Source organism: Malaclemys terrapin, chromosome 23 (genome assembly GCF_027887155.1).
Source record: "Malaclemys terrapin pileata isolate rMalTer1 chromosome 23, rMalTer1.hap1, whole genome shotgun sequence".
In the NCBI taxonomy this organism is placed as follows: Eukaryota; Metazoa; Chordata; order Testudines; family Emydidae; genus Malaclemys; species Malaclemys terrapin.
The window spans coordinates 19125925-19186889 of NC_071527.1; the positions used below are offsets into that span (position 1 = coordinate 19125925).

The following is a 60965-nucleotide window of genomic DNA, read 5'->3' on the forward strand; positions in this document are numbered from 1 at the left end:
ACCTCCCAGGCCGGGTGGCTGGCTGGCTCCGTGGGGCAGGGAATGGGGCAGGGACGCCCCAGGCTGGGGGGCTGGTTGGCTGGCTCTGTGGGGCAGGGAATGGGGAAGGACCCCCCAGGCTGGGGGGCTGGCTGGCTGGCTGGCTCTGTGGGGCAGGGAATGGGGCAGGGACGCCCCAGGCCAGGGTGCTGGCTGGCTCAGTGGGGCGGGGAATGGGGCAAAGACCCCCCAGGCTGGGGGGCTGGCTGACTCAGTGGGGCAGGGAATGGGGCAAGGACCCCCCAGGCTGGGGGGCTGGCTGGCTGGCTCTGTGGGGCGGGGGCCTTTCCCCCCAGCAGGATCTGGAGAATCGTAGCCCAAAGCCGTACTCATCTGGCCATTCGCTGGGCGAAGCGAGTTTGCTGGGTCTCAACCCGCGGTTCCCCCGGGACAGGTGCCCACAACCCCCCCCCCCCCCGGCCATTCCTGCAGCGGGGAGGCAGGAGACTGAACAGCCTCCCCCCCAGGTTGGGGCTGGGGGTGGCACCGTACCAGTTCTGGGGCCCGCAGGCAGAGCTCCCCCTCACCATTGCCAAATGAACTGCTGCATCCTGCCTGTGACCGTGTGCGCTGCCTGTGCATCCCTGGGGGACAACGGCCCCCACCTGGGTCACCTGTAACCTCCTGGGGCAAATTCCCCCCCACCCCCGGTTTGGTCAGGGGGTTGCCAACCTCCCCCATCACCGCATGGCAGGAACCACCCCCCTTCCCCGTGTCATGACAGCCCCTCCGTGGGGCAGGGCTGTGGGGAGGCTGAGAACACAGGTGAGCCTCTTCTGGTCCTGCATCTAGGCTCCCCCTCCACCCAGTGCCCCCTCCTGGACTCTTCCCAAACCCCTGCCTCCCCCCCCCCCCCCCCAGTAGAGCCCTCTCCCCGCCGGAGTACCTGGGCTGCCCCGCAGGGCACTGGGGTCTCTCCATGTGGGCCTCTCGTGCGGGGGGGACTGGCTGGGCTGGGGCCTGATTGCTGGGGGCTGGCAGAGAGAATGCAAGACCTTGACTGGCTCAGGGGAGAGGGGACCATGGTGACAGTGAGTCTGTGGCAAAGACAGGAAAAGAACCCAGGAGTCCTGGCTTTCCCCCCCCCGGCCTCCTTCCTTTGTGGTTCTGCTTTAGTACAGGGCATTGAAAAGTGCAGCTATTATTACCTGGTTCAGAATTTCATTCTGACTCATCTCTGTGCTGTGGTAGACCAGGCCATGCAAACCCCCCCACCCCCCCGCAGCGCCAGGAGCTGTATCCTGCAGCGTGGGGGAGAAGTGCTTCACAGCATCCGCTGCAGCCCAGACTGAGATTGATGGTAACTGTTGATAGCGGGGTAAAGGTTCCGGTTCTGTGCAGTGGGGTTCAGGGCATATAAACCCTGGGAAACGCGTTGTTTCTGGGGCCCCCATTGTGCCAGATGTGGCTGAACTGGAGGAGCTAAAGGGGACGGGGTTAAACAGACGAGACTTTCTGGGTCCCACCCACCAGCTGAGAGCCGCTGGGCTGATGAAGAGGATGAAAATCTTGGGGAAGGAGATCATCTAGGTGGAGCGGCGGGACATGATCCCAAGGTGGGATGTGGTAGTGCCCTCTCGCACCGAGGACACCCCTCCGGCAAGACATGGAGACAGCTTCCGTGCAGTGCTGGGGAGGAGCCAGTGGTCGTGGTACACGTAGGTGTCAGTGACAGAGAGAAGGACAGGAGAGAGGTCCCGTAGGCCTTTGGGGAAAGGAGGAGCCTAAAGAGGTAGGATGGGCTCCACCTAAACCAAAACAGAACCAGATTGGTGGCCCGGAAAATTAAAAAAGTCGTGGAGGAGTTTTTAAACGAAGCTGGGGGAAGCCGACAGACGCAGAGCAGCACATGGTTCGGACAGAGCCATCCCTTAGGGGTGGATTTATTGAAGGGGATTCTCTATTTCCTAGTGACGAGGAGCAGATAGAAGTTGATGAAGTGCAGGTAGGAGGAGAAGAGAAACAGTCAAACGAAAACCAGTCCCATTCAGTTACAGCCCGTGAAGGCAGACACCGAAACATTGACACATTTGATAGATGCTTGTGTACAAGTGCTAAAACTCTAAATACAGGCTCTCGGTGGAACACTGATAATCAGTGGGACATGGGAACACCAGGTACAAATAGGAATGACAGAGCGGGCTCCAGGTCTAGTTGGCAGCCGGTATCAAGCGGAGTGCCCCAGGGGTCGGTCCTGGGGACGGTTTTGTTCAGCAACTTCATTAATGATCTGGATGATGGGATGGATTGCACCCTCAGCAAGTTCACGGATGACAATAAGATGGGGGGAGAGGTAGATATGCTGGAGGGTAGGGATAGGATACAGAGGGACCCAGACAAATTAGAGGATTGGGCCAAAAGAAATCTGATGAGGTTCAACAAGGACAAGTGCAGAGTCCTGCACTTAGGACGGAAGAATCCCATGCACTGCTACAGGCTGGGGACCGACTGGCTAAGCAGCAGTTCTGCAGAAAAGGACCTGGGGATTACAGTGGATGAGAAGCTGGATATGAGTCAGCAGTGTGCCCTTATTGCCAAGAAGGCTAATGGCATATTGGGCTGCATTAGTAGGAGCATTGCCAGCAGATTGAGGGAAGTGATTATTCCCGTCTGTTCAACACTGGTGAGGCCACGTCTGGAGTATTACGCCCAGTTTTGGGCCTCCCACTCCAGAAAGGATGTGGACACATCGGAGAAAGTCCAGCAGAGGGCAACGAAAATGATTAGGGGGCTGGGGCACATGACTTACGAGAAGAGGCTGAGGGAACTGGAATTATTTTAGTCTGCAGAAGAGAAGAATGAGGGGGGATTTGATAGCAGCCTTCAACTACCTGAAGGGGGATTTCAAAGAGGCTGGATCTAGACTGTTCTCAGTGGTGGCAGATGACAGAACAGGGAGCAATGGTCTCAAGTTGCAGTGGGGGAGGTTTAGGTTGGATATTAGGAAACACTATGTCACTAGGAGGGTGGTGAAGCACTGGAATGCGTTACCTAGGGAGGTGGTGGAATCTCCTTCCTTAGAGGTTTTTAAGGTATGGCTTGACAAAGCCCTGGCTGGGATGATTTAGGTGGGGGTTGGTCCTGCTTTGAGCAGGCGGTTGGACTAGATACCTCCTGAGGTCCCTTCCAACCCTGATAGTCTATGATTCTATGTATCAGGGGGTAGCCGTGTTAGTCTGTATCTACAAAAACAACAAAGAGTCTGGTGGCACCTTAAAGACTAACAGATTTATTTGGGCATAAGCTTTCGTGAGTAAAAACCTCACTTCTTCGGATGCATAGAGTGAAAGCTACAGATGCAGGCATTATATACAGACATATGTGAGTGAAAGCGTAGAGTCAAATATAGTAAAAATCTTAACTGCCTCTAACAGTACCATAGAACCTCTCTGGATAGAAATTCCCTGCTTGAATAATAAGGGTCTAGCAGTAGGGATGTACAGCCGACCAGCTGACCCGCAGGGTGACGGTGATTGTGAAATGCCAGGGAGAGTAGAGGGCTACAGAAATAGAAAACTCGATAATAATGAGGGATTTCAACTATCCCCATATGGACTGGGAACGTCACCTCAGGATGGGATGCAGAGATAAAATTTCTAGACCCCATTAAAGACGGCTTCTTGGAGCCGCCCGTCCTGGACCCCGCAGGGGGGAGGGGCAATTCTGGATTTAGTCCTGAGTGGGGCACAGGATCTTGTCCAGGAGGTGAACGTAGCTGAACTGCTCAGTAATAGCGACCATGATGTAATTAAATTTAACATCCTTGCGGGGGGGGGAATACCAAAAACCCACCGCAGGCGCATTTGACTTCAAAAAGGGGAACTGCACAAAAATGAAGGCGCCAGTTAAAGGGAAATTAACAGGAACAGTCACAAGAGTGAAATGCCTGCAAGCTGCATGGACACGTCTTAAAAACACCATAATAGAGACTCAAACGAGAGAGAGAGAGAGAGAGAGCGAGAGAGACCAAATAAAAAAATAGTCAGGGGCCCAAATAAATGCCACCACGGCGGAACAACGGAGTAAAAGAGGCAGTTAGAGGCAAAGAGGCATCCTTTAACAATTGGAAGTCAAATCCTACAGAGGAAAATAGCAAAGAGCATGAACTCAGGCAAGTGGTCCAAGTATAATCAGACAGGCCAAGAAAGAATTTGAAGAGCAACTAGCAAAAGACACAGAAACTGACAGCAATTTTTTAAAGTACATCAGCAGCAGGAAGCTGCCAAACAGGCAGTGAGGCCCCTGGGTGATCGAGGTGCTAAAGAACCCTTGAGGAAGCCAGGGCCGTTGCAGAGAAGCGACATGAATTCTTTGCCTCAATCTTCCCTGCAGAAGATGGATGTGAGGGAAACTCTCACATCTGAGCCATTCGGTTTAGGTGACAGATCTGAGGAACTGCCCCAGACTGAGGTGTCCATAGAGGAAGTTTTAAAATCACTTGATACATGAAATAGTAATAAGTCACCAGGACCAGAAGGTACATAAGAACGGCCAGACTGGATCAGACCAAAGTCCATCTAGCCCAGTGTCCTGTTTGCCGCCAGTGGCCAGTGCCAGGTGCCCCAGAGGGAATGAACAGAACAGGGAATCATCCAGTGATCCATCCCCTGTCGCCCATTCCCAGCTGCTGGCAAACAGAGGCTAGGGACACCATCCCTGCCCATCCTGGCTAATAGCCATTGACGGACCTACCCTCCATGAACTGATCTAGTTCTTTTATGAACCCTGTGATAGTCTTGGCCCAAGTTATCACCCAAGAGTTCTGAAGGAACTCCAATATGAAACTGCAGAACTGCTAGCTGTGGTGTGTAACCTCTGGCTTAAATCAGCCTCTGGACCAGATGCCTGGAGGAGAGCTACTGTGGCTCCAGGGGGGATCCTGGCAATTCCAGGCTGGTAAGTCTGACTTCAGTCCCAGGCCAATTGGTTGAAACTACAGCAAAGAACCAAGTGATGAGTAACTCAGTGTGTTGGGGAAGAGTTTGGGTGGGAAGTCACGCCTCGCCAATCTATTAGAATTCTTTGAGGGGGTCAATAAATGGGGATAAGGGGGATCCGGTGGATCTAGTGTACCTGGACTTTCAGAAACCTTTGATCTAAGTACACTAGATCCACTGGATCCCCCTTCAGGAAGTTGAAGGCTGCTATCAAATCCCCCTCACTCCTGCAAAGGCTCTTAAGCAAAGGGAGCAGTCATGAGATAAGAGGGAAGGTGCTCTCCTGGATCAGTAACTGGTTACAAGATAGGAAACAGGGTAGGAATAACTGGTCAGTTTTTACGGTGGAGAGAGGTAAATAGTGGTGTCCCCCAGGGGTCTGTATGGGGACCAGGGCTGTTCAACATATCCATAAATGATTTGAAAAAAATGTGTGAACAGTGAGTTGGCAAAGTTTGCAGATGATACAAAATTATTCAAGATAGTTAAGTCCAAAGCAGACTGCGACGAGCTACAGAAGGGATCTCACCAAACTGGGTGACTGGTAGATGAGATTCAGTCCTGATAAAAACAAGGAGGAGTCCTTGTGGCACCTTAGAGACTAACACATTTATTTGGGCATAAGCTTTCGTGGGCTAAAACCCACTTCATCAGATGCATGGAGTGGAAAATACAGTAGGGAGGTATAAATACACAGCACATGAAAAGATGGGAGTTGCCTTACCAAGTCGGGGGTCAGTGCTGACGAGGCCAATTCAATCATGGAATTGAAATTGCACTACAACAAATAATGTTCCCTCTGTTGACGGGGGCTGTTCAGCTTGGAACAGAGAGGGGATCTAATTGAGGTCTATAAAATCATGGCTGGGGTGGAGAAAGTGAAGAAGGAAGTGTTATTTACCCTTTCTCATAACACAAGAACCAGGGGGCCCAATGAAATTAGTAATCAGCAGGTTTAAAACAAGCCAAAGGAAGTATTTCTTCACACAACGTGCAGTCAGCCTGTGGAACTCGCTGCCAGGGGATGTTGTGAAGGCCAAAAGTATGACTGGGTTCAAAAAAAGTATTAACTACGTTCCTGGAGGGCAGGTCCATCCATGGCTGTTAGCCGGGATGAGCAGGGATGGTGTCCCCGGCCTCTCTTTGCCAGAAGCCGGGACTGGGTGACAGGGGATGGGTCACTCGATAATTGCCCTGTTCTGTTCACTCCCTCTGGGGCACTTGGCACCAGCTCTGCTCAGAGACAGGACACTGGGCTGCATGGACCCTTGCTCTGACCCAGTCTGGCCGTTCGGGCTCTGCCCAGACCCCAGCCGAGATCTGGGCCCCATTGGGCCGGGTGTGCACAGACCCATGGGGAGCAACGACCCCTGCCCTGAAGAGCTCACACTCTAAGTAGATGGGGGAGGGGAAGAGGTTCAGAGAGGGACAGGGACCCACCCAAGGTCAATGGTGGAGCTGGGACTAGAACCCAGGTGTCCTGACTCCCAGCCCATCCCCCCTCCCCTGCCTGATGCGCTCTGGACGAGGGACCCTCCCGGACGGAAAGTCTCCTCCCGTCACGGGTCACTGTCACGGACTCCCAGATCGTGCCCAAACAAGAAAACCCCCCACTTCGTCACAGTCACCAGCCCAGCTCTCGTTGATCCCAGCTGAGAACCTGGCCCCTTACGGGAAGGGAGCAGCGGGGCGTGCGATAAGCCGAGCGTCACTGACACGGGGGGGTGCACAGCTCCGCCATCGCCCCCCTCCCCACTCATGCATGGCTGCTGCAGTGGCATGGGGCTGGCGGGAGGCGGGGCCGGGGTACCACGCAGAGCTGGCTGCCAGATGTGCTCTGGATAGGGAGTCCCTGCTGGGGGGGACGGGACTCGCGCTGGGACAGGAAGTTCCGGTAGCAAAGGCAAACAGGCGTCCCGTGGGGGCGACGGGACTGCCGTTCTGGTCCCAGCTGAGGGCCGCTGCGAGAAGACGCGCCGTGGCTGGGCAGGAGAACGGTGCCTGGTCCCTCGTGAGCCAGCCACGGGAGAACCAGGAGCTGTGGGGGTGAGACGAAGGGGGACTGCACTGTACGTGGGGGAAGGAAACTCATGCTACCCAGTGGGCTGTTAAGCTGTGGGACTGGCCTCCGCAGGGTGAGGTTCCTTGGCGAGGGACTCCGTGAGTTTGGACAGGTGAGGTGTTTCTGTGTCCACCGCCACCTTTCCCCGGCTGGCGCCCAGCTGGGGCATGGCTCTGCCGGCAGTGCAGGACGGATGGACGGACATGGGAGGCGGATGGGGAGGAGGAGGCATACAGGAGGGCCGTTCTTGCTCTCGCTGCTTGGTCCATTGTCTCAGAGCCGCTTTGCCCCCCACCCCCAGTCAGCTCTGACCCCTTCTCTGCCTTTGCCCCCAGGTGCACCCGCCCCCAGTGACGATGCCATGGCCTGCGCCCCGTGACGCCGAGCTCCGGGCGGCGCGGGCAGCCATGGGGAGCATTTACAAGGATTACTTCAACCCGGACAAGATCCGGGACCACTACAACTACACCAAGGGGTTGACAGAGGGGCAGACCTCGAGGCGTGACGCCTTCTCCATCGCCATTGTCATTCTGTGCTGCCTCATCGTGCTGGAGAACCTGCTGGTGTTGGTCTCCGTCTACCGTAACAAGAAGTTCCACTCAGCCATGTTCATCTTCATCGGCAACTTGGCCTTCTCCGACCTGCTGGCCGGCTTGGCCTTCATGGCCAACGTCCTGCTCTCGGGCCAGCACACCTTCAGCCTGACGCCGGTGCAGTGGTTCGTGCGGGAAGGCACGGCCTTTGCCACGCTGGCGGCCTCGGTCTTCAGCCTGCTGGCCATCGCCATCGAGCGGCACGTGGCCATCACCAAGGTGAAGCTGTACAGCAGCGACAAGAACTGCCGCATGGTGCTGCTGATCGGGGCCTGCTGGGTGATCTCGGTGGCCATCGGGGGCCTGCCCATCATGGGCTGGAACTGCATGGGCCGCCTGGAGGACTGCTCCACCGTCCTGCCGCTCTACTCCAAGCGCTACATCCTCTTCGTCGTCACCGTCTTCACCGCCATCCTGCTCTCCATCGTGGTACTCTACGGCCGCATCTACTGCATCGTCCGCTCCAGCCACGCTGAGATCGCCAGCGTGCAGACCCTGGCCCTGCTCAAGACGGTCACCATCGTGCTGGGGGCCTTCATCGTCTGCTGGCTGCCGGCCTTCATCATCCTCCTGCTGGACACCTCGTGCGCCGTCAAGGCGTGCCCCGTGCTCTGCAAGGCGAACTATTTCTTCGGCTTCGCCGCCCTCAACTCGGCCATGAACCCTGTGATCTACACGCTGCGCAGCAAGGACATGCGGAAGGAGTTCCTGCGGGTGCTGTGCTGCTGGGGCGTGGCGGGGCGCGGCAAGCCGGCCGAGCGCTGCATGGTGCCCCTCCGCAGCTCCAGCTCCCTGGAGCGCTGCACCCAGAAGCAAGACCTGCCCACCTCGCCCATCCTGCGGGAATGCACCACCTCGGTGTGAGGCGCTGCAGGGACAGTGGGCGCTGATCGGTACGAAGGGACCCGGCCCGGAGCCGGCTCTCCTGTGGGCAGTCTGCCGGGGCAAGGCGGGCGGGGACTTGCCAGGTACTGACAATCTGGTTTGCGTGATCCCGTCTTCCCGAGCGCCACCCACTCCTGCCGGGATCCTGCCTGCTCCCAGCACGGCCTCGCCCAACCCACACGCCCACGCCCACCTGGCGCGCGCCCAGGGGCTGGGCGGTGGCTGCCTGGCTCCATGCACGCGGGCCCAGGGGCCTTTCCGGCGGATGCTCCGCCCTGGTCTGCGTGCGGGTGAACTGCCACCTGCCCTGCTGGTACAGGAGGAGGGGGCGGCAGCGAGGGGCTTGCTGCACCAAGGCCGGCCAGGGGGCACGGAGGGGATCTGGGCACAGTCAGGACCAAGCCCCCACTGCACGTATTTCCCCTCACCAGCTGGTAGCGTCAGGGCACCAGGTGCCCCCCACATGGCGCCAGGCCCCGGCTCAGTGCGGCAAGCAGTCGCTGTCGTGGGCAGGGTGAACTGGGGTCCTGCTCCAGCACCGCCCCCAGATGCTCCTCTCCCCCAAGGGACGTGCAATTTAAACCCACCGGGGCGGCCTCGCCAGCTGACTTGTGGGGGGATGGGTTCCTGCAGGGGCCGGGGGCACGGCTGGGCTGTCTGTTGACCCCTCCCCCCCTGCAATCAGTGCCTTTCCGTCCCCCTGTCGAGTAACAGGGGCTTGAGCGGCCACTCAGCAAGCAGGTCTGTGTCGCTGTCAGTCCATCTGTTCATCCCTATGGTACCGCCTGTCTGTCTGTCTGTCTGGGGTCCCCTCGGGCCCTGCTCACCGCACGGCCACCGGCTGGGATCGGAAGAGGCTGAGCAGGGAACGGGGCAAGAACCTTCCAGGGGCCCACGCCTGCTTAGAGCGAGTGTGTCTGTGCGGTGCACTGCGTGTGTGTATGTAGGCAGTGTGTGTCTGGCTGTGCGGTGCAGTTTGGGTGTGTAGGGTGTGTAGGCAGAGTGTGTCTGTGCGGTGCACTATATGTGTGCAGAGTGTGTGTGTCTGGCTGTGCGGTGCAGTCTGGGTGTGTTGCTCTCACGTGCCCCCCGCTAGGTCTGGCCCTAGGGGCACAGACCTTTGCCGGTCAGGGGCTCTGCTGGGTGCCTTGGCGGGGCGGGGCGGGGCTGGGGGGGGGGGCACTGGGCGGGCGTGTCCCCTGCCTGCCTGGGAGAATGAGTCACAGCCTGATGTGCAGCAACGTGTCTGTGCAGCACGGGGGGGGGTGGTGGTTTTGTGAATGGGAATGGAAGGCGGGCGTGGGAACGGCAGCCCTACCCCCGGCATGTGGCGGGGGGGAACGAGAGGGGGGTGTTAAGGTTTTGTTTGAAAATAACCCGCTGCCCCTGCCCTATCCCTGACACAGCCTGCGCCCCAGCCCCCTCCGGACGTGGTGCCAGCAGGGACCTGGCCAGTGTGTCTGTGTTGTGCATCCCGTGTCCCGGCGTGTGCCCACTGGGACGCTGAGCAGGTCCCCCAGGCCCTGGGCTGCTGGGGCCCATCTAGGGTGACCTGATGTCCCAGTTTTATAGGGACAGTCCCGATATTTGGGGCTTTTTCTTATATAGGCTCCTATTACCCCCCACCCCCGTCCCGATGTTTCACACTTGCTGTCTGGTCAGCCTAGGCCCGTCCCCCAGGGCTGCTGGAACCGTTTGTGCAGTGCGGGGCTGAGAGCCAGTGAGGTGATCAAAACCACTGCAAGCCAGGGGCTGCGGCCGCCTCCCCCCATTCCAGCACCTCTGCCTTCCCCTTTCACCCCGTCTGTGCACTTCTCCGGCCTCGGGGGGCTCCAGCCGTGGGGGACCAAGTGCCACGTGAGCGCGCTGGCAGGAGCTGGGGCCGCCCGGCCGGCACAGGGCCAAGACCTGGTTCTTTAGTGCACATGCAGCACAGTGGGTGTGGGGGGCGGGGAGGACACACCCCATCCCTGCGAAACACTACAGGAGCCCCCAGGTCTGGGCGCAAGCGCCACCTCTGTACAAATGGCCTTTGGCGCCGATTGGATTAAAACGTTGCTTCTGTAGAGGCCACTTGTCGTGTGATTCCTCCTCCCGCGTCACTGCCCCCTTGGCTCCCGCACTCGCTGCCCCCTTCCCCTCCGCGCCCGCAGCCCCCTTTGCTTCCACTGCCCCCCTGCTGCCAGCCCAGCCCACACGCACTGTGGGATCCGTGCTCTGAACCTCACCCCATCAGTGAGAGCAGCACCTCAGGGTGAGGGGCGTGTTCACGGGGATCAAGGAGAGATGTCGCATTGTAGAACCGGGACCCAAGGGAAGGGACAGTCCCGGGGGGGGGGGGGGGGAGTCCTGGGGCAGAGGGTCAGGGGAGGGATTGGTTCTGGGGGCAGCAGGGTGTTGGGGAGAGTCCAGGGTGTCATGGAGTCCCCGGGCAATGCTCTGGAACTGCTCCCCACAAAGCCAGGCAGGACTCTGGGGAAGTCTCCTCTCTCTGAGCAGACTGTCTTCAGGGCAAGACGCTCACACGGCTTCACCTCCTGGGTCTCTCCTGGGAGCATTCAGCATATGCCCCTCCGTGCGCTGCCCACAGCGAGTCCGCCCTGGCGGGGTCCTGGGGAAGCCAGAGGGTCCTGCACCCCCACTTCGCAGTCAGACGTGACTCTCGGCCAGTCAGTAACACAGAGGTTTATTAGATGACAGGAACACAATCTAAAACAGCTTGTAGGTACAGAGAACGGGACCCCTCAGCCGGGTCCATTTTGGGGGGCAATGAGCCAGACACCCACGTCTGCACTTCACTCCTTGTCCCCAGTTAGCTCCAAACTGACTTCCCCTCCAGCCCCTCCTCCTCCTCTGGGCTTTGTCCCTTTCCGGGCCAGGAGGTCACCTGATTCCTTTGTTTTCCAACACCTTTAGCTATCACCTTGAAAGGGGGAAGGGCCCCGGCCATTAGTTGCCAGGAGAAAGAGTGTCGGCCATTTATGCACACTGGCCTTTATCCCACCACCTAGAGACTTAAGAAATGCATAGGGGAAACTGAGGCACCCACACAGTATTCAGAGGAAACATTAAGAACAGTCCCACTTCGTCACACATGATATTGGTGGGTGGGGGGTATGTCCCAAGGGGGGATGGGGCAGGTCCCATGGGTGAGTGGGAGGTTGGTTGGAGGGGCTGCCCATGGCGCGGGGAGAATGGGGAACCTGTGGTCAGGCCACTTCCCCTCCCACTTTGATTCAGTGCTGACAGATGTTGTTCTGGTTGTCATTGAAACGCAGCTCCCCCCCCCATAGCTCCCAGCCCCCCCGCCGAGCTCCCAAGCCCCCAGGCTGTTGCCAGTGTAAGAACCAGGGAACAGGCGCTGCTGCAGCGAGCTGGGGGGACAGGCTGGGCCCCAAATCCCCTCACATCAGGAGCCAGGACTGGGCTAGCAGGGGCTGTGGGTCAGGAGTGAGGGGCACCGGCAGGGCTGGGGAGGGCAGGGCTGGGCTAGCAGGGGCTGTGGGTCCAGGAGTGAGGGGCACTGGCAGGGCTGTGGGGGGCAGGGCTGGGCTATGGGGGCTGCGGGTCGGGAGTGAGGGGCACTGGCAGAGCTGGGGGGGGCGGGGCTGGGCTATGGGGGCTGCGGGTCAGGAGTGAGGGGCACTGGCAGAGCTGAGGGGGGCTGGGCTGGGCTATGGGGGCTGCGGGTCGGGAGTGAGGGGCACCGGCAGAGCTGGGGGGGGCAGGGCTGGGCTAGCAGGGGCTGCGGGTCGGGAGTGAGGGGCACTGGCAGAGCTGGGGGGGGGGGCGGGGCTGGGCTAGCAGGGGCTGCGGGTCGGGAGTGAGGGGCACTGGCAGAGCTGGGGGGGGGCGGGGCTGGGCTAGCAGGGGCTGTGGGTTGGGAGTGAGGGGCACCGGCAGGGCTGGGGGGGAGCCCAGGGCTGGGCTGGCAGGGGCTGCGGGTCGGGAGTGAGGGGCACCGGCAGAGCTGGGGGGGGCAGGGCTGGGCTGGCAGGGGCTGCGGGTCGGGAGTGAGGGGCACCGGCAGATCTGGGGGGGGCAGGGCTGGGCTGGCAGGGGCTGCGGGTCGGGAGTGAGGGGCACTGAGGTGGGGAGCCCGGGTTAAGTTGCCCCCTTGGCCGCAGTGAGTGGCTCTGGGTTTCCCGTGGCTCCGGGCAGGGCAGGTTTTCCAGGCCTGGGGCTGGCAGAGCAGCTGGCGTGGTCTGGCCTGTCCCGTCCGGCGGCGCAGCTGGGAGCTCTCCTGGCTCCAGCCGACGGGGGGGAGGGGAGGCTGCGCTGCTGGGGCCGTGACCGGGCCGGCTGGGGCTGCTGGCTCCGAGTCCATCCTGTGCTTTCTCAGAACAGGACGTTTCAGACAGAGCGTCGCTTCCTGTCGATGCCTCGGGGACCCGCTGGGCGAGGAGCGAGGCGGGGGAGGCGCAGCTGGGCCGACGGCCCCAGCGCCCGGGGCTCGGCGTGACCCCAGGCCCCCTCTGCTCCCGGACGCTGCAGCACGGGCTGCCCAGTCGCGCCCTGTGCCCTGGGAAATGCTCCCGCCTGCCCTGGGGCGCTAGAGGAAAGGGGGCGTGGGAGGGGCTGGGGGGTCTCGGGGGGGCCTTTCAGGACTGGGGTGTTAACGAGGCCAGCCAGGCTCAGCCCCCCGTCCCTGGGCCCGTGGCGGCTCCAGCCAGGAACCGTGCGGCGCTCGGTGTTTTCCACGCCCCAGGAAAGCTCCGTGGAGCAGCCGGGGCAGGATCTGCGGGGCTGGCTCCACCCTCGCTCCCACTGGGGTGAAGCAGGAGTCAAACCCCTGGGGTCTCATGCCCCCCACCCCTCCCAGTCCATCAATGCCTGATTTACCCAGGACAGGGGCTGGGGTTGTGACCTGGAGGGAGGGACCCCGGAAGCTGCTGGCCAGGACTGGGGGCTCACGGCATTGGGTGGGGGAAAGCCAGCGGCTCAGATCCCCAGATGCCCCCAGCGTGGCACAAACAATCAGCCCCTCCAGGCCTCGCTTGCAGACGTCTCTGAGGGGCGGGGGTCTCCGGCCTGTTGCTGGCAGCCCAGGGATGGATTTGGCCCAGGGGTTCGTGCTGGATTTAGGGGTGCGCGAGGTGCTGGCCCCCTGTCTGGGGGAGGGGGCGTTTCCACGGGCGCTGGGTGGGTGATGGGGCCGGGCCCCGGGACCGAGGGGCGGCGCCTGCAGGGCCAGTGGCATTACCCGCTCAGGGGGTCTCTCCCTGGCAAGGGGGGCTGGCGATACCTCTGCTCACAGCCAGGCTGCACCCCCTTGCCCCCAGGACCCTGCCTCTCCACCAAAGCTCGGGGCCCTCGCAGCCCATGGGGGGGAGGGGTGTCCCCATCAGGGGCCTGGAGCCGGCAGTTCACAGCCAGGTGCAGCTTGTCCCTGCCAGGCCAGCTGGCTGTGATTCACACGGTCACACCTGCTTCTCACGAGGGTTAGCGGCTGCACCTGGAGCCCTTGGCCAGGGGTGCGACAGGCGCTGGCGGGGGGGGGGGGGGACATTTCCACGGGCGCTGAGCGCCAGATGGGGCCAGGCAGCAGGGGGCCAGGCCCCCCCCAGGGCAGAGGGACTTTGCTGTCTGCTGGGGCTGCTGGGGCTGGAGCCTGGGGGGCTCTAGGGCTGGAGCTGCGACTTCAGCTGCTGCTTTCGCTTCCTCCCAGACTCGCTCCCCAGCCTTGGCGTGGCCCAGGCAGGGCCCCCTGTGCTGAGTGACAGAAACAAGTGTCCCCCCCAGAGCCCAGCTCCCTGTTCTGGGTGAGCACTGGAGGCCCCACCCCAGGCAGCACGCCAGTCGGACCTTGCCAGGTAGCAGGAGGGGTGGGGGGCAGGGAGGCGGGGCTGGGCGATGGCCCGTGGGGGTGGTGCAGGGCCAGGAGCAGCACCAGGGAGTGCAGCGGTTCAGAGAAGCAGCGGACGTGCGTCCTTGCTCCGTGCGCCGGGTTCCCGTGGCCAGCTGGGCCCGGGGGCCAGTTGCCCATGGCAGGCTGTCCTGAGGGCCAGCCGCTGCCCGGGAGCCTGGCGAGGAGCCGCTGTCCCCGCCTGTGGCCCTGGGAATGTTTTTCTTTGGGGTTTGGGTCTCGGCTGCTCTCAGCCTCCTGACGCTGAACATTAAATAAACAGCCGCCGGGCCCCGCATCCGCTGGCAGGGTCCCCAGGGCGGCTGCCGGCCTGCAGGGGCGGCCTGGGCGGGTCTGGCTCCAGACCTGTCTGGGCCCTGCCTGCTCCAGCCTGGGAACAGCAGCAGCCCGGCCCCTGTGCCCGGGCGTTCGGCCGGCTGGGTCGGCGTTCCCACCGTGCCCAGCACCCGACGCTTTCTCTGCTGGGAGATTCAGCCCCGGCCACCCTCCTCAGTCTAGTCGGCAGCTGAGCTCCGCTGGCAAAAGGCTGGTTCCTCCTTCTAGTTCAGAGCCAAGCGTCAGGCGCCCGAGGTCAGCGAAAGGGCGGAGGGTTCCTGGAGTTGTGTGAAAGCAGCCAGAGGGTGAGATCGGGGCCACGTTGTGCCGGGCACTGTCCAGACCCGGACCGTGGCCAGGACCAAACACACAGCGTGAGTCCCTCCCTGTTCCTAGACCTCCCAGTGTCAATGAATCAAGGGGGGAGGGAACGAAGCCCAGAGAGGGGCAGGGCCGTGGCAGAGCTCGGCCTAGAGAACCCAGGTGTCCTGACTCCGAACCCAGGGCCCTCCCCACTAGCCCCTGCCCGTTCGGGGAAGGGCTGTTCCCCCGCACCAGCGCAGCCCGGTGCTGACTCACAGCAGGGGAGGGCCTGGCCTCGCCAGCGTTTCTCTCTGGGGGTGGCAGGACGCGGACACCCCTTCGGAGGGGGGTGTCCCCTGCAGCGAGAGGGAAGCTGAGCGCTTTGGTCACACAGTCACTGCTGCTGAACCAGTATCCTTCCTATCTGTGCAGGGGATGCTGCGGGGACACTGATCACCAGGGGCCGGGGCATTAATAACACTCAAAATGCTTCCCTGAGTTCACAAGGGTTCGGCAAAGCACCACGGCCCAGGGGCGGCGAAAGCCTGGGGGCCATGTCACGGCAGGAGCTGTTCTAAACTCGCCCCATTCCCCTGGGTCCCCGCTCACTCGCCCTGGGGACAGCACAGGGCTCGGCCCGAAGAGGAGGTGACAGCGCGGTCCCGCCACTGCGGCAGGATCTCTGCAGCAGCACGGTACGTTTCCTGTTTTCTGCCTGGCTGGCTGATCGCATCCCTCTTTTCTGGGGCTGTGCAGTGCCTCACGTCTCACAGCTGGGCCGCCCGGGGAGCCAGTGCCTGGCGAGACAGACAGCGAAACTCGCCGGCGCTCGCGCTATGAGTCGACGCGGGGGCCCGGGGCAGTCTGGTGCATGGGGTTTACATCTGACTTCCGCAGGTAAAGAATTCTCTGTTTCACGCCTGCTATGAACGGTTAATAAAGCTTTTAAGGTGCAGGCCAGAGGCTTAGCTGGTGTGAACTATCCTCAGCCCATTCACACCAGCCCTGGAGCCCCTCCGCGGAGCCGAGCTGGCGCTCAGCCCTTCACTGTCCAGGCCCCGGGCTGCTGGGTGATTTGGAGTTTTATTTTCTTCAAAGGGGGGAGGGATAGCTCAGTGGTTTGAGCATTGGCCTCCTAAACCCAGGGTTGTGAGTTCAATTCTTGAGGGGGCCATTTAGGGATGTTGGGTAAAAAGTCTGTCTGGGGATTGGCCCTGCTTTGAGCAGGGGGTTGGACTAGATACCTCCTGAGGTCCCTTCCAACCTTGATATTCTATGTAATTTTTTTTTTTCAACCCTGAGTCAAACACAAACTGGGCTCGTGCGACCAGAACAGGGACCAGCCTGGTGTCTGCCCAGGACGCGGAGCGTCTCCTTCGCAGTCCTGTCTGTCCAGCCCCACAGAGCAGGGGCTCACGTCATGGCTGTGAGGGCTGCATTCCAGCTCTGACTGGGGGGGCAGGGCATACATTTAACTTCCATCAACACCCCCCCCCCCCCCGCTGCTGCTCGGTTCTGAAACAGAGAAGAGACGAGGACACGTTCAGGCTGGGATTAGCAGAGGAACTGAGGGGTTCCTCGAATTTCAGTCTCTAGTTCCCTTGGGGCCACATTTACACAGGTTTTTCGCCACCTCGCACTGCAGAGAGCCCCCCTCGTCCCAGAGCCTCAGTGCAGGTGCCTAACTCACCTAGGCACATTGTAAACCCCACCAGGTGCCTAACTCACCTAGGTACATTGTAAACCCCACCAGGCGCCTAGCTGCATCTTCAGGCGCCTGGTCCCCTTTGCACACCTGGCCCTCCGGCTCCTTCCAGAGCCCGTCCCTGGTACAGGCAGAAAGAGCCAGGCAGGCGTCGTTATCCCCCCCAGCCCGTGGGGCAGGGCTCTCTCCCGGCCCTCGAAATGGGCCCAGCAGAACAGCCTTCGGCCCCGCACCCCTCCACCACATGCGAGAGCGTCAGCAGAAGGAGTGCAGAGCAATTCCTCACCCGCCCCCACCCGCCAGCTCCTGCGGGGCTGGAGAGGGAAGTGGTCGGGGCCTCTTGCTCTGTCAGAGAGCAGCTGGATGGAGTCTGGACTCGCTTAATAGTGTGAGGCCTTTGCAATGCACCCCTCCCCCCCAGTGTCTTAATTTAAACAGCAACCCCCCCCCCCCGCCCTGCTGCAGTCAGCACACAGCTCCAGGAAATTAAAAACCACTCCACATTCCAGTTCTCGCCACTCAGCTCCGGAGCCCGGTCGACGTTTAACGGACGTAGTTCCCTGAGCCTGCTCCCAGGATCCCTGGCTAGCCCCCCCGGACACAGGGCGGGGTTGGGGTGCGCAGCTGGTCTCAGAAGGGGGGTGGAAATCAGGCCCTGTAAGGGCGAAGCTCATTGGAGTCACCCCAAAGCCCCATGAACTTGGAAACACAGACCTCGAATCTGCAGGCCAGACTCCCCGGGAGACCACCGCCCAGACGGGCCTGGCTGTTTTCCTGACTTGAGCCCGGCTGTTTGCTGCCTGGACACCAGGAGCTGCAGCTAGTGAGAGAGAAGCGGCTGAATGGAAGGCCAAGCTGTGATGGGGGCCGGAGGAGGACTGGGGAAGGGGCCAGCTGTTGGAAGTGCAGATGGGACCATGGGCAGGGAAAGAGAACCAGGGCATGGAGCAGGAGGTTTGCAGACCCTGGGTTCTGGCTTCTCACTCTCTTCCTCTGGGTTCTCGGATCCGGCCAGGACAAGGCACAGAGCTCCCAGAATAGCCTGAGAAAGGCTATTTTTGGGGCTGCGCCCCAGGGAAGCAGGAAGTTCTGGGACTCCTGTGGGAAAGGCTGCTCTAGTGAGATTTCCCGCCCCAAATCTGAGCCCACAGGGTCACATTCATCCCAGATGCAGCTCCAAGGTGGGACAGGCCTGGGGCTGAGTCACCCTGGGAGGAGGTGGCTCTGAACCGCCTTTGTGCTCCCTGAGTCCTGACGCCAGGCAGGGGCCCGGTGTCAGAGCAGCACACTCTGCCCCGGGGCACAGACAATAGCCAGCCCCCCCCCCACACACACACACACGCACTTTATAGCCCCTTTGTGCAAGCTGAGGTGGGTTTACAGCACGTGTAGACACACCCCGGGGAGGAAGTAACGCCGGCTGCGCCCTGACCAGCGCGGGAGAAGCACCGTTGTTCCTTGTGTCGACGCTGGCCTGTGGGATCTTTCTGAAATCCTGCTGATCTGACACCCCCCCTTGACTTACTGCCTTCCAGCCGAACCCACCGGGGCCTTTTCAGATCCTCCCCCCGCCCCCAGTCATTCCATCCCTCACACCCACACGCAGGTTCTGACTGGAAATTAGTCATGGTCCTTGGGAGCGAGCTGCAGACACGAGTGGTGTGTGTGTCGCCAGGGTCACGGGGCCGGCTGTGGAAAGTCGGGCGGGCAGGGCCCTTGGGAGGGCAGCTAATCCAGCTCCCAGCACTGAGGCAGGGCCAAGTTACACCTAGCCCAGGCGTTTGGCCAACCTGCTCTTAAAACCCTCCGGTGCCAGGGATCCCACAACTGCCCTGGGGAGCCCGGTCCAGAGCGTCACCGCCCTGAGAGTTAGACAGTTTCCCCTGATCTCTAACGAAACTCCCCTGCTGCGGATACGGCCCCTGTCCCTTGTCCTGCCCCGGTGGGCGTGGAGAACAACCCCTCCCCCAGCCCTGCGCGTGGGAGGCCGGTTCTCAGGGCCCCTCAGGCTAGGGTTACCATACGTCCGGATTTTCCCGGACATGTCCGGCTTTTGGGGGCTCAAATCCCCGTCCGGGGGGAAATCCCCAAAAGCCGGACATGTCCGGGAAAATCGGGAGGGAGGGCTGGGCCGGGGTCGCGGTGCCGGGCGCGCGGTGCCGGGCCGGAGTCCAGGGGCGCAGTGCCGGGCCGGGAGCCGGGCCGGGGCCGCGGGGTCGGGCCGCCGAGGGGGTGCGCTGGGCCGCGGGGCCGGGAGCCGGGCCGCCGGGGGGGTGCGCTGGGCCGCGGGGCCGGGGGGGTGCGCTGGGCCGCGGGGCCGGGAGCCGGGGGGTCGGGCCGGGAGCCGGGCCGCCGGGGGGGTGCGCTGGGCCGCGGGGTCGGGCCGCCGGGGGGGTGCGCTGGGCCGCGGGGTCGGGCCGCCGGGGGGGTGCGCTGGGCCGCGGGGCCGGGGGGGTGCGCTGGGCCGCGGGGCCGGGAGCCGGGGGGTCGGGCCGGGAGCCGGGCCGCCGGGGGGGTGCGCTGGGCCGCGGGGTCGGGCCGCCGGGGGGGTGCGCTGGGCCGCGGGGTCGGGCCGCCGGGGGGGTGCGCTGGGCCGCGGGGTCCGGCCGCCGGGGGGGTGCGCTGGGCCGCCGGGGGCCGGCAGTGCTGGGCGGGCCGGGGGTGGTCGGCCGGGGGCCAGGGCCGGCACCCCAGGGCCCGAGCCGACCCAGGCTGGCGCCGCCGGGGGGGCCAGCCTGGGCCGCACCTCCTCCCCCCACACCCCCCCTTACCTGCCCAGGCTTCCCGCGAATTAAATGTTCGCGGGAAGCAGGGGAGGGGGCGGAGACTTTGGGGAGGGGGCGGAGTTGGGGCGGGGCTGGGGGCGGGGCCCCGTGGAGTGTCCTCCTTTTGGAGGCACAAAATATGGTAACCCTACCTCAGGCTTCTCTCCGGCGCAAACAGGCCCTGGGTTTGTAACGTTCCTCGCAGCGCAGGTTGGCTGAACCTTCGCTCAGTCCGGCCGCTCTCCTCCGGGCTCTCCCCAGCTTGCCAGAACGGGACACCGGGCTCCTGCTGGGGCCGTCCCGAGCGGGTCAGTCACCTCCCACGTCTCACATCCGCCACTCCCGGCCTGTTACTGCGCCCCGGGCTGATCCGAGCCCCTTTGGCAGCGGCAGCACACGGTGGGCTCACATTCAGCTTGTGACCCCCGGTGACCCTCTGCCCCTTTGCAGCACGGCCTGTGCCCAGCCTGGCAGTCCCCACGCGGGGCTTGTGCATTTGACTTTCCCTTCCCAAGAGCAGCACTCTGCACTGGTCTTTACTGAATTTCACTTGTTGATCTCAGACCAACTCTCCAATTGGCCACGCTCGTTTTGAATCCTAAACCTGCCTCCCAAGTGCTCCCGGCCCCTCCCCCCGGGTGTCATCGGCACATTTGATAAGCCCACTCTCCACTCCGTTACCCAGGTCATTAATGAACGTATGGGCTAGTACCAGTTGCAGGCCTGAGCCCCTGCTGGATACAGCCCCCGTTTGACAGCGCCCTGGTGAGAACGACTCCTTGAGACCCTCCCGTGGGTCAGTGTCAAACCTGACAAATCCAGATCGATCCCATCTACTGCTCCCCGCTGTCTGCTAGGCCAGGACCCTCCCCCCTACTCCCCTCCATCTTCAGCCATGTCACCCTGGGGGAGTCCCCTGGGCCTCTTCTATTAACCCTTCAGAGAGCGGAGCGTGACCCTTTGCGCTCGCTGGGCTAAGATCACTTGCTCCCCGGACTGCCGCGGCAGAGGAAGCACTAGAATGAGGGAGAAGAGCTGCTCCAGGCCATGTCTGCGGCCAGCCTGTGCGCCGGTCAGTAATAACCCCCTGAAGTCAACGGGGCTGTTTGCGGGGCAGGGGAGGGCGGCTGGCAGAAGAGGTGCCCTGCATAGGCACGGCACCACTGAGACCTGGCCATTTCTGGGGTGGAGCAGAGCCACTGACGAGTGCACAGTGCCACAGTGCGGGAGGTGGTGACATTTTGCCTAGAGATGCTTGGGCAAAATCTTGACTCTCGAGCAAAAAAATGCCTCCACACAGAGGCCAGCAGGAGCTTGGTTCGAAGGCATCTCCCAGAGGCCCAGACATGCTCCAGGGCGTGACCCAGCCTCTAGCTATCGGGGGTCAGGAGGGAACCTCTCCCAAGGGGAGTTTATCCCATGGCTGCCTCCTGCAGGGCTTCATGGACCTGCCTCGGAAGCAGCCGGCGCGGCCCGTGTCAGCGATGGGACACTGGGCTAGCCAGGCCCAGACAGTCCGGATTTGGAGCGCCCAGCGGAGGAACGCGCATGACTCTCCGCTCGAGGATAAAAACTTGAGACTGAGAGACCCCGGTAGCAGCCCCTGATGGCAATGTAGAGCCACAGCTCCAGGGCGGCCCCGGCACGGTCCCTGCAGGGTGCTCAAGGCTGGGGCTCGAAGGACGGGGATGGGGGGCGAGCCCATAGCCGCAGCTAGTGAATGCAGAGGTGGCAGAGCGCCACCTGCTGCCTGCCAGAGAGCACGGCACCAAGGCCCCTCACGTGTGCAAACCTCCCATTGGCACACGGATGCGCCCACCCGCTCATGCACCCACAGGCCCATGCCCGCCACGGGGCAGGTTTGTCTGGGGGGAGACGTTACATCGCACGTCACCCCCCCATCTGTTCGCCACGATGCCCCCACCCTTCGGGAATTCCGGAGAATCGTGGACAACGAATGTCTCCCCCTCCACCGGGACCATCACCACCGCTGGGAGCCACGGGAGCCTTTTCGGTCCCAGGCGTTTCACCTTCAGCAGCGAGTTCAACCCAGCTGACGGCGGGAAAGCCGAGTGGAGTTCACAAGACGTCGCAAACCAACCCCTCGTGAAAGGCCTCAGGCAGAGGGTCCCCGGCTGCCATCTCCCATGAAGCTCTGCCCTCAGCCGCAGCCGCCCGAGCCCTGCCAGAGGCGGACACTTGCTGCAGCGCTAGAACATCAGAGACTCTCCGGGGTGCGGCTGTGGCCGCGGAGCGACTCAGCGCCCGGTTCACAGATACGCAGGAGGCATCACAGCGCTACAGGCCGCGGCTCCAGACGCGGGTCTCTGGCTGCGCCGCCGGAGGGTGAGATGGGAGCTGCGGCTCTGCAGCTACAGCCGCCACTCGAAGAAGAAGAAGAGGAGGAAGGTGTTATACCAATAAAAACTAGCAGGATCTTATTAAAGGGGACAAGATAAAGATGCCACATTTATTATGATAACAATTTGATTTATGACCAATAACTAATATCTTACTCCTTATACACACACATTATACCTAATACCTACACACACACACACACACACACACACACACACATCCATCAGATGTTCTGCAGCTGCTGCATAGTTACCAGTCCTGCTTGAGTCTGTAGCTTGAGTTTGCAGCTTGGGTTCGTAGCTTGTGGCGGTAACTGGCCAGGAAAGCCGGGCACAAGGACGAGCTGGGTCTCTGTTGGGCGCACCAATACCCTTCCATGTTGGCAGCAGAATGTTACCCTCCTCCAAAGTTTTCCATCTCACCCATCCTTTTTGTAGGCTTTAGTTTGAATCCAGAGTCTATAGGTCTTGCTGTGTCACGCTGCCTCTGGGTTTGGTGATTGATCACCTGTCAATTGCAGACATGACTTTCAGCCTGGGACCTGGCTTTGATCTTCCTTCTATTGTACCTTTTCTTTTTAGGGTGGATTCTTCTTACTTTGTTAGGGCTCTTGTCTGCATCTTCAGTCACTGGTGTTTGAACTCTATTTAATCAGGACAGGCTGGGGCTGGAGGTTGAGTCCATCATCCATACATCCCTCATTCACACATCTAAACTAAACTTATAAGATTACAGCAGGGTTTGCAAAAATGAAGGTTGCAGCAAGCCCTTACAAAATGGAGTAAGCGTTTTAAAATGGGGTTTGAATTACAATATGGCAAACAGTGAACAGAAGTGACACTGTAGGCAAGTGTAATAAATGGTGAACAGAAGTTACAATACTGAAACAGTGCAAGTCTCAGTGATTTAAGCAGGAATTGGATTGATGGTGAAACTTACAAAGGCAGCTGACTGAACAGCTATTGCTCTTAACAAGCATCTTAACTGTTAATTGGCCAGTTATTGGGGTAACCGGTTTTATGAATGAATATTGTTTCATTCATAAAACTTTACTTATGAAGTTACATTAATAAAGTGAACAATTAAAAACAATTCCATTCATCAGTTCTACAAAGGCGGGTCTAGGCCTCCGTTTCTCCGGGCTCCCAGTCCTACAGCCCGTCCCTGGGCTCAGGGAGCTCAGGGTCTTTCCCAGCTCCAGGCAGGTCCAGGTCAGGTCTCTCTGGCTTCCCCACCTCCACCATGGCTGGGGTGCAGGGCTGCCGCCTCTGAGACGCAAAAGAAATGGGACATCCAGGATGGTCCTGGGGCCATAACATTGTACAGCCAGCTGTGTGCATTGAGCACCCGGGCAGATTCCTGGGAAAACCTGGCAGCTCCTGGTGGCACCGCAACTGCGTAGGGGAGCCAGGGCCTTTCCTCCACCCCACGCTCAGGCCCAGAAATCCTCTAGCTGTGAAGAGGCAGATCCCCTGTCACTCAGCATCCTGCTCTGTTCCTGGGGCACTTCCTAGAAACGTCCAGCTCTCGGCCTCTCCCCAGCTCCGCACTGGATCCCTGGCAAACCTCCCACCACCATCCTAGCCCAGGACCCTGTCGACACAACACCCCCACCCAGCACCTCCTGCCCCCACCTGCTGCGCCTTATGGATCTGATCTGGGGCTCATGGGTCCCCTCTTAGTCAGCTGTGCTGGGGTGACACCGCCCATCAGTCCCTCCTGGGACATCAGACCCTCTCCGGAAAGGACTGCGCAGGGCTGTGGGTCTGCGCCCCTGGGACTGGCCTCTAGTGCTTTGTCCAGAGAGAGCCACGTGTAACCATGACTCTGACACACGCTCTGTCCCCATGGCCCTTGGGAAGCAGAGATTGGCCATGGAACAGTGGGCTCGGGCCATGCCCCTCATTCAGCTCCTACACCAGGGGCTGGGAGCAGGCACTTTCTGCCAGCTCCACACTGGCCGTGCAGGGGGACCCTTAAGGGGGGTTTGGCCATGCTGAGGCCCCTGTTATGCTGCTGGAGGGGCCTGAAGGGGCCTGAGTGTCGCTGCGAGCGGGGCCAGTGCTGGGTAACCCTGGGGGGGTTGTGCCCCTGTAACGTGGTTCTTGTGCCTTAGGGCAATGTCCGTCCTGGGCAGGGCCCCCATACCCCTCATGAGGGCACGATGCCTCGGCATCATGTCCGGCCCGGATTAGGCCTCAGAACGAAGTGGACTGAGCCAGCCCAGGTCGTGACACTCGCCTCCCCGCTGCGCAGATACTCCCTAGTCCAAACACAGCCAGCATCCCAGGAATGCCTCTTTCCTGCAGCCAGAGCCAGTCTCTGCGCTAGCTCCGAGGGCGGGCCAGGGCTGGGGGTTTGTGGTTCCTGGCCTTGGCTGGCAGCTGCTGGGCGTGGGGTACAGGCGGGATAAAATTAGCCCCTGCTGGGTCTGCTGCCGGTGAAAGCAGCCCGGCTGCTGGCTTCGCCCTCCTAGGGGTGCGCTTGGGATTTGGTACCCGTGGTTCGTACGTCCTGTGATGGAGCTAGTGTTCGGGGACGCCGAAGCCTCAGCCCCAGCCATGGGGTTCGGGGAATTCCACCCTGGCCCCAGAAACCTGCCACAGGTTCGCAGGCTTGTGCGAGTGAGGGTGTGTGACCATGAGTCTCTCTAAAGGACTTGTATGTGTGCACATATGCATCCATGTGTGTGAGTTTCACTCTGTGTCACTGTGTGCGCGTGTTTGACGGTGCGTGTGTGCATCCATGTGTGAGTTTCACTCTGTCACAGTATGTGCACGAGTGTGCGCGTGTTTCACTTTGTGTCACTGTGTGCGTGTGTGCGCGTGAGTGTTTGACGGTGTGTGTGTGTGTTCGTGTGTGAGTTTCACTCTATGTCACTGTGTGCGTGTGTGTGCATGCATGTTTGATGGTGCGTGTGTGCACATGTTTGACGGTGTGAGTGTGCATCTGTGTGTGAGTTTCACTCTGTGTCATGGTGTGTGAGCGTGTTTGATGGCACGTGTGTGCGTCCGTGTGTGAGTTTCACTCTGTGTTACGGGGTGCGTGTGTGCGTGTGTGATGGTGCGTGTGTGTGTGTGTGTGTGTGTCCGTGTGTGAGTTCACTCGTGTCCCGATGTGTGCGCAGGCGGGTGCTGATGCCCAGTGGCAGGGCCATGGTGTGGGCACAGGACCGGGCGAAGGGCGAAGTCTCCAATTCTGGGCGCATGGAGCAGGAGCCTGGTTCCAGAGCTTGCACCCGCCCTGGCCCCAGCTGAGGCCCTGGGGGGGGGGGGCCTCGAGGTGTCGCAAGCCAGGATCCCGCAGACGCCGCGTCCACCTGCGCCGCCAGGCCGCCTGTCAGGGTGTCATTAACCCCCCTCATCCCGTTGCCGAGCAACCACATGGGACCCTGGACCACCCCCCCCGTCAGCGTGGTACGTCCCAAAGGTCTTCCTCTATTGCTCACTTGGTACATCCCACCCCATTCTCCCTTAGGATGGTACATCCCAGCTCCCCCTTTGCCTTAGTTCACATGGCACATTCGAACCCCCCCCGTAAAGGATGGTACATCCCAACTGTCACCCCTCTGCCCTAAGTGCACTTGGTACCTCCCACTATCTCAAATTTGAGAGCGATACATCCCAACTGGCCTAGGGTCATATGGTACGTTCCATATCCCCTCACTATAGTACATCCCGTGTCACACACCTCCCTTCTGCACATGGTACTGCCCATCCCCCGCCCAGAAAGGAAACGAGGGCGTCCCATCTGTTTGCCCCCCTCCCCTGGGGGCACGTGTCCCAGCCCACCCCGAGGATGGTACATCCCACCAGTCACTTGCACCCCCGGCCCTGGGTGAACATGGTACGCCCTCTCTGGCGCCCGCCTTCCAAACCTCGGCTCCCCTCCCTCATGGTTTGTCCCACCCCCCCCATACATGGTACCGCCCCCCGCAAGTGGTACCTCCCAGTCCCTATGGTATGTCCCCACCGCCCGTAAATGGTACCGGCCGCCCCCCTCCCGGATGGTTTGTCCCGCCCTCTCCCCCCTCCCCCCCGTGCCTGGTTTCCGCGCGAAATCGTCTCCCGGCCCCTGGCTCCCGCCCGCCGCCCCCGATGCCGGCCCGGGCCGCCCCGCTGCCCCCCGCCCCGCTCCCCGCCGAGCTGCGCAGGCGGTGAGTACCGGCCCGCGTCCGGTCCCGTCCGGTCCGAGCCCCCTGTCCGGTCCCGTCCGGTCCGAGCCCCCTTGTCCGGTCCGAGCCCCCCTGTCCGGTCCCGTCCGGTCCGAGCCCCCTTGTCCGGTCCGAGCCCCCCGTCCGGTCCCGTCCGGTCCGAGCCCCCTGTGCGACCCCGGTCCGAGCCCCCCGTCCGGTCCCGTCCGGTCCGAGCCCCCTGTGCGACCCCGGTCCGAGCCCCATGTCCGGTCCGAGCCCCCCTTGTCCGGTCCCGTCCGGTCTGAGCCCCCTTGTCCGGTCCGGTCCGAGCCCCCTTGTCCGGTCCGGTCCGAGCCCCCTGTGCAACCCCGATCCGAGCCCCCTGTCCGGTCCGAGCCCCCTGTCCGGTCCGAGCCCCCTTGTCCGGTCCGGTCCGAGCCCCCTGTGCAACCCCGATCCGAGCCCCATGTCCGGTCCGAGCCCCCCCCGTCCGGTCCCGTCGTCCCCCGGTCAGGTTCCCCCCATTGGGGTCGGGGTTTGGGTCAGGCCGCGCCCGCAGGGACCCACATTAACGTCCGCTCCCCCTGAACGGGGCGGTGCCCAGTGCCCCCCGCAGCCCGGCGCTGGGGGCTCTGGTCTGGTGGGGGGCGGGGGGGCCGGGCCCCCCTAACTCGGGCCCCCCTTGGGCTAGTGCATGGGGGAGCCCTGCTGAGCTTTGTCCCCTGCGGCCCAGACCCCGGTTTGGGGGCAGGTGTGTGCCCCCAGGGGCTGAGCCCTGGCCTGGGGGTGGAGACGGGGGGAGCATGTGCCGCCCCCGAATGGGGCCCCACCATCGGGCCGAGGGGTGACACGTCCCCCTGGGCTACTTCAGGGGGTCTCAGGAGTTATTTTATCTGGTCCTCCCCCCTCGTCCTGTGCTCTGGCCCCCGTCCTGCTGGGAGCCCCAGAGCCTGTAAGGGTGGGTCAAAGAAGGGGGCGTTAGACCCCATCCCTGTATGGCACCAGCCTGCTTTGTCTTTCTCCCTCCCCGCGCACACAGCTGTTTAGGACAGGAAGTGAAGGCGAGCCCCGCATCCGGTCAGAACGTGGGGGGCACGTGGTTGGGGGGCCGCAGGCAGCTGCCTGTGTTGTGCAAGGGGCCAGACGAGGTGACCCCCCAGCTGCCCATCAGCACCCGTCCTTCCGCCTCCGGGCTGACTGGGGCTTCCTGCTCTGGGCAGGCCAATCTGCCGGCCCTGCTCCCTAAGGAAATATACCCTCCTACCCGTCTGCAATTAACCCTCCTCGTTACCACCCCTCTCACCCTCTGGGCAACTGCCTTTGTCTTGGCACGACCCTGATTCAGCAGGGGGCGGATCTGATCTATGGGGCAGCCCCTTGGCGCCAGGAAACAGTTTCCTGTTAGCTATTCAGCCTGACGGGGTAGAAGTCTGCTGGCTCTAGTATATTCAAGGCCCTATAAAGCCCTTTTTATTTTTCCCAGGCCATTAGGGGAGAGGAAAGGGAACGGGAACCAAAGAAAGTCCAGAAAATGTTCCCGCTCCCTCTCCGCACCCCCACAAAACAAGCAGGCATGGGGCTGAGTGGTTTGGAATTGCAGGTTGTTACTTCCTGAGATCAGAGAGTCTGTTTTCCCCTTTGGGAGCGTCCGCCTGCGTGCAGGATATTTGCTACCCAGGCGGGTGTGTTCTGCTCTGGGTCTGGGGTCAGATTGGAGGCTCGTTTTTAAAATAAATAACTTCCCTTGACGCTGGTCAGATCTGCTGCAATTCTCCTAGGCCGCTTAAGTCTGCTTCCTCTTGTCACTCTCTGGGGCCCCAATCCTGCAGTCCAATCCACCCCTGCTCGTGTGCGGATCTGGTTGCAGAATGGAGGGCGTGTGGTGGTGGTGGGGGCGGGGGGACACAATGTTCTGGTTAGCAAACCAGGCCGGGGATGTGCAGTTAACATCAACGGTGGCTGCAAAAAGAGGGAATCTGTTTCCGTCGAGCTGCTTGCGGCCCGACCTCCTGTCTGGAAGAACATAACTCTCCTGTTTTCCTCTGCAGTGAGCGGTAGCAGGGCCCGTGGTGATGATTGTGTATGGCACATGGCGTGTGTGCACTTCCTGTGAGAATTTAACCCAGCTCCCACACTGCTATTGTCCGTTCCGCTCGGCTTCTGCCTCCCCCTTAGCATGTTGTTCTTGTGGTGCCTCGTGTTCGGTAGAAGAAGAGACGGTTAAGAGGACTGCGTTTGCTGTTCTCATGGCTTCGCCAGCAGACCACAGAGCAATCCAGGTGCACTCGGTGCATTGTTTGGGGGCTGCTCCAGCCCAGTTGTGACTCTTCTGGTTACACGTTTGCTGCCCAGAGCTTCATTTAGCCACTGAGCATCGCTCTGCAACTCTGAAAACCACCTTTCCTATCACTAGTGGGAGCAATTTCCCAAAGTGTCTGCGGGAAGGGAGTGGAAATGTTGGTGTCAAACCCGTAACTGAAAAGATGGAGGGTAGACAGCCTGAATGCTTTCCTCTGTTTACCTACAGCGCAAATGGTCTGTACTCCCCCCTCCTTAAAATACTGATTAACGAAGCAAAGGGGATCAGGACTAGTTGCTCGGTTCCCTACAGTTAAGAGAAGCTGCAGGAAGAATAGGATCGTTGCCTATTGAGGCTTGGGGGGAGGAAACGAATGGCTTTGATTCCTGGTACCGCTGCTTAGCGGGGCGATTTCAAAGCCCCTGTGTGGAAGCCTTCTGCTGGGGGGGTGCAGGCTGCACTAGTGGGAGCAACAGCCAGGTGGCTTTGTGGCATTTCTTAGCAACTCAAACCGTAGAGCGGACACTGAGAGGAGCTGCCAGGCGCTCAGTTACTCATGGTCTAGTAACAGTCCCTGTAGTTGAAAGAAAACCGGGCCATAGGATACGCTGTGGGTGGGGTGCTGAAGCTGAAACAGTATCCTGAGGGCCCTGGATTGCGAGTCAGCCAAGCTTTGCTGTAGGTGCAAAGGAGGCGAAGTTAGGGAGACAGGCTGGCTGCAGTGTCAGTAAATACAGGATTGGCTTGTGGCGGTGGGACCCAGCCACATGACGTGCCCGGAACTGGGAATAAACGCTGCAAGTCCGTGTCTGCGTAGCTGAACGCTGGCATTCTGTAGGACGTGTGCCAGCCCCAGGTAACCAGGGAGTGGCTCTTGGTGGCGGTGCTCTGGGAAGCTTCCAAGAGGTGAGATTGTTCCCAAACGGAGTTGGGGAATTATGCCATTCCCTGGTATAGCTGCCCCCTCCAGTCGTGTTCTTGCATGTGTATGTGACCGAAGCCATCCCAAGTTCGGAGAGGTTTGTTTGCGTGTCCTTCTGCGGGGCCTGTTGGTGCATGCGGAGGGAATGCTGGGGCACCTCTCCTGGAAATGGTCTTTCCTTTGTTTTTGCTAATGGCTCCTGATAAGCCTCTCCCATGTCCGGGCAGGGACCTGGTGTCTCCATTGCATTTCATTTGAACTCTGTGTGTGCCTGTAATGAGTCATTAACTTAAGTAATTAACTCTTAATTGATGAACAGACAGCCAATGGCATTGTTTGGCAGCAGCTAGAGATGGAACAGGAGCGGAACAGGAGCGTAGGGCTGAAATACATATTGTGCTGAGCCCTCCAGTTAAAGATTGGGACGAACTGGCTGGGCCGGGGACCGGAGGCTGTTTCTGGCGTCTCTGGTGCGAAGGAATGCCCTGTAGGGTCAGTATGGCCAAAGTCACTGCTGCTCTCCCTCCTCTAGAAAGTCACCGTTGTTCCGGGAATCCGTGTCTTGTCACTGGGCTCCGGGCAGCGTATCGAGAGGGACCCCACTCTGCTCTGGATTTCTTCTATCCCCCAGCTTGGCTCTGGCTCAGACAGAGAGCTTTCCCCAAGGGCCAGACGCTATCCTGCATCTGTTCTGATCTATCCAGGCCCTTATCCGAGCCTCATCGCCATCCGCACTGCCAGGACGGGAGCTCCGGGGTGTGCTCTCTTCTAGAGCATGGGCCAGGGATTTTTGATCCTTTGCCCCTCGCTGTTGGGTTTTGCGGCGTCCTTGGCAAGAGCTGCGATACGGTGAGGCCTTGGCAGCGAGTCACTCTGTGGTCAGGGGCGCAGCGATGTTGTCAGAGCATTGGGACAGCTATACAAATAGTGAGAGATCCGTGCATGGCCCTCCGCTGCAGCGTTCCCAGAGCGTTCGGGATGTGAAGAGTATCTCGGTGACTGAGATGCATGCGCCTTGTCTGTCGGGGGGCCTTACTCGCTGGATGGGAGGCTTGTGGCAGTCCTTGCGGCTTGGAACCAGGTCTGCCACATCTGAGAGAGGATGATGAGACAGCCCTTGCATTGGAGATTAGCGAGCGTCCTGGGAGGCAAGTCACTTGCTTTTCCATGGGTAGCTGAAGGGACCTTTCCATTTGAGCTGGGATTTTCACAGAAGCCGAGGGAAGTTGGACATCGCAGTCCCAGCCCTAGAATGTGATGCTCTTTGTTTGGCAGGGGAAAAGTTTCAAAAGCGACTTAGACTCTTTGAGCCCTAACAGCTTTCCAAGAGACGTTGGCTCCCAAGTCACTTTTGAAAAAGGGACTTGGGCTGTGAAGTCACTGTGGCTTTTGAAAACTGTCCCCAAGCTGGTATCCATTGAGCTTGCACTTTCAGTGCCACCATCCACTCCGCCAGAGACCTTTCCCACCCCTTTCCCGCACTGGGAGGCCATAGAAACTCCACCCCTTCCCCCGTTTCTAGTTGGGGTCTCAAAGGAAACGTCCCCGTGGTTACCTCATCGCATCGCATGTGGGGAAAGAAACTATAACAAGTCACAATTCTCTTGCAGGCTCCAAGACTTGGAGAAGGAGGAAGATGGGCTGACTGAGAAGGTAAGGTTCTCTTCCCATTGTTGGTGCGTTACCCATTTCTGCTGATCGACGCGTTTCCAAAGAGACACCCAGGCTTTCATGGACTGTCTTGAGTTGTAACTCTCATTAAAGGGGCTTTTGGTACCATGCACACATGGCGTTTATTCTGGTGCTGCTCCCCGGTGCCCTCCTATACAACAGCACTCCTGCTCTGCAGCCACGCAGGGGGTATTTCATGAGGTGTTTCTGTCCTCCTGAATTTGCCTATGTCTCTTAGTCAGGCCTGCCAAGCAGTGTTAATTTGCAGAAGTGACTTCAGTGGAATTTAGCTGATTTCTCAGCTGTATCCTGCATACTTGGCCCAAGAGTCACGTCCGTTCTGAAGTCTGGCTTAAAAGTGTGATTCATTGGCCTGGCATGGCAGCTTCCGGAACCTCACAAACAGACAATGCAACTATTACAGAAGGTCCCAGAGGCCCATCTGAAGTTGGATCCTTTGTGCCTGGTGCTGCACAGACATAGTGAGAGAAGGTCCCTGCCCTGGGTCAGAACTAGGGCTTGGCTGGTCAGGCCTAGTGGTCAGGGCTGGTCCCAGAGACCAGGGGTCAGAACTGGGGCTGGAGCCTAAGAGTGGTAGCCGGAGTTCGGGCCCGGGGTCAGGGTCCTAGTACTGATGCCAGGGGGTGGGAAGGAAGCCAGCGTTTGTGGAGAAAAGCCAGGGTCAGAGCTCAAGCACCGAAACCTGGGGGCAAAGCCGACGTTAGAGTCCCAGTACCAAAGCCAGGGGTCGGGCCCGGGCCCGGAGTCCAAGTTCAGTGGCGGAAGCCGAGGGTCCAAGAGCGAGCCAAGATGCAGCTCTGTCCCTACAGCTGCTGGGGGGAGGGTCCCTCTCGTTGCACGGATGCTTCCTGGAACTCCCCTTGGACCAATCGGTACTGCAAGGGAAGCTGTCAGTCTGGCCTTCCGAGGCAGTACTTCCTGTAGTCTTCATCTCCACAAGGTTTGGGCGGTAGTGTCCGGAAGCGGACGGTGGCTGCCAGGTGGTGACCTGGAGGCGCTGGCCTTCCTGCATCCCACAGACCTGGGTTCCAGTCCCATCCCTGCAGAGCTCAGTCTAAATAGACAAGGGCAGGGAGGGGGAGACTTGGCCAAGGCCACCCAGCAGGTCGGAGCAGGACCAGGAAAAGAGTCCTGAGTCCCAGGCCAGTGCCCTCCCTGCTGGGACGTGCTGCTCACCCTGCCCTTGTTCTGAAAATCAGCACAATGCATGCCCCGTTGGCGGGGGGGCTCTGGAATCTGACTTAATAAGGAGCTAGGAAAACTTGGTGAGAAGGGAAAGGGCAGATTGCACCGCCGGACCAGAGAGGTGAACGCTGCAGACTTGTCAGTAAGAGCCTCTCGCTCATCTGTTCCCCGGCTCCTCAGACACATGCTCCTGCAGTGAGGTCATAATCCTGTATTTATTCTATCAGTCCGTTTCCATAGAAACCGCTGTCATGTCACAAACTGGGCTTCGTGACTTCACTCCAGAGTTGGGCAAGAGGAGGCTGGAAACTCAACCTGCACCATTAACCCACCAGCGTGGCGAGAAGCTTGGAGGGTGCAGGAGGGTTCCCGGGAGGCTTGGATGAGGGTCGACATGCCCCAGGGCTGGGTGGATTTAGCAAAGGCGTGACCTAGCAGAGACTGTGCTGCTCATTGGTAACGATCCCTGCATTCGGGATATTGCAGCCGTAACCCCTGAGCAAGAGTAAGGATGATTGTGATAACCCCGGGTTCTGGAAGGGCCATAAATGCTGCTGCTTCAGGGCGTAGGCTTGGACCTCTTAACTCTTGGGGTCAGGAGGGAACTTCCCCCCCACCTCCCCTTACTGTCTCTCCCAAGGCTTCACGCACCGTCTTCTGACCCGGCTGGTGCTGGCCTCTGTTGGAGTGGGGTAGCTGGGCCCCTGCTCCGGCCCAGCCTAGCATCTCCTCTGGCCATCTTGCTGTGAAATAGCAAAGCCGCGCTCCGCTACTGCAAGGAAGGAGCGTCTCCCTGCGTATGGCAGTAAGGCAGCCCAGGCCCCGGTAACAAGCCGAACGTTGGGTCGCAGAAGCTGTGTGCGCCCGGAAGGCAAGCCCATGGGAGCACCCGGTGCTCGTGCGGCTGGGGGGACGGGTCGCAAGCTCGTTGCCTGTAACACCTGCTTCTCCTCCTTGTCCCCCCAGGAGTGCGTGAAGGAGAAGCTGAATCTGGTCCATGGCTTCCTACAAGCAGATGCACAGAATCAGCTGAGCGACCTCGAGACCAGGCTGCACCGAGAGGAGCTGTCGGAGGTGTGTGTGTGTGAACACGCCTGCCTGCATACATGGGAATGGGGGGACCAGGCATAGGGGCTCAAGGTTCCTGCCCGGGGGCCCTGGCTTCTGCAGTCAAGTGATGGCTCAGAATCTCGGATTTCATTTTTTAAGAAAGGGTAGCTAAGCCTGAAAACATGACCCGAGTATAACCGATGTCTGTCTGCGCCTGCAGCCAGCCTGAAACACCCGATAGCTACACGGAGCGTTCATCTTAACTCCGAAGCCTGCTGCCACCCGAGCAGGTGCAGGGCTGCCTGTGGCCAGGGTAGCTATGGGGACCCAGGGTGAGGGGTGTGTTGGACTCAGCCCTTGGAGGGCTTTGTGGGGGTCCTGTGTTATAACTGCGCCTTGCTCCCCTAGGAGGGGTACCTGGCCAGGGTGAAGGCCTTGCTCAGCAAAGAACTGTCCGTGGAGAATGGGGACGCCGCGGCGCTCAGCCAGAAATCCAACGGGTGCTCCGAGAATGGCGCTTACGGCAGTGACGAGGACTCGGAGAGAGCCGGCCACGAGGGGGAGGAGGACAGCGCTATGGAGACGGAGGAAGCCGTGGCATCCTCCTCCTCGTCATCGGCCACCATGTCAAAAACCCGCAAAGCCAGGAGGAGCAAATCCAACGGCGAGAACAAAAGTAATGATCTGGCCTTGTGCTGCCCTGGCAAGCGAGGCCGGGTCTGGGGGTTCTGCCCCCTCGAGTCTCTCTTCGTGGTGGAGTTCCCTTGCTGCTTCTGGGCAGCCTTACTGACCCCTTTCTAGACCCTCAGCTGAGATGGGGCTGCCCCCCACCCAACGCTCCTCGGTGCTTCACCTGAGCACGGCCGGCTCACCACTTCCCTTGGGGAGGCTTGGCTAGCGAACTCCCCTTTGTGACTGCCGGGGCAGGGTGGCCAGCTGGTTTGCATGCTCGCCCTGCCCCTTGGGAGCTCTTCCTCGGGCTCGTGGAAATGCCTGCTTGGTTGTAGGCACCTCGCAGCGCAGAAGTGGGTACGAATGTCTCCTTGGCATCCGATAGCCACCTCACCCATTTGCTGTGCCCTGATACAATGCGGAGAGTCAGATTCCTGGGGCAAGAGGCACACTGCCCTGTAAGGTTTGGTTTCATAACCTCCAGGTCTTGCTCTGTTCACTCTTAAAGCAAATACAAAACGAGCAGAAACCTGTTGCGCAAGAGCTTGGGCAGCAAACTGCTCCGATGTAAATGCTGGTGGTGTATTGCCGGAGCACCCCGGAGCCAATGATCCCTGCCACTTACAGAATGGGGGGAGGGCAGGAGCTGTGCTCAGGTTTGATGTGTCGGAAGGAATGTGGTGTCGCCTCGTTTCTCCAGCTGGGCACAGGGGAATGCTCGGGCACATGGCGCAGGAATGGCTGGTGTCAGACGTTGATGACCAAATTCTCAGCTGGGCTGAGCTCTTCTGTGCCACTCTGGCTTCAGAGCGGGTGGAAGCAGACCTCTGGTATCCCCCCTGCACACAGGGTCCTCGCTGGTTGGTGTGGAGCTGGTATCTGCCCAGTTCCCAGAGTAGGGGGCTGGTTGGGGGCATGGCTGGAGTGCACAGCCCTGTGGCTCTTCTGTCCATCCCGGGGGCCATGGGAAGCAAAGCGTGAGCTAGAACAGCCTCGAGGCTGCTCTAATCTACACCGGGAGTGGAGCAGGTGGGGAATGCAAAGGTGGGTCAGGATCAACTCTGCTGCTGCCCCACAGGCTGGACTGGAGTAAAGGGAAATCAGGCCCTCGGGGTGGTGTGTGAATGTGCTGAGTGATGTGGACCATGTGCTTCTCTAGCGATGAATGACAACGGGGGTTCTCCCTGCAAAGTAATGATTGCTCTTTTTCTTCTGACAGAATCCCCAGCCAGTTCCAGGGTTACCCGGAGCTCTGGCAGGCAGCCGACCATCCTAGCTCTGTTTTCCAAAGGGTCAGTATGTCCTGCAGCTCCTGGTTGTGATTCGTGTGGGTTTTGAGATGGATATGCATTTTTTAAATCTCCTAACAGTTTTCTTTTTTTTTGCTAGTGGTTCATTGGCGTCGTCCCTCTTCTTGGTTGTTCTCTTTGCACGGTTGCTCATTGAATAGTTGGTACTGGTTCTTGTGAAAGATTCCCAATGGGCTAACAGGGTGGATCCTAAGATTTGCAGGTCCATGACTGTCTAACAGCCTCTAACTTGCACATCCTGTAACCAGCAGGGGAATGACCTGAAGTTCAGAAAGGGACACCTCAGCTTGAGACTCTGTTGGGTATCGTAGCACAGCAGGGTCCCAGTCCTCCGTAGGCACGTCTCTAATCCACCCAATGTGCAGTGCCCGACACCCTGGGGTCCTGGCTCACGGCTGGGTGGTGGGAATATTAGCTGATAAATGTCTTATTTTGATTGACTAAGTTACGTTTATGAGGGTGAGAAGGAAGCTGATGTTCTCTCTATGAAGGTCCGAGGTGTGGTGTGGGCTAGTGGGTAGGTCTCTGGGTTGGGACTTGGCAGAGCTTCTGTCCTGGCTCTTCCAATGCCTGCCTTGTGACTTTGGCCAAGTCATTTCCCCGCTCTGCCTCTCTCCCCTCCTACCCCTTGTCTGTGTAGATCGTGAGTATGTTTGGGCCGGGACTGTCTCCTATGTTTGTGTAGAGCTTGGGCCAATGGGGGCCCAATTTTGGATGCTATTAAAATGCAAACAGTTAATAAACCCAAGGTGGAGTGGACCAGAACGGCTTAGCCGGTTGTGCGATCAGTGTTGTAACAGCAGCCGCTGCTGTTGGTCTGCTTAGACAGCCCATTCAAGCTGCTTTAGGCAGACTATGCTGTTTGGGTCTATTTTTTCCATCGCCGTCTCTGAAAAGCAATTTGCTCCTTTCAAAGAATTGATCTTTCTGTTGGTTTTCACCTTTAACCCAACAGATCCAACAAACGCAAATCGGACGAGGTGAACGGCGAAGTGAAGCAAGAAACGAATCCAGAGAAGGAGGAGGAAGAGCTAGAAGAGAAGGTACGTCTGGCGCATGTTTGAAAACAAATTCTTAGACAGACATCTCGTTAGGCTATTAAGGAAGAATAGTCAGGCAGATTTAAAAATGTTATTAAAGTTAATGTTTCAAATCAAATGTACACAAGTTAAGAAGGAAGGGACTGTATGTCTGGGGTTGGGCTTGGGTTATGGGGGATTGCAAGTATCGGTTACAAGGTTCACGAGATACATGCTTGGGGTGTGGGAGTTTTTAAAGCGTCAGTGGATAAATGGGCCGCCCATGGAATGTATTAAGAGTCCAAGTCAGTATTGGTGGAGACAAGAAGTACATGGGTGGGGTGCGTCTCTCGGTTCGTCAGGGAAGGGAGGAAGTGGGTTATTTCCCTGGTCGGCGGTCTCAGTTATTCGACGTGGTACTGGCGGTGTCCTGTGACGTGTTCTGTGTCGATGTCTCTGGACCACCTGACGGGGTCGGACACCATGAGCTGTTTCATGTATTTCTGCTGCGACTCCAATTTGCTTAGTTTGTAAAGCTGTTGGGCTCTTACATGCATTTCTTTCTTTCACCTCTACTTCAAGGAGCAAGATGAAAAAAGAATTAAAATTGAAACCAAAGAAGGGTAAGAGCAGCTAAAATTTCTTTAATCAGGTGTTTGAATGTTCTGGCTTGTGTGTGCGTGGACTAGATGACCTCTCGAGGTCCCTTTCAGTCGCATGTGTTTGTGTGTTTCTCTTTGCAGAAATTTGTCACGGTCTCTGTTGTGGCAAAAGATAAAACAAAAATCAAAAAGATTTCTAGCTGAGTTTTCCTGTCTGTGTCCGACTTCATCACCCTAAACCTGGGGAGGCAGAGACAATGTTAAAGAAATGGAAGCAATTTAGTGTCTGAAAGAAAAATGTTCCTCTGGTAGTTTACAAATTTATTAAGCGTCTGAAAATATAGATGAGTGATTGGGTCTGGCTCAGTGAATTCCTCTTTTGTGCTTCCAGCTGTGCTGTTGATGTGAAGTCTGGGCTTTCCGAAAGGGCCTCATGGGGACTGTTTTCAGCAGTGCCCAGGTGTCCTGTTAAGTCAGTGGAACTTCGGGCTTGTCTGTACGCAAAAGTTGTATTTCTCTGTGCCTCAGTTTCCCTATCTACATATTGAGGATAATGAGATTGAGCTGTTTGCTAAAGCGCTTTGAGATCTGTGGATGAAAAACACTCAAGAAGAGCGAGGGATTATAGTTAAAGCAGTACAGCGCGCCCCCAGCGTGAATGCGGTATTCTGGTCTAGCTTTTCTCGCACGGGGATCGCTCACGCTGGTGTAAGGACTTGCCTGCACTTGGAAACTAACCGGAACATCTCTGTGTGGACGCTTTTATTCCAGAATAAGAGTGCCTTTTTCCGGTTTAATCTGCTTTCAAGTGGACTAAGCTGAACCAGAAATAGGTGATCTTATTCTGGAACAAGAGCATGCACATGGAGAGCTATTTCTCGTTGAATTCACACCCAACCTAGTACTGGATTAACTTCCTGGTGTAACTGCAGCCACACTAAGGTCTGTTTTTATTTTAAAAACAAACAAACAAACACACATACCCCCAGCCAAAGTAGCAGCATGACACAAGTGTGTCGAGAAGGCCCCTGGCTCCTGAGACACTTAGGTCCTTCTGGAAGTTTTACGCTCCCAGAGCTGGGCATGTGCCTCCCTTCGCCTGCTCGGGAAAGCCCAGCAGGAAGGCTCGGTGAAATGCAGAGTTAATCAAAAAGAGGGAAAGCAATTTACCCCCATCGGAAACCCCCCAGCAGAGTCTGGTAGCGTGTCTGACGCCCCCTTCAAACTGGTGACAGTGAGTGTGGGCGTGGGGGATGGGGCTCTTAGTATTTTCAGCTGATTTCTTCTTCTTCTTGGGCTGAGGGCTGGATGCTGGAATCTGTGAGCAGATACTGTGTGAGGAGTTCGGTGCCTTCCTGTAGCACGAAACCACCTCAGCTAGAACAGCGCATTTGTTTTGTGGGGCATCGGCAGTGAAATGTTTGCGTGTATTTGGGTCTCTCGAACAGCTGAGAGCACTGGGTATGCAGGTGGTGGAATAGCCTCGCTAGGCTTTTTTGTCCTGTGCCTTCATTCCTTGTTTTGATGTATTTTGTGCCCAGGTCTGAGATAAAAGAGGAAGCTACGCAGGTTAAAACTGCACCGCCTGCTAAAGTAAGTGGTTTCTCCTGTTCTCGTCAGCGCTTGGGCCCTGTCCGAGCACTGCTGACAGCTTTTCAACCGCTCGGAGTGGCAGCGAGTCAAGCAAAAGTACTCTCCAGTGCACACGTCACTCGCACCTCCACATGATCTTTAAATGCCGCATTTACAGCACGAACAAAATGTAACGAGGGCATGGGTGTGTTGGGTCGGTGCAGTGAGTCCTTTCTCCTGCCACGCCTGGCCAGGTCAGAGAAGTTGCTAAACACCTGGTCCTAGACAATGTGTGAGGCGCTGGTGATCGTTTTACTGCTCCAGATTCCTGGTAGATTCAGGACTGGCCGTCAGCGTGGGAACACGTATTGATACTTATGGAGGGCTGAGGCTGGTAAATGGCAGAACTGTTAACGGGGAAAGCTCCTGATGTCTCGTGATGTTTCCCTTGCAGACCACGCCTCCCAAGTGTGTCGACTGCAGACAGTACCTGGACGATCCCGATCTCAAGTTCTTCCAGGGGGATCCCGACAATGCGGTAAGCGGCTCATTGCTGGGGTTTAGAAACGTGGCCGTGCTGCTGGGAGTGAAGGTCCAACGTGCCCCTCTCTCTCTCTCTCAGTTGGAGGAGCCGGAGATGCTGACGGACGAGCGCTTGTCCATTTTCGATGCCAACGAAGATGGGTTTGAAAGTTACGAGGATTTGCCCCAGCACAAAGTGACCTCCTTCAGGTGAGGTTTCTTGCACTGTTGCACCAACAATAATTTGGCAATGGTGCATTTGTAACCCCTGGGGCAAATCAGAGTCCAGGGGGGTCGCTCTCTTCTGCACAACATGGAGAGGCTTGGTTCTGCCCTGAGCACTGCTCTAGGCGGTGAGACTGCTTCCCCAGGCATGTAGCCTGGAGCTCGGTTCCCGGGCGTGCAAGCCTTCCTGCCCTGGTCAAGGGAAGCGTGTCCGACACAGGATGTGTAAATGCAGAGCTGTTTGCAGCGAGCCCTGGATGCTGGTTTAAGCTGAGTATTAAATGCAACCTCCGTGAGGTGTTGAACAACGTGCGATCGGGAAACATCCTTTCTCCTCTCTTGCACAGCGTCTACGACAAAAAGGGTCACTTGTGTCCGTTTGACACTGGTCTCATAGAGAGGAACATAGAACTGTACTTCAGCGGTGCTGTGAAACCAATCTACGACGACAACCCTTGTCTAGATGGTAAGTGTCTTTCGGCGCAGAGCTGGGGGCAGACACTGGCCTGCCTGGTACCCTGGGACTCTCTCAGGCTGTGTCCTGAGGATCACTCCAAAGGCCTGGGAAACCCAGACTTTGTGCCTTCAGTGGGATCTTGGCAGTGCGAGGAACGACCTCTCCTCTCAGGTGACATCGCTAGCACTAGGTTACTGCCGTGGAGTACGTTGTTCGGTAATACTGCAGGAGCTCGGTTATGCTGGGGCTGGGGGGCCCCATGGCAGTGCTGATTCTGAACTGAAGTTCAACAGCCTGTTAATGGCAAGTGTTTTAAAAGCAGCTGTGCTCTGATCTGGGCCAGTAAATCCGTGTGAGGGCCTGGTTCTCCGGGGGTCTGCAGTGTGTGCAGTACACTCCCGTTGTGAGCCGGTAGCGTTTCTCACCCGCCCTGCTCAGGTGCCAAGGGCAGCAACAGAGAATCTGGCCCCTCGGCAACAGAATCCGAACCCTTGCGGGGGTGTGTGTGTGTGTGTGTGTGTGTGTGTGTGTGTGTAACATCCTTGCTGTTCCCCACTCAGGTGGTGTCCGAGCCAAGAAACTGGGTCCCATAAATGCTTGGTGGATCACTGGGTTCGACGGAGGAGAAAGAGCCTTGATCGGCTTCACTACGGGTAGGTCTGCAGACTGGGGCGTTTCAGGGGGCTTCTCCCTCAGGGGGGGCTGGCGGGATCCCTGTGTTCTGAGGGTTAAAGATTCGGGTACCCCGAAGGCTACGAAGCAGTGGGGTGGGGAGTGGGGGCCAAGGCACTCGATAACGGCCAGAGCGGGTTGCTGCAAATCGATTGCTGATGCTGGGGGGTCGCTCCTGTTACACAAGCCGCAAAATGCTGATTTTTCTCTGGACTCGTCCATACGCAGCTGCCCCAGTGTAACTCGGGGAGGGGTTTTTAAACTCTTGCCAAAGGGCATGTGGATGCTCCCTTATTTTGGATGATACCAGTTAGGAACAGGATGATGCTAAACAGAACTAAGCCGCTCTTGAATTGAAGTGTGTGTAGACGCTTGGGGGACCGACAGGACTCTGCTCCTGAGAGTCCTTTACGCTTTTCCCGTCACACGTTCCTTAGCTTGCTTGGGCCTCTCGGCTGTTCTGCGACGTGTTCCGTAAAGCCCCTGCAGTCACCGTCTCTGGCAATCTCTCTCTGCTTCAGCCTTTGCGGATTACATCCTCATGGATCCCAGCGAGGAGTACGCTCCCACCTTCGCCTTAATGCAGGAGAAGATTTACATGAGTAAAATCGTGGTGGAATTCCTCCAGAACAATCCCGACGTCAGCTATGAGGACTTGCTGAACAAGATTGAGGTGAGACACAGCGTGTCCGTCCTCTGACTCACAGGTCTCACCGCTGGGTTCCCAGCCCCCAGGGGAATTGTGGACAGGAGCCAAGGGGTCATGGCCAGGCTGCTAAATGGCAGGGGGTGCGTGGCGAGGTGAGAGAAGGATTCCAGGACGTGTCCTGCTATGGGAACCGCTGGACTAGCTGACTCTGAACTCTTGGGTCTTTGACACTGTCTGTACGAGGATGTGTCCATCCGCTCCTCCCCCTTGAACGGGGTGTGGGTGAGGGGCGAGGAGATGGACTTTTATTCTACTTGTGGTTTGTCTCAAGCCACATCGTAGGTTGTTCCTCTTTACTAACCCCTCCGGAGGGTGGAGCTCTGCCTCCGGTTCTTACCCTCTCCTCCGCCGTACGGCGAGGGTGAATGTCACTCGTCCGCAGAGCTCTCCCACCTGGCTGGCCGAGGCCTAGTCTGAGGGCTGATGGGGCGTGCGGTGTTGCTGCACGAGGGTGAATCTCAGCCTTGCCAAGGGAGTGACAGGCATACCTTTTCAGTCGCTATTGGTGAGTTTGGGTGGCCTTGCGCCCCTGCGTCTGAGAACCAGGGCCCCCAAGACTCTGGCTCCCTGTGAAAATGTCCGAGCCATTGGGTGTAGAGCTGCAGTGCCCTTGGGTGGTGTGAGGTGTGCTGTATGTGGGGATGTCCCATGACCCTCTGCTGCGTCTCTCCAGACAACGGTGCCGCCCGCCGGGCTGAACTTCAACCGCTTCACGGAGGACTCTCTGCTGCGGCACGCCCAGTTCGTGGTGGAGCAGGTGGAGAGCTACGACGAGGCTGGAGACAGCGACGAGCCGCCCGTCCTCATCACGCCGTGCATGAGAGACCTGATCAAACTCGCGGGCGTCACCCTGGGGAAGAGGTAGGCTGGTGAGAGCTGCCCCCGGCCCGTTCTGCAAACAGCAGTGCTCTGCTGGGGGTTATACGGGCACTGCATCTCAGGCACTGGCACTGCATCTCGGGCCTTGTCTCCGCCCGGCGCTATGCCACGTTGAATTCACACCCTTCCTTATTCCGGGGTAACTTCCCTGGCTCTAGACAGACCCTCGGGGATCTATATGCCAGTGTGGGGTGAGTTGCCATAAGGGGTTTGGTTAGAAATGAGAAATGCTCCTGAACTTGGCTTCCTAATCAGTCTAGTCGGGCGCAAAGAAATCCCCTGTGCGTTGCTGTTCAGGGAGCCAGGGCGGTCTGGTGGTTAGAGCACTGGGCCAGGATCCAGGAGACCTAGTGTCCATTCCCAGCCCGGCCACAGCGTGAGTCCCTGCATCTCTGGGCCTCGGTTCCCCACGTCATCCTTCCTTCCACAGTCTGGATTGTGGGGACTCTCTTATGAGTGCATTTCAGTGCCTGTTACAGGGCTTTTCCTGCCAAGCCAACGGTTATAACATGGTTTATCACGAGGTTCTGTAGGATGTATTGTGCCAGCTTGCGGCTGGCAGAGGCTTGCAGGGCGGGGGTGTGTGTGAGGAGAGCGGTCAGTAGCGTTGCACGTAGCCAGAATTTTCCGTCCCGGTCTCTGGTGGGAAGGGGTAATGCCACCAGTGCAGGACCATGCTGCAGCGGGCAGTGTCTGACCTGCTGTCCGTTCCAGGCGAGCTGCGAGGAGACAGGCCATTCGGCATCCCACCAAGATAGACAAGGACAAAGGGCCCACCAAGGCCACCACCACCAAGCTGGTGTACCTGATCTTCGACACCTTCTTCTCGGAGCAGATTGAGAAGAACGAGAGAGAGGAAGACAAGGAGAACGCCATGAAGCGCCGGCGCTGCGGCGTGTGTGAGGTAACCAGCAGGCTAGGCCGGAGCTGAGCTGCGTCTGACCCCCAGCTTGGGGGCTCTGGATGCTGGGATCCAGTCTTGTCCAGCTCTGGGGCATGGGCAAGGCTAGCTGGCTTCCCGCTGCCCCTTGGGCTGCGTGGCTGGCTGGACGTGGTGCCCCAGAGGGGAAAGGCTCAGTGGGGTGACGTTCTCCTTTCTGGGGACAATGCGTCCATTTCCCTGCAGCCTGAAGAAGGGCAGCACGCTAAGGGCGAGAGCAGTGCGGGGAAAGGAAGGAAGCTGTGCTGTGCCAGGGCGGCTCTGCTGCGCTTTCAGGGTGGCCAAGCAATTTCCCTCCTGGCCCGGTTCTCCCGGGTCCCTGTTGGCACCTCCAAAGCCAGCCAGGGCTGCTCCACGGCGGGAGGATGCTCGCTCTCTCTCGGCTCCAAAGCCTCGTCTAGTCAACGTGAGTCTTGGCACAGGCTCTGCTCCCGCCCGTGGTCGGGAGCTGAGCGCCACGTCCTCGGGGACGACTTGCTCCTCCGGCTCCTCCACCATTCGCAGCCGCTCAGCCTTCGCCTTTCTCCCCTGCCCTGCAGGTTTGTCAGCAGCCTGAGTGTGGAAAGTGCAAAGCCTGCCAGAACATGATCAAGTTTGGCGGGAGCGGCCGGAGCAAACAAGCCTGCCTGCAGAGGAGGTCAGTGTCCCGAAAGGTGGTTCTGAGCACCTGGGAGCAGGGCAGAGCCTGGGGGATTCCTCTACTCCTGGGGGCAATGGACGTTACTGTACAGGGAGTCGTCAGTCTCCTGGCAGGAAAGAATCAAGAGCTGGTACTACCCGGGATTGGAATGACCAGACAGGATCAGAGGAGGGGCCCATCTAGTCTGGTCTCAGGCTCCAGCAGGGCCAGCACTGGTCGTGTCACACGATAGTCAAGATCCCCTGCAGCAGACAGCGATGGGGTAACCTGCCCCTGGGGGAAATTCCCTCCTGACCCCCAGTCACTAGAGCTCAGCTCATGCCCTGAAGCATGAGGGTTTGTGGCCCTTCCAAAATGCTTGGTAGTTTGAGAGCTTTCCCAGTGTAAGTCTGAGGACTCGTTGGCCACTCAAACGTAGCCAGAATTTTCCGTCCCGGTCTCTGGTGGGAAGGGGTAATGCGGGCACTGCATCTCAGGCACTGGCACTCAGCTGCTCTGTCGATGGGGCGGAGGGACGTGACGCACACGCTAATCTCGGTGACACGTCCTTTCTGTATCAAGCCAGACCAGATCCAGATAGTGATGTGATCATAAAACGTGAACAGAAGTGAGTGAAATTCCCTCCTCTTCCACTTCAGAGATTGAGTGGGGCAGGGATGGGATCACCTGCCCGTCTCCAAAGGGGCTGAGCACGGAGGACTCTGCAGAATGGCTTAGGCTGTAGCTGGGAATAATGGTCGGAGAGCGGGGGTGGAATCTGGGGCTGCAGCAGCGTCTCCCAGTGTTGGGTTGAGCTGGACAAAGCACTTGGGAGCCTGTGGAAGGAGCCAACCTGCCCTGGCGGGTGGTGAGGACTGAGCGCGTGGCCCGAGAAGGCCCCGTCAGTCACCGACTGTCGCTCCCACCCTAGGTGCCCCAATCTGGCCGTCAGAGAAGCAGATGAAGACGAGGAGGTGGACGATAACATCCCCGAAATGCCGTCACCTAAAAAAATGCTACAGGGAAGGAAGAAGAAACAGAATAAAAGCAGGATTTCCTGGGTGGGGGAACCAATCAAGGTAGGGCCGGAGGAGACGTCTCGCTGGCAACGCGCATTCCCACCCGAGTAAAAGGGCTCGTTGTCTGGCATCGACGTCATGAGCAAATCTCCCCAGCGGGTGTAACTCTAGGCTTGTGTAACCTGCCAGCGGGGAAGCTGCAGGTTCTCGCTGCTGCCCCATTACTGGGCCTTTAACGCAGCGCTCACGAACAGCCCCTGCTTTCTTGGGTGGACGTGGATCTGCTGAACGGTGTGCACAGCTAAAGGGCAGGTGCCACTTGCACGCTGCTTAGGGAACGTGCAGCGATCTGCCGCGCAGGTCTAGCGGCGTGTCTCTGTGACAAGCGCGGGAGCATTTGAGATGTACGGGCCGCCTGGGGGAATTGTGGCTTTTCAGCCGCGCCTCTCTTGTGCGCTCTAGCCTGTTTGTTATGCCAGCGCGCTGTATTGGGAGCAGATTTGAGTGGGAGTTTGTGGGCCTGTCAAAGGTTAACCCTCAATCTGAACCGTTCCTTGTCTCTGCGGGGCTCAAGGCCTCGCTAGAACCTGTTGAGCTCCCGTTGTTTGCAGGCTGGGGTGGTGGCTTGCCTGACGGCTGGGCTGTAGCCGAGGAGTGGCTACAAGGCGGGGGCCAGGACCCCGTCTCTGGGAATAGATGCGGGTCAGCGTTCACGGCTTCTCCGGCCCCACCAGTGAGGAGCTCTGCTGCAGGCACAGTGGGGATGCGCAGTGAGGCTGCCTAGAGCGAGGGCTAATGAAAGCCCTCCACCTCCCTCGAACGGGCATGTGCCGGCTGCCCTTGTGGCCAGCACACCAGGACTGAGCCAGGGACCCCAATTGCTAAAAACAGGAGCTGCGGCAGCTGGAGCCAGAGTGCGATGGCTCCTTAGCCGGGGCTGTCAACTCGTAGGCTCTGCGGAAGGGCGCGGAGAAGGACCAGCAGCACGTTCACCCGTTGGTTCCAGGCGCTGTCTAGCAGGGAGGGGAGAGTCTCTAGCTACGAGCCACGGGAGAAATGAGAAGACACTGGGTAATGGGGTTTCTGCCGGTTCTAATAACCAGCCTTTGTCCGCAGCGCGATGGGAAGAAGGACTATTACCAGAAGGTGTGCATCGATTCTGAGACCCTGGAGGTGGGGGACTGCGTTTCCGTCAGCCCCGACGAGCCCTCCAAGCCTCTGTACCTAGCCAGGTTTGTGGCGGTCCAGGGGCGAACGTGCACGTGTCTGTGTGCCGGAGGGGTTCTGGGAAGGGGCCGGTGCAGGGATCACAGGGGCGTGTCCTGCAGAGATGTTGGGAGATCCCTGTCTGCGTGGGGCTGTCTCTCTGCTGTTAGTGGGTCGTGGAGGCCCCAGCCTGGAACCTGCATGTACGTACGGAGGAGCCCGGTCTAAGTACGCATGACAGATGGCGGGGGGGTGGTGGGAGGGGGACCCCGGCTCTGAGAAGGGAGGTGACTTGCCCACCGTCATCCAGCAGGGCAGTGGCAGAGTTAGAAGAGAACCCAGGTCTCCGGAGTCCCAGTCCAGAGCTCTCCCCTGGACCCTCTCTGCTTGGGGTCTCGTTAGCGCCAGCACCGCTCAGCCTGTCCAGCGATGCGGAAAGCGTCTTTCTCTCGGCAGCCTGGGGGTGGTGTTCAAACACAAGCCCTTCCCTTGCAGAGTCACTGCGCTGTGGGAAGACAGCAGTGGGCAAATGTTCCATGCCCACTGGTTCTGCCAGGGCATCGACACTGTCCTGGGGAAGACCTCGGACTCGCTGGAGCTCTTCCTGGTGGACGAGTGCGAAGACATGCAGCTGTCCTACATCCACGGCAAAGTGAACGTCGTCTACAAGGCGCCCTCGGAGAACTGGGCCTTGGAGGTGGGTGGCTGCCGTCTCTTGGCAGGCCTTGGTGGGAAAGCTAGCCCCGCGGGAGAGCTCTGTGTGGTTCGGGGCCCAGCGTAGGCAGGCAGGGCCTGGTCTGCTTAACTTGGGGCAGCAGCAAATGGCAAATGCTTTAAGTGCGGCTGGTCATTGAGCTAGTGGGGGCTTGGAGAAAACAGCCGTCCGACGAAATTGACTCGATTGCTTGTGTTCTAGTAGCACCTAGCGGCCCCAGATGAGGTCAGGGCCCCGTTGCACGAGGTGCTGTATGCACAGCTAGTGAGAGATGCTCCCTCTTCTGAGGAGCTCGCAGTGTAAACGGATGAACGGTGGGAGGGGAAACAGAGAAACAGAGAGAGGAAGCGCCTTGCCGACCGTCACGCAGCAGGTCAGTGGCAGAGCTGGGAACAGAACCCAGGCGTCCTGGCGCCTCTCGTCCTCGGAATGATACGCAGGCTCTGTTTGTGTAACTTCCTTGAGAGACGTTTGTGAGGGGAACAGAGGTTCCCCCCCTTCCCCCACGTGTGACGCTCTGGGTACGTAACAACGTTCTGTCCGGCGGCGGGATCCAGCCAGCTGCTCGCCCCCTGGCTGCGGGACCCCTACGATTTGTCTTTCCCCACAGGGGGGGCTGGACATGGAGATAAAGATGGTGGAAGACGACGGCAGAACCTATTTCTACCAAATGTGGTACGATCAAGAGTACGCCAGGTTCGAGTCGCCCCCAAAGCTCCAGCCCTCGGAAGACAACAAGTACAAGTGAGTGCGTGAGGCTGGCTGGCTGGCGGGAGCGAAAGGCTCCAGCTTCTCTCCGAAGATGGGTTTAGCCGTAACTCGCATTAGCTCAGGTTTATTTGTACTCGGGTTATTGCCCAGGTCAAGGCAGGCAGAGCTGGCGCATGGAGAGTAGCTTCAAACCAATCGGGGCAGACTGGCTGGTTCTCGTTTTCTCACCTCAGCCGTCTGGGGCACTGGGCTAACAGTAACTTGGGGCTTATTGGAAGAATATTGTCGGCTAATTCACACCGAAAGATGATTTTATCTAGTAGTATTTTCAACTTCTATCTTGGCTCAAATGGGAGTGCTGATTAAATCCCCCCCCCCCCCCCCCCCACACACACACACACATACACAGCGGTTTAAGCCAGTGTGGGATACGTGTGAAAACCAGCAGGTGTGATGTTTGTTGTACAGGGATCAGGCCCCCATTGTGTTAGGTGCTGTGCATACAACAGAGGCAGTCGCTGCCCCCAAGAGCGCAGGTTCCTGCACCCATCAATATCTCCGCAGATGGTCCAGCTCCGAGCCCTCTGCTTTCCCCACAGGTTCTGTATGAGCTGCGCTCGCTTGGACGAGGTGAGGCAGAAGGAGATACTCAAAGTCATGGAGCCCCAAGAAGAGGTGGATGGGAAGATGTTTTACGGCCTGGCGACAAAGAACGGCGTGCAGTACAGGATAGGAGACGGCGTCTTCCTGCTGCCGGAGGCTTTCTCCTTCAGGTTGGTTCTTGCCAGGCGGGCACGGGGTGTCTCTTCTCGGCAGGGTTTATTCACAGCCCCCATGGCAGAGTCGTCTTCTGTATCTCCCATAACGGAGAACACACCAGTCTGCGCTTCAGCTGTAAATTAAGCACCAAACAAGCCAGTTATAAATGGATTCCTAGATGTTTAAGTCTAGAAGGGACTGTGATGATCATCCTGTCTGATCTACCACAGAGATCCTCCCCCCCGTTTGGGCTAGATCAGTTTCTACAGAAAGACACGTGGTCTTGATTTAAAGAGCATATGTGATGGAGTATCCACCCTGTCCTTAGGCAAGCTGTTCCCCTGGTTAATGGCCCTCCCTGTTAAAAACTCTGCCCCTGATTTCTAGTCTGACTCCTCTCTTAATCTTTTCTTGGGTAAACGCCATAGATTGAGGCTCTTTAGTTGGTGTATGGATATATAAGCCCACTACAGCTGCTGGGTGAGTTGGAATAAAATGTCTCTGGGGGGCAGGGGGAAATCTAGCTAGCCAGACACGTCGCTGGTTTGGCTGAAACTCGGGTAACTGGTTCTATAAACTGACGGATACGCAGCTCGTCAGCAGCAGAGGAGAAGTCTCACGGATGCGCATCAGCCTCGGTCTGGGGAGTGGCTGCACCGAATCGCTAGCCGTGATAAAGGCCATGACCTATCATGCAGCTGCTTACAGGAGGGTGTTGTCTTTGGGTCGTGCCTAGGAGCCCAGCACGGAGCAGGACCCTGCACAAACACCCCACGGTTCCTGCCCCGAAGAGCTTCCTGCCCAAGTGACTCTGTCTTGCACCCTCCTCTGAAGCAGCTGGTCAGAGACGGGACACAGGGCTAGAGAGCTCGCTGCGTCTGAGCCGCTGTGGCCAGCATCGGGGCTTTGATGTGCCTCTGAAAATGCCTGGGAGAGGGGACCCCACAAGGTCTCGTCCCTCCCTGCTGCAGGCAGGCGTTCTGCTTCGTCAGAGGGGCTCCTTAATGGGGGAACAGCCCCCTGGTTCCGAAAGCAGAATTGCTGCCGGGCCAGGGGCGCTTCGGGGGGCTGCGCTGGATTGTCCTCTGAAGGTGGGTCGGTGGCAGCCCGTGCGTCAGGGTTAGCGCCTCTTACCCCCCGCTCCGCTCTCCCCAACCCCAGCATGAAGCTGGCCAGCCCAGCCAAGCGCCCCAAGAAGGAGGCCGTGGATGAGGAGCTGTACCCAGAGCACTACCGCAAGTCCTCCGAGTACATCAAGGGCAGCAACCAGGACGCCCCGGAGCCGTACCGCGTGGGCCGCATCAAGGAGATCTTCTGCAGCATACGCAGCAACGGCAAGCCCAACGAAGCCGACATCAAGCTGCGGCTCTACAAGTTCTACAGGTGAGCGGGGCCGGGCTCGGGCAGAGCCTCCGGAAGGTCCGTTTGGGGAGGAGTGGCACGAGTAGGGGCCTTCTCCGCCCTGTCCCCAAAGCAAAGCCAGCGTGCTGCGTAGATAAACCTGAACTCTCCCTGGGGCCTGGCTGTATCCGCACAGGGTCCGTCTGCGCTCAGCTAGGAGGGCGCTTCCTAGCTCGGCCAGACAGACGTGCTAGTTCTGCAGCCAGGGATAGCCTGGGCGGGCGGCTGCCTGAGTCCGGACCTCCCAGGGCACGTACTCCAGGGGCTAGCCGGAGCCGCTGCCTGTGCTACGCCCAGCTATGCTGCTGTTTTTAGCATGCTAGTTTGAGCAAAGCTGGTGCACGTCTGTCTGTCTGAGGTGGGCAGCACACTCCCAGCTGCAGTGTAGACATACCCTAACCCAATGCTCCATTCAGGCCTAGCCAGGCTCTGCACTGTTCCTAGGTTTCCTCTCAGCCCTGCTCAGCCCACACTCTAGGTCATCCTTCAAGAGCTACTCCCACCTCCTTGTGTGTCCTGCCGGGATAACAAACCAGCTGCTTTGTTTATCAGAACGAATCTAACGTTCTCCAGCAGGATGCGCACGAGCTAACGGGGTAGGAGAGATTTGGGTGAACATTCCTGTCTGTCTTCTCCAAGGGGACAGACTTCACACGGTGGATGTTGGAACTCAGGCAGTGTGCCCCCGGGTTGGAAGCGCAGTCCCTTTCCCAGTCCCCCCCCAAAGCACACTCCCTAGTGAAAGTGACCTGTCTGCTGCAGGCCTGAGAACACCCACAAGTCCATGAAAGCAAGTTACCACTCGGACATCAACCTGCTGTACTGGAGCGATGAGGAAGTGACGCTGGACTTCAAGGCTGTGCAGGGCCGCTGTACGGTGGAGTACGGAGAGGACCTGACGGAATGTATTCAGGACTATTCTGCCAGCGGGTCCGACCGCTTCTACTTCCTAGAGGTAACCTCTGCTTGGAGATGCACTGGGGCGGGGCGGAGCTAACCGAGCAGGTGACATGAGGGGTTGCTAGAACTGACTTGCACATCGTAAACGTCGGCATCCGAGTTCTGGGGCACGTGCTCCAAACCATTCTTCGTCACAAGTCTCAGGGACTCTTTCTACCTGCTAGGGGAGTGTGGTGCTGGGTACAATGAGTGTCCCTGGCCATGGTGAAAGACGCTTGCCAAACACTGCACTGCTTGACTCTGCCAAGCGTTTTTGAAAGGGACGGTCCCGTCTGTCCTGAGCCGGCCAGCAAGGGCGGGAGCTTATTCACAGGGGAGTCCAGAGAGAAGCATAAGAGAGCCCTCTCTCCAAGAGCCACCAGAAGCGTGTCGCAGTTCCCAAAGAGGATTGCTTCGCTGTGGAGATGAGGGCCCGATCTGCTTACAGGATCACACGGGGGCTCGCGACCACCAGGTTTGACAAAGGGGTGGGTGGATTCTGGCGCTGCCCTACATTAAATGAAGCAACGTAGTCCTCACGAAGACAGCGTCCCCTAAACACCAGCGGCGTATAGGGCGCATGTGAGCCTTGTCTGTTCTCTTTGCAGGCTTACAATGCAAAAACCAAGAGCTTTGAAGACCCTCCGAACCATGCCCGTAGAGCTGGCAATAAAGGCAAGGGGAAAGGGAAAGGCAAAGGTAAGGCAAAATCCCGGTGCTTTTGTCTCTTGCAACTTGTTTGTAGCTGCTTCTGCTCCATATTATCCCACAGCTTGCCCAGAACTTTGCAGGGAAAACAGGGTATTAGCCTGTTGTGAAAGCCGCATTGTACATGAACCAGACTTTGGAAATGCCAGTTTGAACTAACATTTATGCAGGATTGTAAAGGGACAGCAATGTGAAACCTTAACCCACTTCCAAAAGCTTAGAGTAGTTTCCTGTATCAGAGTCATGGCCCAGGCCCCCATGGTGCTGGGAGCTGTACGTTGCTTATTAGGTGTATGACAGTAGCGTCTATGGCCCAGACCCCCATGGTGCTGGGCGCTCTCTGTCCCAAGGAGCTCAGCCTGGCATCTGCCCAAGCTGTTGTGCTGGTTTCGTGTTTCTTCTCTCCCCTGTTGCTGCGTGAAAGACCCACGCAAAGGGGGGAAGGGCCAACGTACCTTCCTGGCTGGGGGTGGGGACGAAAGGCGGCGGGATGATGGGAAGGTGGAGATGTCTGTTGCAGTGGACTTAGGGGTAGGTTCTCGCTCGAGTGGGTTAAACCCGTCCAGCCAGCGGGGGGCTTAGAGTTGATGTTTTAAGTGCTGTACAGATGGGGGAAGGATCTGCATTTCAAACACTAGCAAGGAAATAGACTGGGGGGGCTAATGCTGCTTGGGTGCCAGCCTGCCCTTGGGAAAGCAGCCCCTTACCCACCCAGAGTTCTTGCCTGCTCCTGACTGTGGCTGGAGAGGCAGCCTGGTGCCGGCACAAATGGTCTCTCCTTTCCCCACACAGGCAAAGGCAAATCGGTGTCTGCCTTGGAGCAAAGCAAACAGGAGGCTGCCGAGGTGAAGCTGCCCAAACTGCGCACTCTGGATGTGTTCTCGGGCTGCGGGGGCCTGTCTGAGGGATTCCACCAAGCAGGCAAGGAGGGGGGTGTCGAGCCAGGGCACTGGGGGGGGCCCTTCGTCCTTGCGTCTCGTTGGTGTGAATTATTTCTAGTACTGTGGTGCCTGGAGGTCCCGGCACGGGTGAGTCCCAGAGGGGCCCCCGTTCCTTGGCTTTCGCAGGTTGGCAGCCCCTTATTTGAAAGCCAAACGTGTGTCACCCCCTTAGGTTTACCATAACCGCAGCAATTCACCAATGGCATGTACCTGTGTTGCCAGAGGCTGGCGGAGAATCCTGGAGCTTGAACCAGGGATGGGGTGGAGGGGGGCACAAGATTCGCTTTGCTTTATAGTAGATTGCAGCAGCCCACCCGCCCACGACCACCTGGGGGTCACAACCCACCGGTCTCGGCTGCTCTCGTGCGAGCAGGCCCTGGAGTTCCACGGCTGCTTTCCTGCCTCCAGACAGAACCTCCATGCTCTCCTGCTGGGTGCTGCACAGATGCTCGTATGAATCAGTCCCTGGCCAAAGAGCTCGCAGTCTAGATAGATCCAGGGGCTGGAGGGGAAACTGAGGCACAAGGGAGGGAAAGGGACTTGCCCAAGGTCAGTGGCAGAGGCGGGAATAGAACTCAGGTGTCCTGAGTCCCTGTCCAATGCTCCGCTCACTAGACAGCACCACCTCGCAGCCACCCACTCACACACATGCTCCCTGAAAATGACAGAGCCGTGTTGGGTGGAACTGGTGTGAGGTGCCTGCCGTGGGCTTCTGCTGGGTCTAACGTCCTCGGCTCCCTCTCCGTCCCCAGGGATCTCGGAGACGCTGTGGGCCATCGAGATGTGGGAGCCGGCCGCCCAGGCCTTCCGCCTGAATAACCCCGGCACCACGGTGTTCACCGAGGACTGCAACGTGCTGCTGAAGCTGGTCATGTCTGGCGAGAAGACCAACTCGCTGGGCCAGAAGCTCCCGCAGAAGGGGGACGTGGAGATGCTGTGCGGCGGCCCGCCCTGCCAGGGCTTCAGCGGCATGAACCGCTTCAACTCTCGCACCTACTCTAAGTTCAAGAACTCCCTGGTGGTCTCCTTTCTCAGGTGAGGGGCCAGGCCTTGCCGCCAGCAGCCTGGTGTCTGGGTGCCGCTGGCGGACATGAGAAGCCCCCTGCGGACGTGTATCGGAGCAGGTGGGCTCTCCTGGGCATGCCCTGCTAGGGAAATGCAAACTGGGTCTGCAGGTGCTGTGGGGCTCTGGGCCCCACCTCTCCTCCCACAGAGGCTTCTCAGGGCCTCACGTGACCTGTGCTTGGCGAGCTCTGACCTTAGGGTAACGGCCAGACATACATGGGAAACTGAGGCACAACAGAGTGGGGGATGTGTCTTCCCCCAAGGTCAAAGAGCCCAGGAACCCGAGCCCTCTGCTCTAACGACCGAACTGGCCACCGGGAGGGGGGAAGGGGCTGCTGAGGACTCTCCCGACGGCCACGGAACCGTTGGCGGGGTAGGAAGGGAGGATCACTGGACTGGGGTTCAGCAGACCCAGGCAGGCGGTTCGATTCCCCTCCACCCCAAACCGCAGGAGACTTGCGCTGCCCTGCCTCCGAGAGAGGCTTGGGGGTGAGAGAGTCACCAGAATTGTGCCAAACCTCCAGTGCGGAGGGTTAGTTTGTGGCACTGGCTCCAGGGTCTGTCTGCCAGCCCGGCAGGAGCCTGTCTCTAATCTCGCTCGTTGTCCCCCCCCGTGCAGTTACTGTGACTACTACAGACCCAGGTTCTTCCTCCTGGAGAACGTGAGGAACTTCGTCTCCTTCAAGCGCTCCATGGTGCTGAAGCTCACCCTGCGGTGCCTTGTGCGAATGGGCTACCAGTGCACCTTCGGGGTGCTGCAGGTATGTGCCAGGTGCCGGCCGGGATCTGGGGGCGTGGGGTGGGTGCCCACGGCTGGGCCAAGCCCGCCTCTGCCAAACTCATTCCCCTCGGGGCCAGAATTGCAGCAGGGACGCCACGGCTGGAACGCTACGCCGCTGAGCCCTTTGGCCCTGCGGCCGTGCTCCGGCTCAGGACGCCGTGGTCTGTGCTGGGGACACAAGCCCACGTTCGCGTTTGCTCAGGACGCTCTCCCTCGGTCCAGGCGGGTCAGTACGGCGTGGCCCAGACACGCCGAAGGGCCATCGTCCTCGCTGCGGCCCCTGGAGAGAAGCTGCCCATGTTCCCTGAGCCCCTGCACGTGTTTGCGCCCCGGGCCTGCCAGCTGAGCGTCGTGGTGGACGACAAGAAGTTTGTCAGCAATATCACCAGGTGAGCACGTCTTTGGCAGGCTGCGCCCAGGCCTGGGGTGTGGACGGGGGTCCTGGGGCGACGGCTCTAAACGCCTGGGAGAGGAACAAGCTGCTCTGAGACGTGCCGGATGTTCCCCTGTCTGAAGGGGGTCGGTCAGTGACGGGGGCAGGGGCTGACACTAGCTGGGTGACCGCTTCCTTTATTCCTCCTAGAACGTACTCGGGGCCCTTCCGAACCATCACGGTCCGGGACACCATGTCCGACCTGCCGGAGATCAGGAACGGCGCCTCGGCACTCGAGATCTCTTACAACGGGGAGCCCCAGTCCTGGTTCCAGAGGCAGATCAGGGGCTCACAGTATCAGCCCATCCTCAGGGATCACATCTGCAAGGTGAGGGGTTCGCTGTGGAGAGCAGCACCTGAGCCTTGCGGGGGTTGCTGCTGCAGGGGCCCCCTTACGCCCCAACTGGGATCAAGCCCCTGTTGGGCCTGGCCCTGCGCAGACAGAGCGAGGGACCAGCCCTGCCCCATAGCCAAGGGTGGGGTTATTTCCCCTTCTTACAGATGGGGGACCTGAGGCAGAGCCGAGCATGGAACCCAGGGCCCTGTGTCCTGCCCCTGAGTCCCCGGCAGTACCCTGCGTGCTGAGATCCGGCTGTGGGGAGGTATCGGGCGGGCTGCGGGGGAAGGCTAATGCTGAATCCGGGGCTTGGCCTTGCAGGATATGAGCGCGCTGGTAGCTGCTCGGATGAGACACATCCCCCTGGCCCCGGGCTCAGACTGGCGCGACCTGCCCAACATCGAGGTGCGGCTGTCGGACGGCATCACCACCCGGAAGCTGCGGTACACTCACCACGAGAAGAAGAACGGGCGTAGCAGCACCGGAGCGTTGCGGGGGGTGTGCTCCTGCGCGGAAGGTACAGGGCGGGGGGGCGGGGAGCTGCTGCGGGTCCGTCACCCAGTGGGGCCGAGGGGAGGGGACTGGAACTGTCCAGCAGGGGAGGGGGACTGCTAATTAGTTCCTCCCTTGAAGTCTGAGAGCCCTCCTCATTCTAATGAACATAGATTGCATCCGCTCGGCTTGTCCTCGTTCTCAGTATCCATCTTGTGGCAATGAGTTCCACAGGTTAAACACTCTGTTAATTCCGTGGTGCTTCATTCCTAGGCCCTGTTGTGCTGGGTACTGGGATGGGACTTACGGGAACCAGGCTGTCTGCCCAGCTTCCTAGCCATCCTCCCCTCTAGTCCGCTCCTTGGCCCCCAGCTCAGAGGAAATCCCTGTGCTCTGTTCCCTCCCGCAGGTAAACCGTGCGACCCGGCAGACCGACAGTTCAACACCCTCATCCCCTGGTGCCTGCCCCACACCGGCAATCGGCACAACCACTGGGCCGGGCTGTACGGCAGGCTAGAGTGGGACGGCTTCTTCAGCACCACCGTCACCAACCCGGAGCCCATGGGCAAACAGGTGTGTGAGCGCGGCCCCGGCGAGCGGGGTAAGCCCTGTGGTGGGCCAGGGCTCAGCCATTTGGGGAGGGGCGTGACTGTGGGGGTTGTGTTATTGGGGGGCAGGGAGATGTCTGCACAGCCAGTCGCTCTGGGTTAAATCACCTGTGGGGGGTGTGCAGCAGGGACCGGCGCAGCACCTACCCCAGCACCCCTTCTCGCTGCCGTCTGACCGACCAACCTTTGGCCTTAGGGGGCTGGGAATTCACAGCTGTTCCCTTTCCCAGGGCCGAGTGCTGCATCCGGAGCAGCACCGGGTGGTGAGTGTGCGGGAGTGTGCGCGATCCCAGGGCTTCCCAGACACCTACCGGCTCTTCGGCAACGTCCTGGACAAACACAGACAGGTGGGTGGCCGCTCCCTGGGGAGCGGGGCGAGGTGCTGGGCGAGCCGGTTCTCCCTGCACCCAGTGGGTGTGGTGCAGCAGGGCCAGTCCTCCATCCCCGCTCCTCTGTTCACGTCTGCATGGGGCCAGTGTGAATGACCGCACAGGGTCAGAGCCCCGGACCTTTCACCGGGGAATCGGAGGCTACTCTGGGCTCCTGTTTGGAAGCAGGATGGCCAGATAAGGAAGGAGAGAGGCTGGCTCAGAATGGGGTCATTGGGCGGGTGATCGCAGGGGAGGCCGTGAAAGCCGTGCTGCCCTTACCCGATATAACGTGGCCTGGATCTGCACAGAGCTCACGGCTCCCCTGCCTCTCTTCACAGGTCGGTAACGCAGTGCCTCCGCCTCTGGCGAAATCCATCGGGCTGGAGATCAAGTCGTGTGTGTTGGCGAAAGTGAAAGAGGAGGCCACAGGTATCTCGGGGCGCGTGGACTCCTAGCTGGTCTGCGCTCACGCTGAGGGAAGCGGGAAATGGTTACTGTACGCTCCAGTGCAGCTGCCCTCCCGCGGGCCCAAACCAGCCAGCGCACGAGCCGCTCTGCCTGGCGCATCTCTGTTATCGATGGTAGCTTCAGTTCGGTAACGGACAGCTACTGATCTCAGCGGGGCACTTGGTAACTCCTGCCCCCCTTTGTGTGCAGTGCACGCTGGGCTTTGACGCGGTACCAAGCTGGAATTGCGCTTTAATAATCTGCCTTTCTGGGGACCGTTTCATTCCCGGGATCGAGTCTTGCTCTCCAGCTGGTGCTGGCGTGTTCTCCCCTCACGGCCGTCAGAGCAGCTCTAAGTGGGGAGGGTCAGGGGATGAGCACCTGGCTGCATGTAACGAGGAGGGGCCGCTAGCGAGCCAGGGTTCGCCTGCCTTGCCGTGCTGCTAAAACCCCGTGGAACGAACCTGTCTGGACAAGACTTCCGAACCGTGTTCTCAAAACTCAGGTGATTTTTGGCTGCTCGCGTTAAGACACCTTCTTTCCAGAGGGAAAGCCCGTCTTGATGTTCAGACCCCTTCAGAGGTCTCAGGTTTGGCCCCCAGAATCGCGAGTCACTCTTGAAAATCTCAGCCTGGCTTCACATGTGGAGCTGAGCTTGGGGGGGGGCATTTCGCGGTCCCACCTGTGCTGATCGTACAAAGGAGTCAGGGTCGTTGTGGGAACTCTGCTGTCATGCAGTGTCAGCAAGCAGCCTGCCTTCTAGGCCAATGGTGTCTCTTGTTCCTTCACAGATCACAGCAAACCAGAAAAGATGGACGTTCTGGACTAGCGTGTAAATCTCCCATCTCCTCGTTCTGGCCCCTGGACTCCGAAACATGCACTGATTTTTGTTTGTTTTGTTTGATGACATGATGAGGTCTGTCTCCGTTCAGCTGTTCTCATGACCAGTGTTCGTCTCCTTGGCTGACCTTGGAAGCTGTATGTGATGGTCAAATTATCAACTACTAATCATTTTAGTGATCGGCTGTGCAGTGCCCCCACCGTGCATTCTGGATTTTAAGGATGATGTTTTTATTATGCATTGTATTGAAAATAATCAACCACTTGTATAAAGTGGAAATTAATACTTTATGTAGTTTTTATATGTTGTAATATTTCTTCAAATAAATCTCTCCTATAAATTATACCCTGGGCGTCTCCCCTGCTTCCCCTTCCTGGCATTGGAGGCTGTGCAGAGAGAGGCGACCTTGGCTCTTTAGAGACTAACAAATTAGTTAGTCTCTTAGGTGCCACAAGTACTCCTGTTCTTTTTGCGGATACAGAAACCTTGGCTCTGTGGGTGTTAAGGCACAGAAGAGCCTAGGTAGTGACTGGAAGCCGCTGCTTGGCTGGAGTGTGCATGGCCGAGGAACCTGCCACCTCTCCTCCCGACATGCCTGTGTGCGACCCTGCCTCTGCCCCATGCAGCGCTGAGGTTCACGACGGGCGGCGTTCCCAGGGATGAGGTCACTGCTGCACTTGTGCGGCACGGGAGTATGTGCTGCTCCTGGGAGAAGGGGACTGACGATGTAGGACGCCCCACAGAGTACTAGGGAGGGAAGCCTCTCGGCAGCGAGATGGGAGACCAGGCGCTGTAGGTCTCCAGTTCATGTCTCTAAGGCTCCATGGGACTCCAGTGGGACTGTTTGCTCTGTAGCTGTCTACGTGGGCGAGAGAGGGAGACAGTCGGGCCTTAGCTGGGCGCTCGTTAGGCCTCCCACATGGACACAGAGAAGGGCCCCGGGGTCAAGGGGATATGTGGTTTAACAGGTGCAAAGTCCAGCACTGTTTGCCACGGGTCTGGCGGATTCTCAGGACTGATGTCTGACTAGCTCCTCTTGGGGGTTGGTCCCATGCTCACATAGCCGTCACCTGGTACTTGCCGCCCGGAGGCTCTGCGGCGTCCGCAAAGGGAGGAACGAAAACCTGACAGGGTTTGGCTAACTGAAGCCGGCTGTTGCCGTGGCATTGTGCATCCTTAAACCACGTCTCACCTGCACAATGCGCTGAGAGACACCAGGGAGCGTGTGGAGCACGACCCCCTCGCGCTGGCCTGAGTCTGTTCCGGCCGGACGCTTGCGCAGCGCCTGCTTTTTGCTCTCGAGCGCCCCTGCTGTGTTGGCCACGAAGGCGGCTGTCAGAGCAGTCTGAAAACCTTCCCTTTACACTTGATCCACTTTACACCTGCTGAGAATCTGGCCCCGACCCCACCATGTCCTGGAATGATTGAATCCTTGTATCCTAGCTACATCACACGATCCATAGGGTTGTGTTGCATTTCTTAATAGCTGCCGTAAGGAAACAGGACACTAAACTGCTTCAGAACATGGGAGCTGGGCTCCCTGGATCGTCCTCATTTAGAAACATCCCTGGAGCGTTCAAACAAGACTTGTCTGTCTGAGTCTCTTCAATAAACCTGCCCAGTGGGATCTAGGGTTACAGAGCCTGGTTAGCTACAGAGGGAAATGTAGCTTCCTTTTATTTCCAAGGGACATGGCAAATCAGCACTCACCTGTCCCAGAGTGCTTCACAGTTTGCCATCTAGACAAATCCAGACTGGAAATAAGATGTACATTTTTCACAGTGAGTAATTAACCCCGGGACCAATTTCCCAAGGGTGGGGGTGGACTCTGTCACTGACCACTTTTCGCTCAAGACCGGCTGGTTTTCTAAAAGCTCTGCGGGAGGAAATGCCCTGCGCAGGGTGGCTCTGGCTCACTCGATGATCCCAGTACTCCATTCTGGCCTTGCAAGCGCTTCATTTAGAACTCGCATGGTGCTTCTATGCACGTCTTGATCCCTGGGTGTTGGGCAGCTTATGGGTGTGGTGTGGGCAATTCTATAGGCCACGCAGGCTGGGATTCTCAGGGGCTCTAGGGGGCGTGAAGGATTCAAATCCAGTGGGAAGTGAGTGTATCCCTCTTCAGTTCCCTTTCAAACTCCCCGTCTGTGCAGAATGAAAGGTGCTGCCCGCCCTTTTCCACGCCGCGTTCGCTAGTGCCAGAAAGCCGGGCCCACCGGCCGGTGACTGCAGCATGATGACTTAGGCCAGGCCCTGGCTGCAGGTCTGCTGTAAAGAGAAAAGTTAGCCTGGCCCAGGAGAGGCTGGTCGCACCTCCATTTGCTTCCTGATTCCCAGGAGGGGGGGGGTCTCAACGCTTAATGACAGTTGGAGACGCTCATCCAGCTTCCTGCAGTGAATTGACAGAATGTAGCGCTCCCGCTCGTGTGGCGTTGGCTGGGTTCTCCACTGCCTCAGCTCCCCTAAGCCCGGTTCTCAGCCTGGGCAGAGCTGTCCCTGCACCAGACGAGTACCCTGCGGGGGTGGACGTGCAGCACCAGGCTGCAGCGAGGCAGCTCCCCAGGGCTCTAGGCCAAGTTGTTTCTCAGCTGCTCACTTTGACTCATTTCCCTGCCCCCGGGTTCCCAGCGGTTCTCGGATTACATTTCTGCCCACACTGGGGGAACTCGTGGGCGACGGGGCCTGGTGCAATGACGCCTGTGGCGCAGGCTCTGCCTCGGGCCTGGGCTCGGCTCCAGCACCCCTAGCCTGTGCCCCTATGGCCCCGGCGAGGGGGCACCAGAGCCACGTGCCCCATGGTTGAGGCTGGATCCAGGGCTGCCAACCCTCCAGGATTGTCCTGGGCTCTCCAGGAATTAATGAGTATCAGGGGATGGAACCTCCAGGAACAGTCCAGACGCAGTTGGCAACCCCAGCAGGATCCCGCCCGGAGCCCTTTCCCGGGGCTGTCGCCCCAGTTCCACTGGGAGCCCGGGGGGCTGAGAGCAGCAGGGGGTGCCTCAGCTGTGCTCCCAGCATGCAGTGTGGCTCCCCCTCCCCCCAGCCAGGTGCATAGGGTTACCATACATCCGGATTTCCCCGGACATGTCCGGCTTTTTGGTGCTCAAATCCCCGTCTGGGGGGGATTTTCAAAAAGCCGGATATGTCCGGGGAAATAGGGAGGCATAAGCCAGGGTCCATCCGGTCCCAGCACGACCCACCGGGTCCGCAGTGCAGCCCAGCCGCCCGGCTACATTGTAGCGAGCTCGGGTGGGAGGAAGGTAGTGGAGGGGCGGCTGCTGCTGCCCCGGCAGCCGGACAGACCGCGCACCCCAGCCAAGCCCGGCCAGCGGCTCGGGCTTCCCTCGCGGGTGGGGACCCCCCAGCCACTGAGGGACCCTTCCTGTGGCCCCGGCGCCGTGGGAGTTGTTTCCAGTGGGGAACGTGCTCGGCGGCGGCAGGAAGGAGGCTGTGGCGCGGGGCGGGGAGTGCGGCGTGTGCCGGGGCTGCAGGGACCCGGGCTGCCCTGGTCGCCACTGAGCGTCCGAAGCCCCCACCAGGCACAGGCTGCGGGGTGAGCAGGGGAGCAGGGCAGGTGGGGGGTGCAGAGGCTGCAGGGGTCAGGGGGGAGCAGGGCAAGGGGGGTGCAGAGGCTGCAGGGCGAGTGGGGAGCAGGGCAGGTGGGGGGCGCAGAGGCTGCGGAGGGCGAGTGGGGAGCAGGGCAGGCGGGGGGCGCAGAGGCTGCGGGGGTCGAGTGGGGAGCAGGGCAGGTGGGGGGCGCAGAGGCTGCGGAGGGCGAGTGGGGAGCAGGGCAGGCGGGGGGCGCAGAGGCTGCAGGGGTTGGAGGGAGCAGGGCAAGGGGGGTGCAGGGCAGGTGGGGGGGTGCAGGGGTTGCAGGGG

At 59.2% G+C, this 60965-nt stretch overlaps 2 protein-coding genes across 4 annotated transcripts in view; both read left to right on the plus strand.

Annotated features, from left to right (window-relative positions):
* The window catches only part of S1PR2 (sphingosine-1-phosphate receptor 2), a 20052-nt gene extending 10388 nt beyond the window's left edge, over window positions 1-9664 (plus strand). For all 3 annotated transcript variants that reach the window (XM_054013224.1, XM_054013225.1, XM_054013226.1), the window contains exon 2: window positions 7374-9664. In XM_054013224.1, the coding sequence (XP_053869199.1) occupies window positions 7374-8495 (1122 nt within the window). In that variant the 3' untranslated portion in view covers window positions 8496-9664. The remainder of the gene's footprint in view (window positions 1-7373) is intronic.
* Window positions 9665-25905: 16241 nt separating this feature from the next.
* DNMT1 (DNA methyltransferase 1) lies at window positions 25906-57429 on the plus strand. The gene is made up of 34 exons (XM_054012672.1): window positions 25906-25987; window positions 30798-30840; window positions 33031-33138; window positions 33523-33790; window positions 35006-35078; window positions 36052-36139; window positions 36698-36738; window positions 38259-38310; window positions 38744-38827; window positions 38912-39021; window positions 39384-39502; window positions 40054-40146; window positions 40687-40838; window positions 41548-41735; window positions 42468-42657; window positions 43233-43330; window positions 44244-44391; window positions 45448-45563; window positions 46033-46234; window positions 46863-46996; window positions 47563-47736; window positions 48884-49105; window positions 49886-50078; window positions 50671-50761; window positions 51563-51691; window positions 52464-52746; window positions 53396-53537; window positions 53780-53946; window positions 54141-54318; window positions 54649-54844; window positions 55229-55392; window positions 55658-55774; window positions 56137-56227; window positions 57037-57429. Exons 1-34 carry the CDS (start codon window positions 25929-25931, stop codon window positions 57072-57074), a joined length of 4551 nt encoding a protein of 1516 aa, XP_053868647.1. The 5' UTR covers window positions 25906-25928; the 3' UTR covers window positions 57075-57429.
* The last annotated feature ends 3536 nt before the right edge of the window (window positions 57430-60965 follow it).

What these genes read in the sequence shown, in the direction of transcription:
- DNMT1 (XM_054012672.1), top strand. Translation starts at nt 25,929, where the DNA reads ATGCCGGCCCGGGCCGCCCCGCTGCCCCCCGCCCCGCTCCCCGCCGAG. An exon ending in ACCGCTTCTACTTCCTAGAG is followed by an intron (nt 50,079 to 50,670) that starts GTAACCTCTGCT and finishes TTCTCTTTGCAG; the next exon opens with GCTTACAATGCAAAAACCAA. An exon ending in TCCTGGACAAACACAGACAG is followed by an intron (nt 55,775 to 56,136) that starts GTGGGTGGCCGC and finishes CTCTCTTCACAG; the next exon opens with GTCGGTAACGCAGTGCCTCC.